This window comes from Periophthalmus magnuspinnatus, chromosome 15 (assembly GCF_009829125.3).
Source record: "Periophthalmus magnuspinnatus isolate fPerMag1 chromosome 15, fPerMag1.2.pri, whole genome shotgun sequence".
Taxonomy (NCBI): domain Eukaryota; kingdom Metazoa; phylum Chordata; class Actinopteri; order Gobiiformes; family Gobiidae; genus Periophthalmus; species Periophthalmus magnuspinnatus.
Window position 1 is genome coordinate 14,214,984 of NC_047140.1, and position 72,089 is coordinate 14,287,072.

A 72,089-nucleotide genomic window follows, 5' to 3' on the forward strand; every position below is an offset into this window, starting at 1 on the left:
GTTGTTTTTTTCCTCAAAGTTTTCAAGAAATTATTAATACATTTATATTAGAAGAATCAGGGCAGTTTTAGCCAGGTATTTTATCTTGACTTAACTTCACCTTTATGCTCTTATCATTAACTTCATATTTTCGATGACTATTTAAATGTCTCATCCAATAATATTCCTGATCCAAATAACCTACTAACCAAAACAACATTATAAAAACAATCAAAGCCTCAAATAAGCCGGACATCACTTGTAATTACGTATTTCAGCATATAATAATTCATTTTTATTCATTATTTTATTTATTTTGACAACATTATCTCAACTTTCATAGATGGAGGCTACTCTTTATCACAATTTGAACGTTTAAAAATCTTATAACGAATTAATTCACGCTTTGTTCACGGGATTATTACGTATAGTACACACTGCATCACCTTGTATCGTCATCAGTGCTGCACCCACACGTGTAGCCCACCACACATATGTATCAGCAGCAGCAGTGTCGTGGATCGTTCGTCCCACGGCCCTTGAATGCGCCTCTGCGTTCCTACGAGCCGAGCCGCCGTACTCTCCCCCTCCCTCTCCTCCTCCTCCTCCCTCTCCCTCTCCTCCACCTCCTCCCTCTCCTCCGCCTCCTCCTCTCAGCGCCATTGTGTGTCGGAGTCTCCGGCTGGGCACACACGGCTTGTTTTCCCCTCCGTGACCCAGCTAAGCGTTTCCGAGCTCCCCATGTTTCTGCTCCACTCCCCGCTGGACCTAAATGTGGTAAGTCTTCTAATCCATGCTAAAAAAAAAAAAATAAAAAAAAATTACAAAACAAACATTCCGAATATTATCTGAGCGGCGATTACGCAATTGCTGATAACCTATTTCTAATGTTTTCTGGGCGGTCATTGGAAGTGTTGAAGGTAGAGATGTCCATAGTCGAAACTTTGAGTTGTTCAAACGTGAAATTAAACTGTAAATGCAACGCTTTTGGTGCCGTTTTACGCATAGACCGTGCTGACTCCAAGATACGAGTCTGCGCCTTCTTCCAGCGGCGAGTGTTGTCTGCTAAACTTTTTTCATCTAAAATGCAACGGCTGCCCACGTCAAATAAGCCAAAAGTAGAAACATGCATTCTCACTACTTTAAAATACCGCGCGAAATGACCGAAAACCAAACCAACTTAACTGCTGTTTAGTTCGGACTTTTACGCACGTTGGTTAAAATGATATAATTCGTTTCTGTGTTTGCAAATGGGGCGTCCAAGCCAGTGTCAGATACGGAGATAAGAGCATACTACGTGCACTTACTACTCGTTCGTGCAAAATGGCATTTAAAACTCCACACAACATGCGTTTTTTGCCGCTCTGTCCTCGCTGTGTTCACGTTGCGTCTTGGCGTAGGGTCGCTGTAGTAGCAGTAGTAGTTGTTTGTTAATGGTTTATGCGCTAAAGCTGGTTTGGTTTGCACGTAGCTGCGCAGTGGAGCTGTTGAAAACGTGCATTGTAGCTCTTTAAAGCCAGAATAAACATTACAGGTCTGGTCTCACACCTCACGAGGGGGGGGGGGGGGGGGGGGGGGGGGGACACGTGTGGTTTAAAGTCAATGGGTTGGTGATAGTTTAGACTGGCTTGGTTAGGTCTTTGTAGTTGATTAGTAAATGCACCATTCATTAAAATATCGCCACTTATATGTTAAAACCTAGTAGTAGTTGTAGTAATAGTAACAGGTTAGTAGTAATTAGTTATTTAGGCCTACTTTTGTATCAGACTGTACTTTTATAGTTACCCTCTACTATTACTACCACTACTTTTTACTTTAAAGATTCAAAGAAGCTTTATTGTCAGTTTAAACGCTTTTCTTGAATACATTTATAATATTTTAAAGTAATAATATCTTACTCGAGTAGAAGTTTTGGCGTGGGCTACTCTTTCCGTTATATATATTGATATAGGCTGATATTTTAGTACGCAAGTTTTAGCCAAAAAAGATTCAAGTAAGTGTAGGAGAGCCTCTGCTTGTCTCCATGGAAATGTTCTTTCTCTGGCTATAATGTTCCACACAATGTTCCAAAGTATGGTTTTAACTTTCTATTTCTGTAGAATCGTTCAGTCACCTCCAGAAAGTGACAGACTGGTACTTTAGTTGTCAGAACCAAAAAATTCAAATGATTTAATGTTTTGCTCGTCTAATCACGATAACACAAAGTGACTCGCTGCCTCCAAAATAGTCACTCAGTACTCAAGTAGTTTTACACCAAGTACTTTTTTACTTTTACTAGTCTAGTCATTAACTCTATGTGGACTATTTCATTGTACGTTTGCCTGAGTCATAATATTAGGCTATCTGACGTAACTTGAGTATAATTTTGGCTAATGTTTCTGTCTTGGTTGAGATGTTGATGTAATGTTGCTGTACTAAACTGGTTGCACTTTGCATTTGTAACTGGAGTGCTTTCATTTTGAGTTATGAGGTGATTTTATTGTTTTATTTGACTTTATGATCTCTGACTTGCGTGATACATTTCTGCTACTAAAGCTACTAACTGCTAAAATAAGTGTTCATGTTTTATGTACAGTGCTTTAGGCTCTGTCTCTGTTGGTATTTCATAAGTTTTCATTTTTGATATGCAATGTGATTCATTTGTTTACTTAGAGTTGGAGTTTCCATTTGAAGGTCATGTGATGCTTGAGCTTTGGTGTTGTACAATGTGTATAGCATGGCAATTATCTCTGTCAAACTACATGAAAATGAATTACAAAAGGAGAGAGACATAGAATGACCTTTATCAGAGCTAACAAGTACTTCTACTTTTGTGCATTTATAAATTAGCTGTTTTTATTATCATTGTGGTGTTGAAATTGGTACCGAGCCTCAGTATACAGTGTTGTATTAACTAAATTAATCTGCATGAAAAATAAGCAAAGTAATTCAGCCTTGACTTCTGACTATACAAATGCACAGACACGCCCTCTACTGGAGCACTGAGGGAGTGGAGCAGTGTAAGTGAGGCTAAAAACATTAGCTGTTAGCATCAAGGTTGAGTATTTGACTGGGAGTGGAACATGTATCGAGAAATGGATAATATCTCAATTGTCATTCTATATGTCGGAAATTAGAATATTGATCAAAAGCTGCAGCCACAAAGAGCTAATTTAAAATAAAATTAGCAAAAAGTGTAGTGTAAGCTCCCAGAAAACAGATATTTCTTCATTTTATGGTCCATGCACGTGTTGTGTGATCATCTGAATGCTGTAATCAAGATAATATTTTTATTTACTTGTATTAACATAAACACCTCTGCTTGTTGCTGAACTGTTTATCCAGTTGTCACCATGTCACCCGGTCGTGCGAACAAAGCTACATTTTAGACGCATTAGTCACGAGCGGTCCAGCTTTTCCCGTGTGTCATCTGTGGCTGCTACTGTCATCATATCTAACACTGTATATTTTGATATTTATTAATTGTTGTTTAGTATTATTGTGATGTATATGTTGGAATTATGAAAAAAAATCTTTAAACTTTATTTTTCTCTGATATCAGGTAAAGTTTGGGTGGAGGGGTCAACGTGTTATCTGCAGATGCATACACAGTTGCACACGTGTTACTTTTTGAGGCCATTTCATTGACTTCCATTCATTTTCTGGAGATACATCTCTACTTTAGTACTCTAGTTACTACTTGATTTGACCGATTTAACTCATATCTTTACATAAAATACCCACCCACCACATTAAAATTTGGACTAAACCTGGACAAATGTGAACCATCTCTGAGAAAAAAAAAAAAAAATGTATTGGCACGCACTGATCTAATGGCTAGTGAGTGCATGAGGTGAGTGAGCAATTATTTTGTTTTTAAATTATGGTGTCAAAATAGAAAATATCGTCTGGCAGTTATCAAAACACTAGAATTTTATGTTTTGGGATTATACCACCCAGAAATACTTACCCCAAATCCTATCTATTTTTAACCCCAAATGTATAATTCCCACACAGTGTACACCCCCGAACACAACGTGGTCACATGTTGTCACCCTGCACCACTCCTCCGGTCTCTTCATTCACTCTCTCCATCTGATCCGGCCTCATTCACTCTGCTTTGTCTTTTCTCAGGTTCCGTGTTTGCTCCAGGAAGTGTCTGCTTAGCTGTTAGCATACACCAGGGACTGCAGACTTTAGGTTATAACAATGATGCATAACAATAGCGCTTTTCTGCAGTACTTTGTTAAAATGCAATTATTATTATGATTTATTAATTAAGATTAAACAAAAAAGGCAATTGATAAGTTGATTGTCAAAAAAGTCAGATTTTGGAGTTTGAAGATGCAAATACCAAATGTAAATATGAATTGAATTATTTAAAAAGGCCTTTGCAATTGTTCAAATCAGTATTTACTCCTGTATTGCAACATATTAAAATCACATTATGTTTGTTTCATTAACTGTTATCAAACAAAAATATATTAAATGTCCCCATAAGATTGCAAATTGATAAGGTTAAGTTCATCCTTTATTGGGAAATTTGTCATCTGTATTTGACCCGTTTTCAGGAGAACTGGGACTAGCTCAAGATCTTGAGAGTCAGGACTACCACAGCTGGAGGATTTGACCTGTTGTGCATGTTTTGGTTTGATGGGGGAAACCGTAGTACCCACAGGAATCCTGCACTGACACGGGGAAAACATGCAAACTCCACACAGAAAGCCATTCTCTACTACCAACGTGAGATTGTAGCCCTGCAATTATAGTCAGTTTTTTCCCCTTTTAGCGTACAAGTTTGGATAGTTCAACAACATTCTGGCTATTTTTAGTAAACTTAAGATACTTGTTATAATTATTATCTAATTTTGATACTAGTTAAGTAATTTATCAGGCATGGATTTTTGGACGAATATATCAGAGGCACAGGGAAAGCACTTAGGTCTAAGTCTGGGCAAACACAGCATCATAAAATAGTGTTTCGGTCTGATCTAGTTCCACTTCACAGTTTACTGCAGAGAAACTGACTAAATACTTCTACTGTGGCAGAGTGGTTACCCTCTCTCCTCTTCTCATTGAGGAGGTTTTGGGTTAGACTCCCGATCGCTCTGAGTGGAGTGTGCACGTTCTCTCTGTGTTACTGTGGCAGAGTCGTGAGGGAAGGAGGGAGGGAGAGTGTTGACGGCAGAAAGCGGAGAGAGAGGAGGAATAGTCATAGAGAGAGAGGGAGCATGTAGACTGGAGTTGACCTAAATCTGCCTGCACTTCGTCTTTTTATTTATAGACTTAAAGAGATGAGTGTACGAGCTGCGATTACAAGAGTTTTGACTCAAACTCCACTGAGCCAAGTGTGTCAGTCGAACAGGCAAAAGAGCACAATATGGAAGTTTAGTCACATATGTAAGGAAGTCAGCCACTACAATGAAGAGGCTTTCACCAGGCAACAAGTCCACAAATTCACAACGATATCAACTTGCAAATCCTCCAGTTAGGTATTCCTGACCAAACCTGGATTTGAACATTTGGGTTTCTTGCACCGCTCCTTTAAAGACGGGATATTAGACTTCTGTGGGGTATTAATTGCTAACACAACATATTTAGATCACCATGTTTTATTGTTTTGAAAAATGCTATGTTCGCTGAAAACAACGTATTAACATGTTTTATAAGTTTCACTTTCGTTTTTGCTGCTCTGAGTCTCCACTCTCTTTGCTCCCCCACACTCACTCCTCCTTCAGAGCACTATCACAATACAATCAGCGTGAATCCTGTTAATGAAATGACTCCACATTGCATCAGGTTTGTGAAGTTGTAGCGTATTGTTTTTTGTCATGCATTTGTATTATTGATCTAAAAGTTGCTGATTTATCGATGACTAAAATCATTGCTAGTTGCAGCCCTACTGATCAGCTCCCAAATCCATAACGTGCATTGTGTAATTGTCCAGCTAAGGTAGCCCCGACCAAGTCTAGTCCAAGGTCTGGACACTTAGACATCGAAGGATAGGTCAAATGCAGAGGTATTTGACTACTAGCAAAACAAAAATTGAGAAAAAATAATAGTGTTTTATCATACCATGTGGTCTTATACTAGTTCTGCGGAAGCTCGAGATCATTCTACAACTGTTCAGAAAAGGTCAAAAGTGTTGTTTGTGTGATTTTTTTTTTTTAAATGTTCAAATTAGTATCTAGTTTTGATTCTAGTTTTAGTATTAATTAGTATCTGATTTTTGCTATTTTTGGCAACACTAAACTCCCTGGCTTGTTAATCAGTTTATAATTGTGACATTTTTAATTCTCTTTATTAAATCTTCAAAGTTAATTTATTTGGAGGCATTTTACAGTGTTGGTTTTATTGCAGGTGGAATATGTAAGAGATTCTGGTGTGATGCACAGCTGACCCCTGTCACATGAGCTTTGTGTGGTCACGTGATCTGTCCTGCTGCGTGATTGGTCCGTTTGCTTCACTTTCAGTCTACCCTTCAAAGTTTGTCTCCAGTCTAAAGCCACTTACACAACAATTATAGTATAAGGGAAAAAAAGTTTATTAAATTTAAATTCAGAACTTGAAAGTTGGTCATCTTATCCAAGCTGAGGAGCAGAGGCCATTGTTTCTGTATTAATTATGTAAAAAGTAAGTCCACCAATATTGAACAAATTATTTATAATACACAGACTTGGAAATATTAATTTTAAACACTGTTTTTACCTTTCAATGTGCTTTTTCCTCCTCTAGTGCTTGTAAACAGCTGGTTGCCATGACAGCAGTAGTGGAGTAAACAGTTTCATGGTGATGTAAACGGTTTCCATGGTGACTTGGTAAACAGTAAGATGAGAGGGTTGGCTTTCAAAAATGTTGTGTACATTTTTAAGAAAATTTCCCCAGTAATAATAACATTTTCTGAAAACCATCATTAAACATGTGATTCATGTCAGACTTCAACAATTATTGATATTAATAAAAGAAAAAAAATATAGTTGTAATAAAAAAAAAATGTTCTCCCCAAATTTGCAACCCATCTGAACTCGTCTGGTCCCTTTCAAACTTTAAAGATTATTGATAGGCTGTAAATGTATAAATACAATAAATGAATAAATGATAGATTTTCTTTGTTTTTTTTGTTTTATTATTTTTTATTCAAATGGAATTGTCCCCTTTGTGACTTATAGCACGGCTTTAGTCCCGATTTAGTCCTAGTTTATACCAGTTTATTACCAATCACTTTGTTGTTCAATGCTTGAGAGCTGGAACAAAATTTCTTCGGGGTTAATATTTATCATGGGGACTTTTTCTTTGCACTAGTGGGAAACATTTTGTTATTTTTCTGTAGTGTGGTGAGATTTGAGCTGTAGCAAGTTGACTAAGCGACTTCTACTGTATGACTCATTATAGGTACAAACTAAAATGTTTTGTTCTGCTGTGAATTTCATATTTATTTAAAGATATTGCACATTTAGAATATTTTTTGATATAAGCTGTCATTTTCAATATTTTAATTTATTGTCCATATTTTCTTCAGTGGTGGTACGTTCTGCAGTGAGCCCGCCCTGCTCCTGGTCCATGTGCTTGGTGCTACATTAGCGTAGCCTGGTTAGCTCTGTGTGTTCAGTGCACATAGACCTCAAATAGCCCATGGTGTGGAGAGAGAAAGAGGGGAAGAGGAGGAGAGGGGTAGAAAAGGAAGGGAAGGAAGGAGGAGCGAGAGGGGGAAGGTAGTGGGGAAGAAAGGGCAAAGAAGTGGGATAGATAGTGGGAAATGGAGAGACAGAGAGAGGGGAGGAGGAGGGAGGAGGATGGAGAGGGAGGGAGAGTGACAGAGGGAGATGGTGGGAAATTGAGGGAGAGAGAGGAGGAGGGAGGAGGATGGAGAGAGGGAGGGAGAGTGACAGAAGGAGGAGCGGGACAGCGAGGTAGGGGGAGAGAAAGGAGAGGCAGGAAGGAGGAAGAAAAGGGGAGTAGGGAGAGGAAGTAGGGAGAGAGAGGGAAAGAGGAAGGAGAACAGAGGAGGACGAAAAGAAAGGCGGGAGGAGAGCTAGCAGAGGAGGAGGAAGGGAGGGGGCGGGGAGAAAGAGAGGGAAGGTATAGGTGGGACAGAGGAGGTTGGGGAGAGGAGAGAGAAAGGGGGAGAAGGAGAGAAGAGGAAGAAGGGAGAGAGAGGGGAGGGGGAGAGGAGCAGAGATGAGGAGAGGGTTATGAGGGGAGGGGGGGGGGGGGGGGGTGCTCGGCATGGAAAGCAGTGTATCCGGTTACACTATCATAACATGACTGCAGTCTCACTCTGCACCAGGACTCTGCACACGAGGCCTGCATGCAGAGAGCCATTACAGACCAGGGACCAGTGCACAAGACACAGGCCGTGTGTAAGACCGAGGCAGTGTACTACGGCTGCAAGAATAATCACTGTTTGATCTGAACACTGCACTTATTTAAGTAACATATTCTTCTCTAAATAACAAAATATTCTGTGTTATTCTGTAAAAGCTGTTTAGACCTCTACAAACAAGTTGAAACATGAAATGAATGGGATTCTTGTATTAGTTTGTTCATTCAGATTTCAGTCTTCTTTCAAATCTCAAAGGCTCCTGGACATTGTAGAAAGTGCACTTGTATCTGAATATTTCATTTAAAACACAAATCTGTTCTGGATATGCAGATAGATGGATAGATATTGTATTTTGTGTTTCAAATTGTGCAGCCCCATAATGTACTTCTAATGTATTTCTACCATGTTATAATGTTGTTGCCTCATCAAAAACACGCCCGAAGAGTTGTTAGAGGACATCCATGCATATTTCAGTATTTTAGCGATCTCTCTCGGACCCTACTTGATCCCTAAGAGTCTGTCTAATATTCAGCTCACAAGCCTACGTCATCCATGCTCCCACACAACAATTCTCCATAAATATACAAAACTATGATACAAAAGTGTACACAACAACTTGACAAGCCTGATGCGATGTACAGTAGTTTCATTAGCGGGATGCGCGCTGATGATGTTGTGATAGTGTTCTGAAGGAGTCACTTAGCTCGGAGGGGAAACGGAGAGCATTAAAAATTAAAGTAAAACTTATAAAACATGCTAATTATTTTTTTTGTGAATATAGTATTTATAACAACTAAAGGTTACATGGAGATCTAACTATGTTTTGTAATACCCCTCTTAAAGTATTTTTTTCCAGATTTTATACACCAGGATTACGGTTATTACATACTTTTCTGCTCTTTGATGACAAAAAATACTATGAATCATAAATTACAACAGCCATAAGATCTTGTTTTCTCCACTCTTGTGTAGGATGCACTGATCCTGCTTTGTCAGTTCCGATAACAAATACTTTGCCTTTAAGTATCTACAAAACAATTTCTATCCAAACACCAGCCTGCAAATAGTAGTTTTATTGCATTCATTAATAGACCAAAGATGTAAACCAAACCATTATATTTAAACCTATACTTCACATTTTCCAAGATTACCACTGATATCCATTCACCAGTATAGTATTAATTCAAGCTCAAAATACCACTGCATTATGTCATCAGGTGGTACTGCATAGGCTCAGTTCTTTTGTTTTCTCCTATGATTTAGCACTGCACAGGTTCCTTCTGTTGTCCTGTTTGTATTCACTCTGAGCTCATCTTTCTCTCTATAGCAGAGTCCTGTTTCAAAGACGGTCACATGTTCAAGAGTCAAAGGTTAATTAAGGTGCAAGTCTAAATTTGAAGTCGACTCTCAGAACTGCAGGGCTGTAGTTTGAAGAAATTCTTGATCAACGGATTATGTGCAACGATTAAAGGCCATATACACAAAATAGATTCTTGTAAGCTTTAAGCCATGTTAGAATGTTGTTATCTCGTCAAAAACATACCCAGAGTTGTGTTTTGTTTCATTTACACATGTTTGAGTAATCCTTTATTATTAGTCTGTACATCTCCAAAGGTCAAAATGCTCTGTTCCACCCTGTGATGTCATGTAGTGGTAGTTTTCAAGTTAACTGCTGTCTTTTACCTTTTGTTCAGTAGATGAGAGAAGAGAACCATTATTTGTCCCACAATGGAGAATTTCCAGTGTTGCAAGGCACAACCAAGAAAAAAATCTATGAAAGTAAATATTAGAAAGATTCTAATGACAGGCACTGCATGAACACAGTGGAAAACGTCTGTATTAGCACATGACATCACAATGTGTAACAGAGTGCTTTCTGTTTGAGAGAAGAACTCGGTCTAAATATGCAGGGTTTGTGTTAAACATGTGTCAATGAAACAAGACTCTCGGTATGTCTTTGATGAGGAAACAACATAACATAGATCAGAAAATCGGGTAATAGTGGGCCCTTTAATCGACTCAAAGGCGTACTACAGGGAAGTATTTGTAAGCTACATCTTTATCAGTGACCTTTATCAATAACCCTAACCCCTCAAAAAAAGAGATGAGAGATAAATAATACAAGGCTTGAAAATCCGGTTTATTTGTAAAGTCTATGTTCCCTAACCTTATTATTAAAATAGTGTAGCAGGAGCAGTAGTAGCAGGAGCAGTAGTAGTAGTAGTCGCCGCAATAGTAGTAATTGTTGTAAATAATGAGCAGATGCACGTGAGGGGTTTGGCTTCTGGTATTTACATTGTCTGTAACATAATCATGGGATTAATACAAATTAAATACATGTTTGAATATATTAAAATAAAGTAATTAATTCAATAGTCATAGAAGTATTATGAAAAGTAGTTGTATAGTATAGTATGGTAATAGTAGGGGTAATAGTTGTGATAATAATAGTAACAGTAGTGGTAAAAGTAATGGATAGAGAAATGTAATAGTATCAGTAGTAGGACTAGATCTAGTAATAGTCATAGTAGTACTTCTACTATTGTGGGAGCAGAGGACAGAGGAATGCAGGGGTGGGGCCTCTGGTATGTTTCTGTTTGTGACTCAGGAGCAGCTGCCTCTGACTTTCTGTCTTTATTCTCAAAAGTCAGAATTGGTTAAGAGTTATTTTATATACACGTTGTACTTAAACATGTGGAAAGTTGAGGACAAGGCTGCAGGATTTGGATTTTTTTTCTGAGACGCACTGAGATTGTGATTAGGTTTTAGTATTCTATTCAAAGTTCACATTCCGTGTCCAGGAGAATTGACAAAAAGACTGAATATAAACTGACAACCTAATACAAGAATCAGATTTCAGAACATGTTTGAACAGATCTTAACTACAGGGTTAGCAGTTTTTATGCAGAATAAGACCGGAGATTTTGTTGTTTGCGAAGGAAATTATGGCACTTCAAAATTGCAGCCTTTGTGATTGTCTGATTGTGTCCATTTAAATTTCGATTCGATCACGATTAATATTGCAGCCTTAGTTCTGGACCTGGACCATGTGATCAAAAGTATTTGTGCAGTTGCAGTGATTAGTGTTTGTAGCAGTGTTTGGTGGTTTTATTCCTTCATACTATTGTGTCCACCTTAACTGTATGAATGCACTATTTTTCTGCCAGTAAGCCCCAGGGCAACTGTGGCTACAAAAGTATAGTTATGACTAGTTTGGAGAAGGAAGTGCAAAATGATTATTATTATTTTAGAAGTTAAAGCAGTTAGTAGTGTTAGAGGTAAGACTTTGACCCTCATCATCAGAACAATTAATTTCTGCACTGTAAAAGATTGAGATGAAATATCCCTTTAGCAAATTGTGTACCATAAAAGCTGATGGCAAAAACCAAAATCAATAATCACTCCATTACCCAATGCTGTCAAAGGTGCACTTGATAACTTTTTTTATTACTTTGCCTAAAATATTCCACAGTATGCCATTAAAGGTATGTATTTTGTAATAACCAAATTACATTTTATTGCTCAAAAACCTGCATATTTACTGTGCACAGAGTCCTCAATAGACAAACAAATTACCAGAAAAGTTACATTGTGTAACTTTATAGTCTCATTATGAGCCGATAGTTTCGCGGAGGCTCTGACCTACTTTATTATCACGCACTGTTCTCCTCAAACATTCGGACAATGTTTGAAGCAACATTTAAATCCAGAGGCAGGTTATCTAAGGTGAGGCGCAGGAGTTAGCTTACATGGTTTATGGGCCGGGTTCATCTTGGGTAACAGTTTGATGAAAGTAATAGATTTACTCTCGCTCTGTGACTTTTTAAACTTTCAGTTCTCTTTGTAAAGCTTTTTTTTTAAATTTTATCCTTGAAAAGCGCTACAAACAATATTTACTCTTGTACCCATTTACAAAATTTTGCAGATTGATATTTAAATTTTATGGCTACTTGGACGTATTCACTCCAGTTGAAAGAATTCAGTTTTTGTTTACTAAAATTATTTAAACTATTTCTTTATTTTCCTTCAGCTTTCCAATGTTCAGATGGCATTGCAGCATTTTCTTGTTAAATTTGTTTCAGAAATATATATGAAATATATTTTAGGGCTGTAGGCCTTTAGTTGTTTAGTCAATTAACTGATCGATGGTGTTGACTAATGATTTTATTTACATTATAAGGATTTTTATGGGGCAGTATTAGAAAAGTGAAGGGAATGAGTGAGTTAGCTAAAGATTTTGTATTTTTTGGTATTTATATGTAAAAAGGCAGATTAAACTCATGATTCACAACTTTAATCTGTCTTTATATAAATACATTGTTTCTTATTACTTTTTCTGCATAAATAATAGTTTTTGCATGAACTCCTGAGCAGGTGTCGTCCTGTGAGTGCAGTTTGGGTCAGATACACAGAGACACACAATAGTAAATACTTGATTTTAAAAAAAAAATATACGTTGCAAGTCGTATCCAATATTTGTCAGATACGATCAAACATGCTCATCTCTGGTAGTCGAGTTCAGTGTGAATCGTGTTCCCGTTTCTGTGTCTTGTTGGAGGTGGGGCTTGCGCTGTGGAGAAGGACAGGGATTGACTGCTGGAGCTGTCACTCTGGATTACCCTCAGAGACACTGCAGAGAAGCACTGCTCTGCTGCCTCTTTCACATGCTCTCTGTGCTTTATCAGTACAACAAATTGGTGCATTCATACCTGTCTGTCCAGACTTTACCTGTCAGTGCTTAGTGGTAGATCATTCACCCACACACTAGAGGGTTGCCAAATCAATCCCAAAGATTGATCTACTATAAGAAATGGTAGTTTACTTTCCTGTTTGCAAAGAGACGGGAATAATGCAATATCTGAGACTAGTGCATGCTACATTTGTGTCCCTGAGCAAGACACCTTAATCAGCTTTCCTATATATGGATTGGTGGGTGGTATAGTGAGTGTTTGGTGGTGCAGATTACTAGCCCTGCTTATGTCAGTTTACCCCAGGGAAGATGAGGCTACAGAACTCTTACCAGCAGTTGAGTGGAAGTACCATTATACTACCACTAGTACTAAGATTTAAGCTTAGCCTTTATTGTCTCCACAGGGAAATTTGTTTTCTGCAGTTGGCCCATCCTTCAATGCCACTGGAGCACTTCAAGGTACCCATCTCCAGATCTTGAGCTAGTCTTGGTCGGGACTACTTTAGCTGGAGGATTTGACCGATCGTGCATGTTTTGGGTTGATGGGGGAAACCGGAGTGCCTGAAGAAAACCCACCCAGACACAGGGAGAACATGCAAACTCCACACAGAAAGACCCAGGTGGTCGGGGAATCAAAACAGTTTTGTTACCTTCTTGCTGTGAGGCAACCGTGCGAGCAACTCTGCCACCATGCTGCCACTACTTCTCCTACTACCTCCCACTACTACCTACTTTATTACTGCTATTACTGCTACTTCTACTGATACTACTGCTATGACTATTCCCACGACTAGTCCCTCTAATATATCTGCTACTACTACTGCTATTTCACTAGACTTCACATCTACTCCTGATCTGCTTCTCTTTCCGGTCCTGCTGTATACCACCCTTTTCCCTCCTCTCCTCCCCCCTCTCTCTCCTCCTGTCCTCCTCTTCCTCCTCTCCTCCCCCTCTCCCTTCCGTCTCTCTTTCATTCTAAAGTATGTCTCTCCTCTCTTTGGGGGAGGGGCTGTGCTGCTGCCTGTGGCCTGTGATCCTGAGCTACTGAAACCTCTTACATAACTGTGTGACTCTAGCATGCACCACCTACTATCAGCTATCTTAATAACAACTACATGTGACTATAGGTAACTATATGTACCACAGTTCTGAAATACCCCAGTATACATTTATTGATTTTTACCTTATAACAAATTAGGGGTGTTCCATATATCGCAATCGAACTGAAACTGCTATTTGAGTTGGCGCAATTATCAAATCGCAAAGGGCAAAAAATCTTGTTGTACCTCTAGTTTAGACCTCTACAAACATGTTCTGAAATGCGTGGGATTCTTGTATTAGTTTATCAGTTCAGATTTCAGTCTTCTCTCAAATGTTAATGCTCTGGTGTTGTTTACAATGTGCACTTTTTCTTTTTTTTACATCTGTATTCCCAGCTGCATTACTGTTACAAAAATCATGATTAGGTTTTGAAACCCTATGAGTAATGTTTTCTCAAGCATGGGTCTAAAATGCATTATTTTGCAACAGTAGCTTGATAAAGCAGAGGATTGACCATGATGCTTTGCTCCTTTTCAGTGCAGTGCAGTAGAACATGAAGAAATTATTGTCATTAAACCTTTTAGTCTTTATCTTTTTGTAACTTTGATAGATGACTTTTCAGGACATTTCTGGGCAATACTAGTCTCTATAACAGATATACACCTTATATTTTGAGGATTGGGGATTATGAGCTCAACGATTTGGGGAAAATATCTAGTTGTGATTTTTCTGACAGGCGTTGCGTTTTAATAATAGATTCTGTTCAAAGTTTACATGCAAACCAGAAGAATTGACAAAAAGGCTGAACTATGAACTGACAAAGTAATCCAAGAATCACATTTTAGAACATGTTTGTACAGATCTAAACTACAGGGTTAGCAGTTTTTGTGCAGAAAAAGACCAGATAGTTTGTTTGTGGAGGAAATTATGGTACTTCAAAAACTGCAGCCTTTGCGATTTGCTAATTGCGTCCATTCACATTGCATTTTCAGTCAGTTCAGTTGCGATTAATCTTGCAGTTCTATTGTGAAGGCTGTACTACCTTTCTGCTTGTCTGGTTTAGTGAATGCCTGTTTCTTTAAATCCTTTGGACAGGTTCAGCTCAGAGTGGTTAAGACCTGACTAAGCTCCCATCTTACTTCTCTTCAATATGAAGTAGTTGAGAAGCGATTCATGCTACTATATTTGAGGCTAACCTTACACATGCACAGGCAATGTCCACACTATTGAAACTAGTATCGAAACTAGATACTCATTTGACCAAGTATTGATACTACAAAAGTCACATTCACAGGACAGAAATGAACCTTTCCTGAATAGATTTAGAATGATCTTGAGTTGTATCAGAATAAGTATAAGACACATAGACTAGTATACGCCCATGGATGGAACCTACCTAGACGACTGAGGGATTACACAGATATAAGGCCTCTTGGAAATATAAAAGAAATTACTACGATGTAATTTTCAAAGTAATATTCTATCGTCTAAATAAAGAGTGTTTTATATTATCATCGTGGTATCAGAATCTGTACTCACTTTCTTAGTACCGAAATCAAGTTTGAAATTTTAGTATCGTGACAACACTAATGTTTGCAGCACCGCATGTTTCTAAAAATTGTTATACTGATTTATTTTGTCAACCCTACTATTAAGGGATCAAAACTTTAAAATGCGACCTTGAAAAATGCTCGGGTTTACCTTTCACAGAAATGCATTTATTTGGCATGTCGTTTTTTTATATTGGTGAAACGATAAATGATCTAGTGCATTTTGTGCTTTTACTGGAATAACACGACCAGATTTGACAAAAATAAAACTACATTTGATTAGAGACTTGATTTATGGTATAAAGACGTTATATTGGTAAGAGAAAAGTGGTGTGTCTCTAGTTGTGCTGCTTATGAAGTAAAGGGTCACAGTGAAGGTGACACAGTGACTATTGTTCACCAAAAGAGGGCAGCAGAGTAACATGGAGCTGCAGTAAAAACCCAAGGCAGAAATGATTTGTTATGTAAATTGTATTCACTTTACAGGCTATAAAAATGTTTAAGTTATTATTACTTTATTATTTTATAAAACTAGAGTTAACTCCTCCTCCATAAACCACTTAAATAAACCAGTGGTCCCTCTAATATACCTTAATGGTAAACTTTGTAAATACAGCATTTTGAGGCTAAATAAAAGATTCACAAAAGCTTCAAAAAGAGTTTTCTACTACCACAGATTCAGATATCATACATGTATATAAAATGTATGTATTTTAAAATTATTCAAGTATGTTTTAGATGTAACAGTAAATAATTGTCTAAATTGGTTCAAGTTGTATTTGCATTTTAACATGAAACGAGTACAATGTTTCTGATTGTCTCCATGGAGATAAGTTTAATGTCATACAGTGGAACATTCTTGGCAAGTAATCACATCATGGAGAGCTGGTGGATTGCCCTCCACCAGAAAAATTTCAGAATGATAAAAAATTAGGACCATTGCCATAACATTAGCAAATAACAATTTCAAACAAAATCCCCTTTTGAAAGGTAAAAAGTCCTCAGAATATTGCCTTTAACAGAAATTTCAAACCAAAACATGTCAAATAATTTAAAGAGGACCTATTATTCAAAAAGAGCTTTTAACCATTTTATAGTTTTCATTTAGAATCTTGAAGTTGTATTTAGTGTGATTCGTACATGTTTGAGTAGGTTTTCTCCTCTATTCAAGACGTCATTGCTCCTTTGTTATGATGACGTTTAAAGCAACGTCAACCTCAACATTTGCAACCTTCTAATCCAGAAGTCAGTGGACATGTTAGACCAATACTGTTATTTTAAATCTCCAAACTATAACATAATGATCCATGGGTGTCATAGATTATAACTTTATAGCAGACACAAGGACATTTTGTCTTCTTTAAAAAATATTAAGGAACACCTCTAACTTTGGCATTTCTGTCTTGTTTCAGATTTATGTTCGGTAAAGGCCACAAACGGAAGCTGGATGAGGATGAAGCGGGTCTGGAAGGCAAAGCGCTGGAGGTGGCGGGCTCTTGTCCGGAGGGTCTGTCCAAAGTCTCGTACACTCTCCAACGCCAAACCATTTTCAACATCTCCCTCATGAAACTCTACACGCAGCGACCTGGCGAGCCTAGCCTGCAACGCCGCGTACTCATCAACAACATGCTCCGAAGAATCCAAGACGAGCTCAAACAAGACGGAACCCTGCGACCGCTGCTCCTCCCCCCCTCCCCTCCTCCTGACGACCCACTGGACGAAGGATACCGCCAAGCACCGCCCACGTTCGGAGTCCTTGTCCAATCGCAGCCTTCTGCTTTGCTAATGGGCCCACCTCCTTTGTCGCCGCACCCAATGGGATCACCCGCTTCACCCAATCCGCCTCCCCTGCCTTCGCTGCCGCCTCAGGACTGCCCTCTAGAGGCGTGTCTCACTCCTGCGTCGTTACTAGAGGACGATAACATGGAGAGTATGGAGAATGCGACCTTTAGCATCGCGACTCCACCCACTCCTCCCGTATCGCCACGTCCCGCAAGATTCCAATCAATGGAGCCGGATATCGCTACTTCACGGACAATATCAGCTAATGGTAACACGCTAACCATTTCTACCTCCCAGCTAGCCAGAGAGCACCGCGTTAAACCGGAACCAGCTAGCGTCTTGCAGGCAGAACTCCGGTTATTGGACCCTTTACCCACACTGCCCTCTGGAGGTAGCCTATCCCCGGACCCGCCCTCTTCTTCGCCATCCGGTTTCCTTTCCGATTTAGCTTTAGATGACGTCCTATTTGCTGATATTGACACGTCTATGTACGATTTTGATCCCTGTACAACAACAACGACATCAACGACGACAGGAAGTGCGGCCATAGCGACAGCAGTGGGCGGGATTTCCAAAATAGCGCCCGTGGTAACTGCGGACGACCTCATCAAATCGCTAGCGTCGCCATACAATGGTCCCGCCCCCCAAGTTTCGTCCAATCAGCCTTTCAAGATAGATTTAACAGAACTTGATCACATTATGGAAGTATTGGTTGGGTCCTGATTTACTTTAAACATCCAGGAAAAAGACTGGAAATATTTTGGGGGGAATTTTTGGAGTTTTAAATGTTTTGTTTTGGATTATTCTTTTATTTTTATGATAAATGAACTGTTAATGTCGGAAAATTGTAAGCATCAAAATTAAGATGTCAGTTTGAACTACTCCATGCACTGTGCTGGCCTTTTCTGAAGAAACCGGGACGCAATTCAACACACAACATTCATGCTTGTATTTCTAATTTCATAAAGATTTAGATGCACAATTTCCTTAAAGCTCCAAGTTTACGGTATTTTATAATCTGTTATAATGTTGTTTCCTCATCAAAAAACAAACCTGGAGTTGTGTTTTGTTTTATTCACTTGTTTAACACATGAACTCTTCATATTTAGACTGTTCTTCTCTCTTTAAACTCCGTACACCTTCACTGGGTCAGCCCTGGTATTTCCAATTTTTACCGAACAAAAGATAAAAGGTAGCTGTTCACTTGAAAACAGCTATCACTGCATGAAACAGCATTTTGAGCTCCAGGTGTTTTTGATCAGCATTCTAACATAACAGTCCATTTTGTGTAATATAGGAATTTTTATTCTAAACTTTTATTATTTTACGCATTTATGTTTTAATTATAATGCAATATTGTTTCTGCCCAACTAGTTGGCACAAAATTCAGTCAAGTCTGCAGATTTCTGAATCAGATTCAGAATTTTTGGTCCAATTGCAGTCACGTCAAATATATTGTTATGGATTGTAAAAATGTTTAATGTGTATTAAATGTTATAAATGCAGCTATGCACAAATGAAATTTTTATGATATGTAACAGTTTTTACAATTTTGAACCAAAAATTTTGCAAGATATAACTGCAACTTTTTAAGATAAAGTAAAGAAAAAAATCGTAAAATTTGTTTGCCTATATATGGGATTTATTGCATACATTAATTTTAGTTGAAAAAATGAGGTATTGTATTCACCTCTTCTGGTTTTATGCAAAAAACAGTTAGCCAAGCATTTCATCAAAACAAACTGACTCAAATTACAAATAGTCTAAATATCCTAGATTATGCAAAATCCACAGTTAATGTTTTATTCTCATCAAAAACACCAGGAGATATTTTTTAATCACAAGACAAATCAAACTGCTAGTCTCTTCATACCTCAAATACTCTGTTCCACCTTGTGATGTCATCAGGTGAAATTTCAAAACATTTCCCTCTGGAATTATGGCTGAACTTATTTTTTAACACATTTTACAATATTTTATATGTTTAAGTTTGTGATCAAATAATACGGTGCTCCAAAAGACTTTCAGAGCTCAAACAGTCTGTCCCACCTCGTGATGTCATTAGGTGGTATTTCAATAAGTTTCCCCTCTGAAATTATGGCTGAAGAACATTTAGCTTCTTCCATATATTTTAGAACATTTTTAGGATGGTTCCCCAAAATATTCCAGAAAGCCAGCTTAATACAACCTTTTAAACCTTTTAGCCTGTATCTAGTTCTTCACTCGCCTCAAACTAAGCCTTTAACTTGTTTTTTACAGTATTTTTTACACTTTGTGCTCAATTATTTTTATGATTTTAGAAATACAAACCACAAACACACACTGAACCTATCACGAGTGCCTTTAAAATGACCACTTTTACGATTCCTCTGTCACAGTATTTTACCGCCTTTTTCATGTTTTTAATTTATTGTATTGTATTAAAACTAAGAATTTCACATGATCAAATGATATTATTTAATCTCTATCTAATAATATTGTGTAAAGCAGCGTCAAATAGCTTGGATAGGTTGGGAATTCTCTTTACAGATGTCTAAGTTTGCTTTTGGGAATATTTGGAATTTCCCTGCCTGGGTCGTTCAACTAAAATATATTGGTGATGCTGTGAGTTCACTTGGATGGCTTTGGTCCTGATTTGGTCCTACTTTGAACGCATCTTACTTTGGTCCTGATCTAGTCCTGGTTTATTTCTGGTCCAAATTTAATTCTTGGTTTACTAGCCCCAGTTTTGGTAATGTTTTGTGGCCTAATTACTGACATTCATGCAGCTATCCACGAGTTACACAATGATAAAAAACAAACAAATATCTCAGTTGCCATATCAATTAACGAACTAAAATTAAATGTATATAACTTTTTGAATGGCCGTCAAAATGTTGCATGAAACAGAAAGCTGAAACCCACAAATGGAACAACCATGTTTGAAGTAGGCAAAAACCTGTTCCATACAGAATATATGCAGTAGCCTACATTTGAATACTAAGGAAGCTGGTAGCACTCACAATGAAGTATTGTCTAGACTGAAACGGTAACACTTTTATGAAAAAACAAACTCTAAACTTAACTAAAAAGAAACATGACAGTTCTTACATTTTAGACCAATCCTAAAGCGACATCTTCGCTATGGAGCTCAACAGTCCACTTTGAAATCTAAAGTAAATTTGTCATTGATTTTTCCAATACATTTTTCCAAAAAAATGTAATATTAAGAGTTTAAACAACAGAGGCTGACCAGCTACATGGTAACTAATGTCTATAATGCACTTGTTTTCAGTTCAAAAAGCATGTTTAAAACACAAAATTCTGTGAAATGTTTTAATAACTTTATCTTATCTTTATAATGTTTCAGAAACCAATTTTATATTCAATAGGACTGATTAGCCTGAGCAACCTTTTCAAACTTTTAGTATTTTATTTATATATATATATATATATATATATATATATATTTATTTATTTTTCCTGGAAACTCTATGCAAAAAATGAATGGGAAATTTACTTTGAAAACCAGGCGGTTGGCAGTCACTGTTGCGCTCCATTAGCAAACATGACTGTGTGGTCTGCTCTTTTACATAGACATCCACTTTGTATGGGACAGTTGATTCAAATGAGCGCGCCCATGTGTTTACACTGGCTTTAAAACTCAAGTCTATTGTTTCATGTTGCTTTGGGCTCAGAGAAATGTCTTATTTTTGTGGCACGCTTGGACTACAATTATCAGCATGATTGATGCTAAGTACATAATAGCTTACAGTGTTACGACGCAGAACAAAGCCTGCTGTATTTAGAAGTACCGTACAATATACAAATGTGGTTAGCCTGAGACGTAGGTGGTTATTTTCTCTGATGCTGTATTGTGTATCATATCATAGTAGGGGTAAAACTTGATACTTGGATCATGCCAAAGGGCTTGCAACATACCCGTTGAAATTACCTTGTGTTTTTAAAGGTGCAAAGTGCACTTTTTAGGTGGAGGGTCATTCACCTGTTGTCTCCATGGAGACAACCCCACACAGTAAAAATGAATGTTTTTCAAGGTATATTTTTATCAATAAGAAACATCAGTATTTGAATAAATGTAAAATGGATGAGCTTAATGCTGCACCATGGAATATTTCAGAAAAAGCAATGATGACCCTCACCAGAAAAGTTACATAGTGCAACTTTTAAGTCCATATACGTCACTAGACCTGGTATGAATTCTATATCAACATATTTCTTATCACTGAAACTCATATAAACAGATGTTTTTAAGTACTTAATAGTAAAACTGTCTATCCTATTTGAACTCTCAGCATCACCACGTCTCACTACTTTGGTTTTGTCAATGAAGTTATTTATTGTTTTCTGTTTTGTGTAAATATATTTATTTCATTTTGAAGTGAATTTCTGGGCTGTAACTAAATGTGTGTACAGAAAGAGTAGGAATGTCCTCAGATCTCTGCAATTGTCTGAAATAAGGGTGGAAGCCATTTTTATATCCTTTGGTAGTTCTTATTTTATTCTATTATTATTATTATTATTATTATTATGAATTTGCTTTGGTTGGTCTTGTTTAAATGTTGTTTTTTTTACATTATGTTTTATGGTCCACTAAGGCATATACTTCATGCAGCAATATTATAGACAGTATGAGAAAAGTGGAATTAAAAGGCAAAAGGTAAATGTTAAAATGACTAAACCAGGACTGAAGAAGGATTTGAACCAAAGATTTTCTGTGTACAGCTGAAGCTATAGACCTGTGGGACGAATTGTTGGAATTGTAGATTACTTTACACAATTCCCTCCAAAAATCTCAAATGTTGTTTTAAATAATTGTCAGATAATCTCAAACGTGTTATTCAATATTAAATTTGTAAGCATAATTTTTTATGTAAAGCGAGCTATGTTTGGAGACTATTGCACAAGCTTTTAAAGGTGCATTATGCAACTTTTCTGTTAGAGTTCCACCACCTTCCACCTTACCACCTTGTTACTTCTTTCCCTGACATGCTCCACAGTATAGCTTTAAATGTATACTGTGGAACATTCTAGGCAAATCAATAATATCTCCATGGAGACAAGCAGTTGGCTTACCTTTTGCCAGCAAAGTTACACAATACATCTTTAAGCTATCAAATGCAAAATTAAGTTTGAATTTTAAAGCATCTGTCTTTTTAAAATCTGACATGACACCTGCTTGTTTCCATAGAGATCTTAATTGCTTTGCCTTGAATGTTCCACAGTATAGCATTAAATGTATATATCTTGCAATTATTCAGTTACAGTTGTTTATTGCTAAAAAAAAAACATGTATTCTTACTGTGAGCAGTGTCTCCTCTCGACAGATCTGAGCTGTAACTTGGCTTATGGTCTTACCTTCTTGTCTCCTAAGTTTAATGTCATACTGTGGAACATTCCAGACAAGGCAATAATCTTTCCATGTGGACCTGCAAGAAAGTTGAAGCTTGTATTAGCATCGCGCGCTAACTGTCCACTTTTCTTGTACTGTCTTTTAAAACAAAACAAACTGAAAATGCCCAGTCGCCCAAAGCCTCTTCAGACGCAAATGCCAAATCTCTGTACATAAAAGAACTGTTTCAAATGAGCTAAACTACAGTGTTTTGGGTTGGACCTGAGCTGTGCCTTCTTCTATGCAAACTCACAACCACACACACACATTACACACATACACACACATACACACATTACAGATATACACTCACATACTGAATACTGGGATCAACACGCGCCTGTAGAAGAAATATTTAAGAGCAGATATTTAGAGAAAAGTGAAATCGGACGCTGTCTATCCATTTGAACAGTCTTACTTTTGTAGTTTTATAAATATATAAATATCTATTCAATAAACTGTCAAATGAGAATTGGTTTGGTCTTGTCTGTTTTTGGGTAAATGGTTTAAGTTGTTATAACATCGGGTTTCTGACAAATTATAAAGGAATGTATTGAAATATTGAGTTTAGTGAGTGACAGGTAGATTTAACCAATGACAGTGAAGCACGAGTTCTCCAAAAAAGATGATGTTTTTTATCATTATCCACAATTATTGACCCCATGATCAAGCAACTGTGAAATTCCTCAGTCACTTTCATTCACATTGTCTTATATATCACCATCCCTCTAGTGCAGTGGTGTCCAAATTTTGAAGCTCAAACACAGCGAAAAGCCGATCACGGACTATTGCAGGTGGTTGCTAGATGCAATAATGAGTGACAGGACCTTTCTTCAAGCATAAAACCTCAATAGGACACATTAGAATGTTAAGTAATGGGTCTATGAAGTTGATTTTTTAAAAACTAAAGTGCTGCTTATGGTCATCTGAAGTCAGAGGGCCAAGAAAAATTGACCAGAGGGCCGCATTTAGTCCCTGGGCCATAGTTTGGACATGTAGTGACCACTTTTATGAAATCCAGCAACCGGAATTATTCAGTAATGAAAATGTGACATAAAACAGACACGATATCTGTGTAATACCTCAGCCGTGCAGGCCTGATCAATCGCAATAAAACAGAAAAAATAAATAAATAAGCAATATTTAGAGCTGCAATCTTTACAGTCACCACTAGATGTTACTCTCAACCTCTCAACTCTCAACTACTCTCTTTACATAAATACTACTAAAGGCATTTCTACAGCACTGATTAAGACAATTATCTGTATTTAATCTTTTTTTTTTTTTTTTTTAATTTCAGATTTAAGATTGAAATAAAATAATAAATGATATTCCAGTCTGCCATTGAGCAGATGAAATGTGCTGATTTATTTTGGGCCTTTGTGTCCGGTCTGATCCAGCGTCGGCCTGTTGTCTCCCACTGGTTATTTCCAGCCTCATTCAGGACAAACAGCTGCGACTCCAAGAGGGGGAGGGCAGAGAGGGACGGGGGGTATGGAGGGAGAGAAGGAGAGGGGCAGAGAGGGGCGGGGTGGATGGAGGGAGAGAAGGAGAGGGGCAGAGAGGGGTGGGGGGTATGGACGGAGAGAAGGAGAGGGGCAGAGAGGGGCGGGGTGGATGGAGGGAGAGAAGGAGAGGGGCAGAGAGGGGCAGGGTGGATGGAGGGAGAGGGGCAGAGAGGGGCGGGGTGTGTGGCGGGAGAGAGGGTGAGGGCAGAGAGGGATGGAGGGGGTACAGGGAGAGACGGAGAGGGGCAGAGAGGGGTGAGGGCCGAGTTGGGTGGGGTGTATGGAGGGAGAGAAGGAGAGGGGCAGAGAGGGGTGAGGGCAGAGAAGGGTGGAGGGTGTACAGGGAGATAAGGAGAGGGGCAGAGAGGGGTGGAGGGTGTACAGGGAGAGAAGGAGAGGGGCAGAGAGGGGTGAGGGCCGAGCGGGGTGGGGTGTATGGAGGGAAAGAAGGAGAGGGGCAGAGAGGGGTGGAGGGTGTACAGGGAGAGGAGAGGGGCAGGGAGGGTGAGGGCAGAAAGGGGTGAGGGCAGAGAGGGGTGGGGTGTATGGAAGGAGAGAAAGAGAGGGGCAGAGAAGGGTGGAGGGTGTACAGGGAGAGGAGAGGGGCAGGGAGGGTGAGGGCAGAAAGGGGTGAGGGCAGTGAGGGGTGGGGAGTTTAGAAGGAGAGAAGAAGAGGGGCAGAGGTGGGAAAAGAGAGAAAGGGGAGATGAAGGGACAGAAAGGGGAAGAGAGAAAGAGTAGAAAGAAAGATGCGATGAAAAGAGAGAAAGAGAAATGGAAAGAAAGTAAGATAGAAAGCAGAGGTGAGGGACAGAGAGGTAGAGATAACTTTTTTGGTGGAGGCTCTACCACCTGTTTTACTCCAGGGAGTTTATTGCTTTGTCTGGAATGTTCCACAATACGGTATTAAACTCAACAGTCATATCCATGGAGACAAGTGGGTGACACTATTAAGTTGTGTCTGAATCCTCTGAGGTGTATGACTTGTGCGTGTTTCAGAACGTGCTGTGAGGTGAACAGGAAACAGAATGTTGTAGGAGAGGGAAGTAAAGACAAAGACAAAGTGTGAGAGCGAGAGAGTGTGAGGGAGAGAGAAAACGAGAGAAAGAACGAGAGGGAGGGTGAAGGAGGAGTGAGGTGTGGGCAAGTTTGAGTGAACCTGCAGCCTGAGGACACCAGTGCCACTGACATGTGTTCTGATCTGAGCTGACTCTGGATATTTATACATACTTACGTTTACTTTAAATCATATCCATATCCAGCTCTATTATCCATGTTCTGAACAATACAGCAACCTTCATTTGGATTCACTGTAACTTACTTTTATTTGAAACATAATATACTACTACTGTCAAACTTGAATCTATTCTTGACCACAGCATTATCACACTTAAGGGTAAAATGAAATACACTGACAAAAAGAAACTGTAGAATGGCATAGTTAGATAATAATGTGTTTATTGGATACTTGTAGTCCTATATGTTGTTCACTTTCTTTAGCTTTACTTTCAGCTAAAATTCACTGTTGACATTAAAAGCAGGTTAAAAGATTCAGATTTGATTTGTTGAGCTCGCACAAAACCACAAACTGTGAGTCTCACCATGTTCACAATATCATTATTTCCATGACAATGTAAAGTCTCACTGAATGCATCAAAACCATGAATGACACATATGTATTCCTTATGTATCTACAATGTAGAAAGTAGTAAATATAAAGAAAACAAACACTGAATGAGAAGGTGTGTCCAAACTTTTGACTTGTGATGTATGTTTTTTCCTGTCTAATCTGAACCCACTTGTTCTGCTCTGAGCTTTGAATGGATGAGCGTGGAACAGAGTCTTCTCGTGTCTGATCCATACACTGATCCGGGGACAAAACGTCCTGTGCGCGCGAGGACGCCTTCAGAAGAACTATGTGATCAGAGGAGGAGCTGTGTCGCAGCGCTATCATGTGGGGAAGAAGGGGAAGTGCAGCAAAATCTATAGTTTAATCATATCTGTATTTATGGCTGTACGGGCTGTAAATAGTGTAGTTATTTTAAAAGGTAACTGTGATTTCGATGAGCATTACTTTGTGCTTTTACTTGAGTAATAAGCTACCCTGTTTATTGTATGTGGTCCTCTGTAAATGGAATATGGTCATATTTATGATAAATAATGCAAAATATCTAAATACATTGACATAATATTTAAACATCAATGAAAAAAAATGTCTTCTCGATATGTCGGATTGTGTCTGAGAAGGAAGTACAAAGTAGTTAAACATTTTCTAGGACAGTTTATGAGTAGCCTAGCCTTTGTCCTGTGAGATGTGGCTCGTCTTAGTTTCCCTGTGAGAAAATTCCTGTTGTTGCGTTAAAGTTATCTGGAGTATTTTAATCCCTCTTCAAACACTGTAGCTGTGTGTGGACTTCTATCATGAAACAGAAAAACCAGATCCAACCCACAAGATCTGGATTTGAGGTTGTATTAAAGTACATATTGAGAAAATGGTCAAAACTAGTATAAAAAACATAATTATTTTATAATATTCACACTTGTTGACACCACAATTTCGTGAAACTTTGACATAAAACGACAACTCTCCACATCTCTTTGGAGTATATAGTGAGTTTAAAAGACTTATTTGCTTTTAAAGTATTCATGAGGACCAGCAAAGCATGCAACTGAAAGAATAAATATGCTAACAGAAAGAATTACAAAATCTGATTCAGTGGTGCATTGTGACATCCCTGTTGTAAATGTGAAAGACTGATAGCTATTTCTGTTGTAAACAGTTTACCTAAAGCCTTCCTCTTTAAGTTGATCTTATAGGAGTGCCATAATCACATTTTTGATAAGCTGTTATTTAGTTCATACTGTTCACTTTGCTCATGTTATTAGCCCTGCAAACACCAGACTGCCCCTTCACTAGCAAAAATGAAAACAACTTAAAAATACATAGTGTTAGCATTAATTCCTTCAGGGGTAATAATGGACTCAGACTTGAACTTTAACAGCCACATCAAATCAATAACATCTGCAGCTTTTTACCATCAAAAAAAAAAAAAAAAAAAAAAAAAAAAAAAAAAAAAAAGAAAAGAAAAAAGAAAAGAAAAAAAAAAAAAAAAGAAAAAATCAAAGATACACTGTCAAAACCAGACTTGGAGAGACTTATCTATGCATTTGTCTCCAGTAGGTTAGACTACTGTAACGGCCTGCTCACTGGCCTCTCCAAACGAGCTTTAAGACAACTGCAGTGCATCCAGAACGCTGCTGCTCGAGTCCTGACTAGAACTGTGGCTCTCCATGGACCAGCACCAAAGTATATCTCCGACATGTTAGTGCCATATGAACCATCTCACACACTGAGGACTTCAGGGACCGGCCTCCTGCTGGTGCCCAGAGTCAGGACTGAACATGGGGAAACAGTGTTTAAGTTTTATGCAGCTAAAACTTGAAACAATCTTCCTGAAGACGTGAGACAGGCCTCTACTTTGACCATGTTTAAATCCAGGCTCAAAATAGTTCTTTTTAGCTGTGCATATGACTGAAAGAATCAGAATCAGAAGACTTTTTGTGCCATCATCAGTGAACACAGCTCACAAACTAGGAACTTACTTTTGTGAAAAAGTGCAATATAAAAACACACTGAATAAATACAACAAGGTCATGCACAAAGTAAAAAAAAAAAAAGATATGCTTAAAAATAAAATAAAATAAAAGAGGTAGTACTTAGAGGTAGAAAATATATACAACAGCAGCATCAGAACAACAGTGCAAACATGACTTATTAAAGTGATCGGTGTTATAAAGTGTCCAGTTTAGTGCAGATATTATAAAGTGTTCATGAGACAAACGGCAGAGGGGAACAAACTGTTATGACGAGAGGTTCTGGTCCTAATGGACCGTAACCTCCTGTCAGAGGGAAGTGGCTCAAATAGTCCAAGCCCAGGGTGAGAAGTGTCAGCTGCTATACGGCCTGCTTGCCCCTGAGTCCTGGAGATGTACGTGTCGTGTCCTACAAGGTTTTTAAAGAAGGTTTTTATTCTGCACTTTTATCCTTTAATGTTAATTTTATGATGATTATCTGTGATTATGTATTATTTGTGTGATTTTAATGTCTTTCTTATTCTGTAAAGCACTTTGAATTACCTTGTGTACGAATTGTGCTGTACAAATAAACTTACCATGACTTCACCCACAAACTTGAAGGTTGACAACTCAATTCCATTGTTCTGTCCTTCGGCAAGACACTTCACCCATTTGTGTGAGTGTATTCCTTTGAATGTGTAGCTTGAGGTTTTGTACTTCACATTTTGACCTTCTGATCATGCTTAATTACTTTAGACTCAATTTGATGCTGCTGTATATATTTTCTACCTATAAGTATTTTATTTTATTTTTTAAGCATATCTTTTTAACTTTGTGCATGCCCTTATTTGTATTTGTATTTATCCAGTGTGTTTTATGTTGCACTTTATCACCGAAGTAAGTTCCTAATTTGTGAACTGTGTTCACAGACGATGGCAATAAAAGTCTAATGATGATAAATGAATGATGATGATTTAACACCGGGCCAGTATCCTCTAGGTGGAGCTGCAGAGCTGGCTGTGGTGCTGATGGGACGTGTACAATTTTACAAACTATTTTTCATACTATTATACATTAAGATACAAACATACAACAGGAAACAATAGGTAGATAACCCAGTCATTTGTTTACAGTAGAATTCTCATTTATATTTTGCACACATTTTTCAATATCTAACCAACCTTTCAACCTTCTTTGAGTCATGGGACACTAAACATACTATTCTCGTTTCTGTGTAGACTCTGCACACCTGACTGGGCAACAGTTGTGTAGGAGGAGAAATACTACAAAATTCTACCAAATGACACCATTTAGAGGAAGAATGAGCAAATATTATACATTCTATTTGACAATGCTGACTGTTTTGCTTAACTGGTTCAGAAGTTGATCAGGACACTCCAAAATAGTAAATTGTTAGATTAAAAAATGCAGTTTGTAAACTAATCTAACCACTGACTTGACTCTGAAGTGATATTTTAATATAAGAAGGTTAGCAATAGAGAAGGTTTCAATGGTGGTCATCTGGTTTTTGCAATCAACACATTTCCTCTCCCATCCAGAAGCCATTTTCAATTTGATGAAACTGGTTTGAGACACTGAGATTTATACTGAGCAACTTTATAGTCTGCTGGCTAGAGGTGGGAGGTGGGAGACACGAGATTATGTCCATGAGAACGAGACAAGACTTTGACAATTTATAAAACATAATTTAAGCTATGCAGTTAACAATTTTGTCATCTCAATTTTTTCTTTATTTAATATTTGTGAATGTAGCACGTATTTTTGGAGCCATAGCTTCTCGTGAGGTGTAACTCATCAGCATTCATCTTTTTTGTCCAATCCATGGAGTATAGTTTCATGGCCCAATCCAAAACCAAACACATGGACAAAAAATCTCCCAAGATCATTTTTCATATGTTTACACAATGAAGGCCATTTTATCCCAAAAGATGTGACACAATATCTTGTCCTATGCCGAGCTGCACAATGGAAGTATTTTCTAATTAAGGGAGATGTTCCTGCTTGGGTTGGAATGTTCCACAGTATATTGATTAATCTACCTCCATAAAGACAAGCAGAGGATGCAACCACACCAAGTTACAGATCAGATCTGTGGAGAGGAGAACCACTCACAAGATGAATGCATGTTTTTCAAGGTATTTTTATTCAACACCACCACCACCACCACCATCAGAAAAGTGACACAGTGCAGCTTTAACAAACTTTAATCTTTGGGCCTATAACAAACTACAAAATTGTATGACATAGATTTCTAAGTATTTAAGGGTTTTTCACATCAAACTTATACTGGGACTAAATTTGGAACCAAACCAAGTCTAGAGCAAGACTAGACCTGGACTAAACAGGGACTTAAACTGGAGCCAAACCAGAACCAGAAGTGTTAATCCGCCCTAAAGTGGGACATGATAAATGCAACACCCCAATTTAGTTAGCCTAAAAATGAGAAATTTACCCAAATATATACAAAAAACTTAATGGATAATAATATGTCTTAAAGGGCAGGGCCGGCCCTAGCTTTCAGGGGCCCTAAGCTGAATTTGTCTCTAGGGCCCCTGACAGCAGATGCCTCCTGGCTCAGCTGTTGGTGATTCACATTTGACAACATTATGACTCTGGTCTCATCACCTTGACCGATTGTATTTGTATTTAAATTACCAACATCAGACTGAAAACATCCAGAATGTCACAACTACCAGAGTCACAAGAACAGAAAACAAACATACTCTAAAACAAACTTAATTGTTTTAGAGGGATATTTAGGCTGCTGTAAACACACAAGCCCTGTATCCAATAAAACTTGATATATTATATTATTTTCATTATAAATGTATGGGCTCTTGGGGGCCCTCTGGTGGCCTCGGGGCCCTAAGCAGTTACTTGGTCCGTTTATAGACTCAACCGGCCCTGTGAAAGGAGAGGACATGGTTCTTGCATCAGTCTCTTCTGATGGGCACAAAAGAATGCACAAGGAAAGATGAGAGAAAGACCCGGATGTTCTATTCAAATCCAATTCAATGCATTTAATCACGCGTAAAAGTAAAAGACTGACGCACAAATAATATGATGATAAAAAGCCTGTGCCACGTTGATAAGCAAAAATAACCCCACCCCTTTATGCGCGCTACTCATCCCGGGGTCCGTGCGCTCTCTGCCCACTGTCGCTGAAACTATGTCACGGTGCCAGATAAACCCAGGCAATCTCCCCCTCTCTTGCATCATGTGGCACTACGGAACCGGCGAGTTGTCTGCGCATGCCCACCTCCGCCGTTTGGTGTCGTCCCCACACGTTTATTGGCTGCACAATCCCGGTCTGTGCACTATTCACTCCTCAAACGTGGGTCCAGTCTGAGAGAAATACACCTTACCTCTACATCTCCTCAAAGGACACAACAAATACACCAAAAATGGAGAAGAAAAGCGAGTTAAATGGCCATGCGCTGCCGGAGTCCCCATCCACCGAACCGATTTTGGAAAAGGCTTCGTGGAGGCAAAGACTGGGGGAGTTTTTGCGCAAGAACCTGCTCGTGATTTTGACCGTTTCTGGGGTGCTCGTGGGCGTCGGGCTGGGCATGGGGGTGCGTACTATGGCCCTAACCAAAGCGCAGATGACTTACTTCGCGTTCCCGGGTGAGATGTTGCTGCGTATGTTGAAGATGATCATTCTGCCGCTCGTGGTGTGCAGCCTCGTGTCCGGTGCCGCCAGCCTGGACACGCGCTCGCTGGGGAAGCTGGGGGGTATCGCCGTGGGGTACTTCCTCGTGACCACGCTGATCGCTTCTAGTATCGGGGTCACGCTCGCCTTCATCATCAAACCCGGAGTGGGCGCGGGGGCTCTGAACACCAACCATCTGGCTCTGGAGAGCGTCAGCAGCGACAAGGAGACGGCCGACTCATTCTTGGACTTGGCCAGGTGAAAACACGCTCCTAGTAACGATATATGGATATGCAACTCATTCTCTTTATGTGGGAGTAAGGAAAGTGAAATTGCAATAAGAAAAAAAATAAATAAATAAATAAAAAAAATTACCAGCATACCAAATACACAACTTAAAGATACAATATGTAACATTCTGGAGGTATACTTCCCCCGCATCATTCCATGGAAATAGAAAGTTGCAAGCCCACATAGTAAAGAGGCATGTTTTTCAATAATTTTTTAATTTCAGTAAATCGAACACTTTTATAAGTTTTTTTTTAATTACTAAGACTATTCGGACTTGATCATATGTATAGGGTTAAAAGATGCCACACAGCCATTTTTCAACATCAGTACATAAACAAAATCCATCCAGTACTCACTTCCATAAATTGAAACAAAGAACAGATGAGGTCTTTCAGTTCTGCAGTTTTGAAGAGGAAGTCACCTGTTTCTATGTTTCTATCCATAAGCTGTTACTATGAACACAATGTACAGTGATGCTCTACATGTTATATTCTGTAACAGTTTGGATGAAATGAAGAGCTCATTATGTACATGTGAATGCACTTTAAGTTTCAGACTGTGCCCACTTTTATGAAGCTGTCTGCCAAAAGATATGAGGTATTTTGAGCTATAAATACTATATGTTTGATACTTTATTGTGGAACATTTTAAGGCTAAGCACAGTGGGTAGTAACATTTCCATGGAGACAAGCAGGTGGCAGACGTCCCACCAGAAAAGTGTTGTAAATTCTTTCTTTCTGCCAATAACAAATCATTTACTACTCCAGCACAGCTACTACTGAGTGACTGATGCTCAGTGCTTAGTGTCAGAGGTGTTTCAGAGAGTACTGCAGTCAGTACTACATTTACTTCTTGTTTTATAGCTGGTTTCTATGATTAAAGCCCCTCTGTGTAACTTTTCAGTCCAAAAATAGATCTTCATCTGCAGCTCCATAATCCTCTGCAATATGGCATAAAACTTATCAAACTCCATGAAGAATGTTACAAAGTATGGTTTGGTAAGTATGGTAAGTCTGCAGCAGTATAGTTTATACTTTTTATAGTGTAACACTGGGAGCAGGGCAGCTGTGTACAGTGTTTTAGCTCCAGACCAAACTGAGCCGCGTTTATCTGAGCAGCAGGTGGAGGATCAGACCGTCTCCCACAGATACAGAGATACAAGGTTATGTTTGTGTGTGGAAACGTGACCCAGAGCTGAGACCATGTGGGTATAGCCAAAAATTGCACTCAAGAAAGAGTAACATTACTACAAAATAATATTACTGAAGTGAAAGTACAAAGTAGTGCTCCAAGAAATTATTTGAGTAAAAGTAAATCATTTAGGAAATATAAAATATTTGGGAAAAGTACTATTCAGGTTAGAGTGACTAAAAAAGTAACTGCCCGGACATAACATCTGATTTATAATCAGAAAATAATGCACAAAGTCTGGTATTTTCAAAGAATAGACAGAAACATTAGAAAAACAAAACTATCACATCAAAAATAATGTGGTGAAGAATGTTCAAATCACTTCATTGTCAACTTAAATCTTTTGGCACCTGTACATTTACTCACAGTGGGAACAGTAACCAAACCTTTTACTCAAGTAAGAGTACTGTTACTTTAATACAAATAGTACTCAAGTAGGAGTGAAAGTATGCTGCTAGAAAATAAATGTAACTGAGTACTAGCCACCTCTGACAGAGACACTGACTCAGGGTTATATTTATGTTTGGAGATGTGACCCCGAGGAGCTGAGGGGAGACGCACAGTGTGAGAGCCGTGAACGGGTCGACTCCACAGGGCGTTTGTTTTAACTGCAACAAAATGAGCTAATTCAGGAGTGAGCTGTTGCTGCATGAAAGTATAATAACACAAAGAGGCATATTGTTTACATTTGTTCATTTATTTAGTTGTTAAAAGTGCACTTGTCTCCATGGGGATACGTCTTTGCTTGGGATGTTCCACAGCACGGCATTGCACTTATCTCAGAACTGTTTCGTAATAGGTGTTTTTATTGCTCAAAAATATCTTGAAAATCGTTCTTGTTCATTCTCATGCGTTCTTGTGAGCTGGCTCGCCTCTCCACAGATCTGTAATCTGTAACTACAGGTCTGTAACTTACATAGTACATCTTTAAATCTATTTGAAGCACAGTGTCTTAATAATACCTAAAATTGGTATTGCACTTTATAGACTTGATAAGCCTCTCAAAGTGCCAGAGTCATTATTCATTTACTCCACACTTGTTGGAGGTAAACATAGACTCTTACACCGATCACTCACTCTCACACCACATTCACACATGGACAACGTCTCATTCTTCAATGGTTTTATCACTTAAAATAAAAATGTTATATTGTTTCTTGCACTGAAGTAGATTTGGAAATTGAAATGACTGGATAACATAGAATCTCATCATTTTCTCCTCTAAATGAATCTGTCTTTTTACAAATGCTCTAAACTGTATTACCACTGTTCACCCACTAAGTTCATGTCTGTGGTAATTTAAGGGAGTGGGCCCCATTTTAATCAGTGCCCCAAAGCTTCAAAAGATGTACAGGTACCTCAACAAAGATGACCATAAGTTTAACTAAACGATATTGAAGGCCAGACACAGCAGGGGAAAATTTGTGTAGACAGAGGCATCTGAAACTTTGAAACATTTCTATAGTTTACTCATGTAAGGGTAAGGAAACCGTGTATAGTTTTATATAAAAAATTATGCATTTTATGTGCAAAAATGACAAAGAAAAAAAAAACGTATTTGTGTCTTTGGGACTTACAAATCTAACACAACTTGATAGGTCTAGGTTTAACTTTCTTAGTTGATTTTGTTAAAAAAGTATTAATAAACATGTGTGCCTTGAAAAAATGTATTCTTACTGCGAATAGGGTTGTCTCTCCACAGATCTTACCTGTAAGTCGGCATCATCTGCTTGTCTCCTTGGAGATCAATGAGTTGCATGCATTACTGTGGAACATTCTAAGCAATAACATCTCCATAAGGACAAGCAGACAGCCTACCTTCCCTTCAAAAAGTTACCCAGTGGACCTTTAAATGTCCAAAAAGCTCCATGTGAACTCTGATATCTGCACATCTGTCTGCGTTTAAAGTGTAACCATCTGTTGCATAAGTCTTTTCCAAGGTGTGAAAGGAGGCAGTGAAGTGTGAGGAGATGAGATTGTGTTTTTGAACACAGGATACACGAGGCACGCAGGGTTCAGCACATCGACCACAGCCACAACCACAGTGCAATCACGTTACAAAACAACAGTCAGTCTGCTCCGAAACAATCAAAAACAAGGAGGGAAACAACAGAACACATGAGAATCAATGTGTATAAGGGGCGTTGTTTCTTGTGTCTTGCCCCAGTACAGATGTATTGTATAAGCAGCTCTTGAGGTAAAAATAAGTCCACTGTGCTGTCTGTGCCTAATTATGAAGTGTTTTTGTTAGCATTATTGTGAATGAAAAACTCCACAATGGCAAATGTTTAAAATGACCTACTTCTGTTTCAAGTATTTACAGGAGCATACGGATAGTAATAGTAATCTTATAGTGACACAGGGACACTGTACATTTCTAGCTACTTTTCATTTATTTAAATCAAAACTATTCAAATGACCCCTCAGCATTGTTTTTTGGTTGTGATCAATCTTGCACCGTGTTGGCCTTATTTCCCCACACTTTGCTCTGTGTCAGATGCAGATGACCTTATTGTACTGATTTCCTGCATGTTCCCTTGTGTGAACGTGGCAGGACAGAAAACTGACCCAGCGAGGGGCCTAAAAGAACTGTCAACTTTCATTTAGTGGGACCCCCACTCTGATTGGCTAAATTAACTTTGATTGTGAACGGTGTGATGTGATTGGTCCACAGAGGATTAGGAAAATTAAATTAGTTTGCCCCTTGAGCTGGACATGGAGAAGGCTAATCTGCAGATCTCATACTTTGTGCTGTGTAATGATGTGTGTTAAAGGTGCACTGTGTAATTTTTCTGATGGAGTGTTTGCCACTTGTTTGTCTCCGTGGAGATGTTATTGCTGTATATGCCACCGGGACAAGTCACAGGTCAGATCGGGACACAGTAAGAATGCAAAAAAAACAAACAAAAAACCTAAATTAATTAATACAAGATAGATATATTTAATGCCATACTGTGGATCATTTTTAGACAAAGCAATAAAATCTCCATGGAGGCAAGCAGTCTCCACCAGAGAAGTTACATAGTGTACCTTTTAATATATTTATCAATGGAAAATCTTTTACCATAGTGAATAGATCAGTATTTATTAATGTTTATGAATTTGATAAATTTAGATCTCTGTTGAATCATTGGCCTTTTATTTATATTTTTTCTGAATTCCTAGCTTTGGTATTTCACATTTCTCTTCTTCATCCTGTTTCATCTGACCCTCTCCTCTTCATCCTCTGCTCCATCTGACCCTTTCCTCTTCATCTGATCCTCTCTTCTTCATCCTCCGCTCCATCTGACCCTCTCTTCTTCATCTGATCATCTCTTCTTCATCCTCCGCTCCATCTGACCCTCTCTTCTTCATCCTCCGCTCCATCTGACCCTCTCTTCTTCATCCTCCGCTCCATCTGACCCTCTCTTCTTCATCCTCCGCTCCATCTGATCCTCTCTTCTTCATCCTCCGCTCCATCTGACCCTCTCTTCTTCATCCTCCGCTCCATCTGACCCTCTCTTCTTCATCCTCCGCTCCATCTGACCCTCTCTTCTTCATCCTCCGCTCCATCTGACCATTTCTTCTTCATCCTCCGCTCCATCTGACCCTCTCTTCTTCATCCTCCGCTCCATCTGACCCTCTCTTCTTCATCCTCTGCTCCATCTGACCCGCTCTTCTTCATCCTCTGCTCCATCTGACGCTCTCCTCTGCCTCATCCTTTCTCCCGAGCTTCCCTCTACATTAGAAGAATACACTAATAGTAGAATACACTAATTCTACTCACTAGATTTAGTTGTTTTCAAAGGTGTAAAATATTAGCAAGTCTCCATGGCTTTTCTCTTTTCTCTTTCCACGGTTCTCAGTGCTGGTCTTAACCCCCTGTGAATCTTGGTATTTCTTGGTAACCTATTGTCCTTCTGCCGCAAACAGGGCTTCAGTCCTAAATCTTACTTTGAAGATAAAAACATGTTTAGAGGTGACGTGTCAAGACTAAAAATGTAACTCAAAAATAAACTAAGGCCTGACTGATATAGAGGAACTGAATTCTGAGGTGTAGCATGTTCTTGTAGGTAGGACTGAAGTTGGCTGGATAACATTGACAAAAATGTGTTTGTCCTTAAATGGCTTTGGACTGGTGCAACCTGCAGATTTTTGTGTGGAGCAAAAATAGATGTGCGGATTGTCAAAAGCGACTCGAGAGGTTCTGGGCTTTAAAATGAGGTATTGCATGTCCTCATAGGAGGGGCTGAAGTGTTTGTGAAAATTCAAAACATCTGCACTGATCAGTGACATCAGGTCTAAACTATAGGGCAAAACCAGGGCTAAAATAGACGACAGAATTGCTATACTAGTTCTCAACAAGGACTAACCAAAAGACGACAAAATATGGATTAAATTGTTTATAAATTCTGTGAATAATTGAACAGCTTTTTATTTATTTATTTAAACATTTATTCATCAACAACACACCCAGAGTTGTGTTTTGTTTCATTCACATGTTTGAGTAACTCTTCATTATTAGTCTGTCTACATCTCCAAATCTCAAAATGCTCTGTTCAGTAGAGATGGGCAACTCCAGGGCTGAAATGATCCAAATGATTCTAATGAAGGTGTATGGAGTTTACAAAATAGAACACTTCCTATATTACCACATGACATCACAAGAACACAAGAGCCTAAATATGCACGATTCGTGTGTTAAACACGTGTGAATGAAACAAAACACAACTCCAAGTATGATTTTGATGACAAAACAACATTATAACGTAGGTTATAAAATAGCGGAACATAGGCCCTTTAATACAATCCTAATCTCTGTTCATGCTGATTTGTTTCTGTCCTCTAGAAACCTTTTCCCATCCAATTTGGTGGCTGCTGCTTTTCGCTCGGTGAGTTTCTTAAGTTTAATTCCTCCTTCTGTTTGTGTCCTGTCACTCGTACACACTCCAACTCCACTCGGTCAGTTCAAACCCACTTTTTCATCCTCTAATGAAGTCACTTTTACAATACGCCACCGAACGCCTCTTGTTTTGGTTCCTTGGATACGCTGCGTTGTCGTGGAGAAGCTATTCCATTCTGTCCAACCTGGCAACGCAGCTATATCTGACCTGGCAACGCGCTCGGCTGGTTTGGCTTCAGTCCGATTCAATGCCCTCGGAAGAATCATGGAGAGAAAGGGTAATATTTGGGCTTTTAAATGATAGCAGGGTGAAGTAAATACATATGGATAGTGGACTTTATCTGTTAATATCTTCCTTAATCTATGGTCATGAGCTCTGGGTAATGACTGAAAGGACACTATCGCGGATACAAGCGGCCGAAATGGGTTTCCTCCATAGGGTGGCTGGGCGCACCCTTAGAGATAGGGTGAGGAGCTCAGTCACACAGGAGGAGCTCGGAGTAGACCCACTGCTCCTACACAGCGAGAGAAACCAGCTGAGGTGACTTGGGCATCTGTTCAGGATGCCTCCTGGACGCCTCCCTAGGGAGGTGTTCTAGGCATGTCCCACTGGGAGGAGACCCCAGGGAAGACTCAGGACACGCTGGAGGGACTATGTCTCCCTGCTGGCCTGGGAACACCTTGGGGTCCCACTGGAGGAGCTCGAGGACGTGTCTGGGGTGAGAGAAGTCTGGGAGTCCTTGCTTAGACTCTGCCCCCGCGATCTGGCCATGGATAAGTGGAAGAAAATGGATGGATAGATCTTCCCTCTAAATGTTCTTAGATTTAGTTCTTATATTTGTACATTTTTCTGAACAGGTGAACTAGCTTAACTGTAAAACAAAGCTCTGATTAAAGTTGAGTCACAGAGCTTCAGACACAGCAGTGCCTCAAATTAGCACCCCCCCCAGGGAATGTTGACATCAGCTGCAAAGACAATTAAGCCTTAAACTTAGAATTATTCTCTTACACAAGAACAAAGCAGGTATATATTCAAGTTGTTTGTTCAACTAAAAATTGTTTTAAAGGTACACTATGCAACTTTTTGGGTGTAAGGCTAAAAATGCTTTGCAAAAACATGCATGCTCACTCCTGATTTGGCCTATAACTGTCGTAACGGTGCGGATAGGACCAAAGGATGCAGACCAGAGCAGTTTTAACAGTGTTTATTTACAGCGGTGAAAATGCAGTCTTTAAACAGGTCTCAAGAGCAGGTACAGGAACCGGGGAGCGGGAGACGGGTCAGGCGGGTGCGGTGCAGGTAGAGGCGGGCAGGACAGGACCAGGACGGGGATAGAAGCAGGTGCGGTACCAGGGCAGGCGGATCAGACGAAGACCAGAGCGGGGAGCGGGTGACAAACCAGAGACCAGGACCGGACAGGAGACGAGACGAGCAGGAGACGAGACGAGCAGGAGACGAGACGAGCAGGAGACGAGACGAGCAGGAGACAAGACGAGCTGGAAGCGATACCGGGACTGGAACGTGGCGGCAGGAGCTGGGCGAGTAGAGGCAGGAATCTGGAGGGTGCATAAATCCAAATGAGCATTTGCCGGAAAGTACCATATAACAAAGCTTAGCAAGAAACATTCACGTTTTACACGCGGACGGTCTGGCACCGAGTGTAGACTGCCAAGCCTTCTTGTACTCAGCAGCAGGTGGTGGTGATTAGGCTGATGCACCCCAGGTGTGCACGGGAGGAGTCAGGCACTCCACCCAGCTCCAGACACACAGGTAGGGGAGGGGGAGAGAGCACGGGAGGACAGGGAAACTGACATCATGACAGTACCCCCCCCCTAAGGTCCACCTCCTGGTGGACCCCCAGGCTTGTCAGGATGAGCGCGGTGGAAGTCTCTCACCATGTCGGGGTCCAGAATGCGTGCCCTGGGCACCCAGGATCGCTCCTCCGGACCGTAACCCTCCCAATCGACGAGGTACTGGAGGCCCCTACCACGGCGACGAACGTCAATCAGGCGGCGGACGGTGAACGCCGGGTGGCCGTCAATGACCCGGGCGGGCGGTGGGGGATCGGCCGGAGGGCACAGGTCGCTGGTCCGGACTGGTTTAACCTGGGAGACGTGAAAGGTCGGATGAATCCGGAGAGACGGGGGTAACTGGAGGCGCACCGCCGATGGATTTATGATCCTCATGATCTTAAACGGTCCCAGGAATCGGGGGGACAGCTTACGGGAGTCCGTCTTCAGCGGGACCGTCTTGGCGGAGAGCCAAACCATCTGGCCAGGTTGGTATACGGGCGCCGGGACACGGTGGCGATCGGCCGTCGCCTTAGTGCGCGCTCCAGCCCGAAGAAGGGCCGCCCTGGCCTTCTTCCAGATCCGGCGACAGCGCTGGAGATGGCGCTGAACAGACGGGACGGCGAGGTCCCTCTCCTCCGTGGGAAAGAGAGGGGGTTGATATCCCAGCGATGCCTCGAAGGGGGACATACCAGTGGCGGAACTCACGAGGGAGTTGTGAGCATACTCTATCCAGGGCAGGTGAGTACTCCAGGTCGCGGGGTTGGCGGAGGCTGTGCACCGTAGGGCCGACTCCAGGTCTTGGTTGGCCCGCTCCGTCTGCCCATTAGATTGTGGATGGAACCCGGACGTGAGGCTAACCGTGGCCCCCAAACCGTCGCAGAAAGACCGCCATACCTGAGAGGTGAATTGGGTCCCTCTGTCGGACACGATGTCCACCGGGATGCCGTGGAGTCGGAAGACATGACTGGTCAGCTGGTCGGCAGTTTCTTTGGCTGTGGGGAGCTTAGGCAGGGCAACGAAATGGGCGGCCTTGGAGAAGCGGTCCACAATGGTGAGAACCACCGTGTTCCCCTGGGAAGGGGGAAGGCCCGTCACGAAGTCCAAGGCGATGTGGGACCAAGGGCGACGAGGAACTGGGAGAGGATGCAAGAGACCAGAAGGGGGTGAGTGGGAGGCCTTGGCCCGAGCACATACCTGGCAGGCGGCGACATAAGCCCGGGTGTCTGTGTCCATCGTGGGCCACCAGAAGCGTCTCCTGAGGAGGGAGAGAGAGCGACCGGCACCAGGATGGCAGGCGAAACGGGAGGCATGGACCCACTGGAGCACCTGAGACCGGACAGAATCGGGAACAAACAGTTTACCTGGAGGGCCGTTACCTGGGTCGGGGTCGTTGGTCTGGGCCTCTCGGACGGTGTCCTCGATATCCCAATGGACCGCGGCCACCACACACGAGGAGGGAATAATTGTTTCTGCGGTGACCGGGCTATCCTCCAGGGCGAACTGGCGGGAGAGGGCATCGGGTTTGACGTTCCGAGATCCGGGGCGGTAGGTGAGGAGAAAGTTGAAGCGGCTGAAGAAGAGGGACCAACGAGCTTGACGGGGATTGAGGCGCCTGGCGGACTGGATGTACTCCAAGTTTTTATGGTCGGTCCAGACGATGAATGGTTGCTCCGCCCCTTCGAGCCAGTGGCGCCACTCCTCCAAGGCCAGCTTTACGGCAAGGAGCTCCCGATCCCCCACGTCATAATTGACCTCGGCCGAGGACAATCGCCGGGAAAAGAAGGCGCAGGGACAGAGGCGGTTGTGGGGGTCGAACCTCTGCGAAAGCACGGCCCCCACTCCCGAGTCGGAGGCGTCGACCTCCACGATGAATTGCCGTGAAGGGTCGGGCTGGTGCAGGATGGGAGCGGAGGTAAATAGTCTCTTAAGCTTCTCGAAGGCTGTCTGCGCCTCAGGAGACCAGGCAAACGGCAAAGCAGGAGAGGTGAGTTTAGTTAAGGGCGAGATAACCCTACTAAAATCCCGGATGAAACGTCTATAAAAATTGGCAAAGCCGATAAATCTCTGGAGCTGTCTCCGGCTGGTAGGAACGGGCCACTCAGTGACAGCCTGGATCTTTTCAGGGTCAGCTCTTACTTGGCCCCGCCCCACAATGAAGCCCAAAAAGCTGACCTCCTCTGCGTGAAACTCGCATTTCTCAGCTTTCACGAACAGTTTATTCTCGAGGAGGCGCTGGAGAACCTGGCGAACGTGCTGATGATGCTCCTGGGGGGACCGCGAGAAAATCAAGATGTCATCCAAGTAAACAAAGACGAATCGGTTAAGGAAATCACGGAGCACATCGTTGATGAGGGCTTGGAATACGGCAGGGGCGTTGGTGAGACCGAAGGGCATAACCAAGTATTCGAAATGTCCCAGGGGTGTCTTGAAGGCCGTCTTCCATTCGTCTCCCTCCCTGATGCGCACCAGGTGGTACGCATTCCGCAAATCCAACTTTGAGAAGATGGTCGCACCGTGGAGGGGCGTAAATGCCGAGTCCAGTAAGGGAAGCGGGTATTTATTCTTTACAGTTATATTGTTCAGACCCCGGTAATCAATGCAAGGCCGCAGGGATTTGTCCTTCTTAGCCACAAAGAAGAACCCCGCTCCCACGGGTGAAGTGGACGGGCGGATGATTCCGGCAGCCAGGGACCCACGGATATAGTCCTCCATTGACTCGCGTTCAGGTTTAGACAGGTTATATAGCCTGCTAGATGGTAGTGGGGCACCCGGCAGGAGGTCAATGGCGCAGTCATATGGACGGTGGGGCGGTAAAGAGAGGGCCTTGCTCTTGCTAAAAACCTCCCCCAGGTCGTGATATTCAGCAGGCACCGAGGACAGATTGGGGGTGTCTGGGGACGGATCAGCGACAGGAACGGACCTCCCGGCCGGAGGGAGGGCGGACCGAAGGCACTTGGCGTGGCAATCGGGACTCCAGCCCGAAACTCCGCCCCTGGCCCAATCGAAAACAGGGTTGTGGGCGCGTAGCCAGGGGTAACCAAGGACCAGAGGAGAAGCGGAGGAGGACAGGACATGAAACTGACGGTTCTCTTGGTGGTTGCCGGACAGAATCACGGTGACAGGTTCTGTGATGTGAGTGATGTGCCCCAGAAAACGTCCATTGAGCCCCTGGGCATTTAAGGGGCGTTCGAGGGGCTCCAGGTAGACCCCGAGCTGCTCCGCGACTTGGGCATCAATAAAGTCCCTCTCAGCCCCGGAGTCGATAAGGGCGGAAACGCATAAGGTCTCTGTGCGAACGCACAGGGTGGCGCTGAGCCGCAGTCTATTAGAAGAGTCCAGGATGTGTTGCTCGCCCACCAGTACTCCCAGTGCTACTGGTGGGCCCCCCCTTTTGGCCGAACTGGGCAAGTGACCACATAATGTCCGCGCTCACCGCAGTAGAGGCAAGCCCCGGCCAGACGACGCCTCCGTTGACGCTCCTCGGTCGACACAAGGGTCCTGTCGAGTTGCATGGGCTCATCCGGCGGGGGCGGGGCAGCGCGTGGCTCCGGCGGGACCGGTGACCGGCGTCTCTCTCGGCGACGAGCCCGTAGGCGGTTGTCTATACGGTGAGTGAGGGAGATGAGGGTCCGCAGGTCGGGGGGTTCGTCCCGGGAAACCAATTCATCTTTCAAAGTCTCGTTCAGGCCCCGCACAAACACAGCCCGCAGCGCGCTGTCCGTCCAGTCCAGCTCCGCCGCATGTGTCCAGAATTCAATGGAATAATCCGCTACCGTCCTGGAGCCCTGGCTGAGAGTCAATAACCGGGAGGCAGCATTGTCCTGGTAGTGCGGGTGGTCAAACACCAGCTTAAACGTGGACACAAATTCATTAAAATCCAGGCTATCCACAGACGTCTTCATTAGGCGCGCCTCTGCCCACTGGAGAGCTCTGCCCCGGAGTAATCCACATATATATCGGATCTTGGTGGCCCCCGAGCTGAAACGAGAAGGGCATTGCTGGAACATGAACTCGCACTGGAACAGGAATCCGCGACAGAGGTGAGGTTGTCCAGCATACGGCTCCGGATCCGTGCCTCTCGGCTCCGGGAGGCATGGTGGCGCTCCAGCTGCAGCAGGCGGGGTGACGAGGAGCGCGGCCACCTGGTGGTTAAGCTGTGCCACCTGCTGGGACAATGTCTGATTTAGCTCCAATAGAGTTCGAATGGATTGTTCGTGCTGACCCAGCACCGCCTCGGGGTGAGAGTGCGTGAGGCGGCGCATCTGGTCCGGATCTGAGCCTGCTTGGTCCATAGTGGCCAGACCGTTCTGTCGTAACGGTGCGGATAGGACCAAAGGATGCAGACCAGAGCAGTTTTAACAGTGTTTATTTACAGCGGTGAAAATGCAGTCTTTAAACAGGTCTCAAGAGCAGGTACAGGAACCGGGGAGCGGGAGACGGGTCAGGCGGGTGCGGTGCAGGTAGAGGCGGGCAGGACAGGACCAGGACGGGGATAGAAGCAGGTGCGGTACCAGGGCAGGCGGATCAGACGAAGACCAGAGCGGGGAGCGGGTGACAAACCAGAGACCAGGACCGGACAGGAGACGAGACGAGCAGGAGACGAGACGAGCAGGAGACGAGACGAGCAGGAGACGAGACGAGCAGGAGACAAGACGAGCTGGAAGCGATACCGGGACTGGAACGTGGCGGCAGGAGCTGGGCGAGTAGAGGCAGGAATCTGGAGGGTGCATAAATCCAAATGAGCATTTGCCGGAAAGTACCATATAACAAAGCTTAGCAAGAAACATTCACGTTTTACACGCGGACGGTCTGGCACCGAGTGTAGACTGCCAAGCCTTCTTGTACTCAGCAGCAGGTGGTGGTGATTAGGCTGATGCACCCCAGGTGTGCACGGGAGGAGTCAGGCACTCCACCCAGCTCCAGACACACAGGTAGGGGAGGGGGAGAGAGCACGGGAGGACAGGGAAACTGACATCATGACAATAACTATACATTTCCATTCTTGTTTAAGTTTAATGCCATGCTGTGAGACATTTCAAGCTCTTGATCAATATCTCAAGATAAGCAAGTGGCGTAGCTTCACCAGAAAAGTTACTTAGTGCACCTTTAATCAAAAGAATTCTGGAACTTTTACAAAATTCACTGAAACAGAGAGGCCCTGCACTGCACATATTCTGGTGAATCACTAACTAAAGAACACAGTCTTGGTTGTCTCAGTGAAAACATGTTGGGGCCACTTTTGATGCTGTCTTTCCAATTTCAGACCTCATCTTGATCTGAGGGGCTCCTCTCTTTGGACCTACACTCCTAAAATACCATTAAAAACATGCATACTTACTGTGAGTGGGCTCGCCTCTCCACAGATATGACCAGTAACTTGGCCTGGTTGCATCAGTTGCTTGTGTGCAGAGCCATATTGTTGCCTATTACAGGCAAAGCAATAACTTCACCATGGAGGAGCTGGGGTTTGGTTAGTGAAGATTCAAATCAGACAAAGTCCTTTTAGGTTTAAACCAACTGGATTTCAGCATTGACACTGGCAACACAAATGAGTGTGGCTCATTCTCTTTCTGATTGGATCATTGTCTAATGAAGCACCTTGGGCAATGTTTTTTTTGTTGTTAAATCTTCATTACCCTTGTTATCAGTAACATGTTTACCTTGTGTCCGGGGACACAGATAAGTCAAGTTTATGAAATGTACATATGGTTCCTTTAAAACCCGTTCTCAGAAAAAAAACTCTTTAGCTAAAATGATAAATCCCAAGTCATTTTAAATATTCTGAACAGCACGGGATCTGCTTCACAAGTAAAATTTGAACCCTATGGTTGTTTCCAAGGCCACATAGTAATACTCTGTCTAGCCCAGACATGGGCAAACTACGGCCCGGGGGCCACACACGGCCCTTTTGGGCTTAATAATCCGGCCCGCCAATTGTGACTAAATTATATTAAAATGGGTAAGGGTTGTTCAGTTTACCTTTTCAACAAGTTGTTGAACTTTTGGCACTTGATAAAAATTAATGTGACTTTTTCTACTGTGTTTATTTAACTGAAATTTAATAAATGAATTATTCATTTAATTAATGCATTTGGAAAACTATTTGTACAATGATCCTTGCATATTCATGCTTTGCTACATGTTACAGTCCAAATGTCTAATGTATTATATACATACATATATCCTGGCCCAGCCCCTCCTGCCAAATTTTTGAACCCACTGTGGCCCATGTGTCAAAATGTTTGCCCACCCCTGGACTAACCTCAGTGAGCGACAAGGCCATCAAATGTGAATCAAATAAATAAAATGTTTGTTTTTGCAGTACGCTACGGACTACAAGATGGTGGCCATTGGGAACATGACCAATGGAACAAAAATCTACCAGAAGGTGTTGTATAATTAATCTATTTTGAGCTCCATGTGCATAAATATCCCCCACTACACTGCGGGTTTGTTGTTTGAACTGATGGTTTTCAGTGTCAGGTCTTTCAGGTCAGTGTGACTCAATGTGGAGAAACCTAGAGCTGATTTCAAAATAAATAAATAAATGTAATAATAAATGCATGAAAAAACACATAAAAACCCCCATAAATGAATAAAATAAATAAATACATATTATTATAATATATTCACATTTTGTAACAGGCTTCTACTCATTTTATTGAATATATTACATGACTAATTGACCCAAATTCCCAACACAATAAGCGAAAGTAAAAACTTCAAACTTGAACTTAATAAAAGTTGATATATAACCCCAATTCCAATCAAGTTGGGATGCTGTGTAAAACATAAGAAAAATACAGAATACAATAATTTGCAAATCATTTTCAACCTATATTGAACTGAATAAACTACAAAGACATGATATTTAATGTTCAAACTGACTTAATTAACTTAATTGTTTTTATGCAAATATTCACTCATTTTCAATTTGATGCCTGAAACATGTTCCAATAAAGCTGGGACAGCAGCAACAAAAGAATGGGAAAGTTAAGGAACGCTTAAAATCCACCTGTTTGGAACATTCCACAGGTGAAGAGGTTAATTGGAAACAGGTGAGTGTCATGTTTGGGTATAAAAGGAGCATCAGTCATTCACAAGAATGGGGCGAGGTTCACCACTTTGTGCGTGAGCAAATAGTCCAACAGCCTAAGAACAACGTTTCTCAACGATTTAAGGTCTGAATATATCAGTCTATCTCTACTACATAGTGACTGTATGGTATAGTCCCTGTCTCTTCCTGGGGCAGTAGTTTGCTCCTGTTGACCCGCTCCTCTGCTGGTTTTGGCTTAGGTCCAGATTCGGGTTGGTCCGGTCAGTCTGGCTCATCTGGGTCAAACAGTAGCAGATAGAGATATGAGGAGCTCTGTAGTTCAAACTATGGACTGCACGGGACAATGGTGCAGTGAGACGTCCTGTTTACAGTTCACTGAATCTGAAGAGTAGAGAGTCAACTGGAACACAGCCAAACATGATGTCCTCAACTTGTCCTGTGAGATCAGTTATTAGTTTATGAATACAAGAATGAGTATTTGATGAAAAAGATATCTAAAAATCAGATTTACATTTGCATTAACCTCTTTGAATACTGCTAAATAAAAATGAATAATGAATTGTCCTAAAAAATTCTTGTTCTTCTTGTTATTGTTGTTATTGTTATTGTTAAAAATTCTGGTTAACTAAGAAACCATCAACAAACTGACTAAGACTTGCAGCTGTACTCCAAGGCCACAGAGCTAGACCTTGAGGGGATCATCTCTCCAGGTCTGACTTGCTTGTCTCCATAAAGATAGATACATTTAATGTCATACAGTGGAACATTCCTAATAAAGTAGTCTCCTTGGAGACAAGTAGAATCAGAATTAGAATAAAATTATAGTGCCTTTTCAGTGAACAAAATTCCCAAACTATGAACGTGTTTTGGTGACTCTGTGTCACATAAAACACAAAATTGTATTATAATGTAAAAGGCAGGCATAAATTAAGCTGTTAAAAGAATAAAAAGTAAATGTTTGTGGCAGACCCTTCACCAGGAAAGTTACATAGTGCAGCTTTAACTCAAACTGCCCTAATATAAATCCCATACATGTCTCTTTAGGTTCCATATGGCACAGAGTCTGATGGCATGAACATCCTGGGCCTGGTGCTATTTGCGATGGTGTTCGGTGTTGCTCTGAGGAAACTGGGCGAGGAGGGGGAGGAGCTTATCCGCTTCTTCAACGCCTTCAACGAAGCCACTATGGTCCTGGTCTCCTGGATCATGTGGTCAGTGTCCAGTGTCTCACATCTGGACTTTACTGCATCAACATGTACTGTTAGAATACGACTGTATTGTCACATGCCACAAATATGTAACAATATTAGTATTTATGCATTTATTACTGGGTTTCGGAGGAGATTTCAGATGGGGAAGGGCTTTTCATGAAAAAGTACAATGTCCTCAATAGGAAAAACTGTCTCTTGTCCCCGTCTGGGAGTATGACATCATCACATTTTACAATCTGAAACAATTTCAATGAACAAGATAAAGTGATTTGCTCTTTGTGTAGCAATGTAGTTTAAGTCTGTAGAAAAGTGGTAGTATTTAAGTGTATTCTGAATACCTCCCAAATGAAAGAGTAACTGTACTAGACTAATGACTCAGTATTCTGAACATGTTCTTCCCATCATTGATCTTGTCAGATCTCATAAGCTATGGAGGGCTGGCCCTGGTTAGTATTTGGATGGGACACTGCTGGGGATACAAAATGCCACAGTGGACCACCAGTGGCAAAAAACAATTGTTGTGCCCTTAAGCCAGGCACTCAAGCCACATTGCCTAGTATGAAAGTGGTGTGCATGAGTGTTGGTGGTGGTCGGAGGGACTGCTGGTGCAGAGCAGCTTTGAGTGTGGAGTGAAAAGTGTCTGGAAACTTCAACTTCACTTTAAAAAAGCGCTATACAAGACCAATGCATCACTTTTATCATTAATGTAATACAGTTAACCTGATAATATACCTTAGCATGTTTTTTTATTGAAAAAGCTTGGCCCTGAAGTAAAAAAAAATAACCTCCGATCTACAGCTTCAGTGGGTCAGTGGTTAGTTCCACCTCCAGGCTGTGTCTGTTGAGGGTTAAGTGCCATTTGTAACTAACGCTGCTTTTGGAGCGCTTGGAGAGTTGTTTGTCTTAAGTCCCACTTTTTTTGTTTAGTAAAATGACTTGCTGAAAAACTCTATAATGCCTTGTTATTGTTCTGACCCTCCCCTCACATTGTGTCTGTGTGCGTCAGGTACATCCCATTCGGCATCATGTTCCTGGTGGGCAGTAAGATTGTGGAGATGGAGGATGTGGTTTTGTTGGTGGCCAGTTTGGGGAAGTACATCTTTGCCTCGATCCTGGGACACATAATTCACGGAGGTATCGTGCTCCCACTCATCTACTTTGGATTCACTCGGAAAAACCCCTTCAGTTTTCTGTCCGGGCTCATCACACCATTCACTACCGCCTTCGCCACCTGCTCCAGGTACGGGTCATAGTTTGGGTCAGTCTTATATTTTATAAAGCTACTCATAGTCCATATTACAGGGGAGGTTCTGTGTCAACTTTTTAATCAGGCTCTAACATTGTTCTTTCACTAAAACATATACAGTTTGGAGTTTTGTTTCACTCATGCATCACGCAAGTTTAGGTAATCTTTTTATATAATGTGAATATATATATAATTCTGAAGGATAAAGTCAAGGTAATTTGACATAATTAGCAGATAAAAAAGCAGTTTATGTTAAGGTTTACTTTTTCAGTGGAAATTAAATACCTTATTTTTGCTTCTAAAATTGTCCAGATTTTTTAAAACTTCATTCTAGTATATTTTGACCTATATTATTGATTATTCACATCCCTACTATGCAACCTTTTTGCGCCCAAAACCCAAATGAAAATGGTGAAGGTCGACTCAAACCAAACTGCCAGTGTGGCCTTAAGCAAGACGTGTAACAAAACAGGGATTTTTACAGTAGCATTCATTCTACAGAGACTGGTATCTGTTTTCTAAGGTTTTAAAATAATCTACTTTCCGGCCTCTCTCAGCTCGGCGACCCTGCCCTCCATGATCAAGTGCGTGGAGGAGAATAACGGAGTGGACAAACGCATCAGTCGCTTCATTCTGCCCATCGGCGCCACAGTCAACATGGACGGAGCTGCCATCTTCCAGTGCGTCGCCGCAGTGTTCATCGCTCAGCTCAACAACCACCCTCTCAACGCCGGACAGATATTTACTATTCTGTAAGTCAAGAAATTATTGACACGTGAAAGACTTTTAAAGATGCATGCTTTTTTTTTATATCGCAAATGAAATAACAGTGTTTATGTACAGGAATATTTTTAACATTTTTTGACGGGTGATTTCAAACGTATGGGCCTGTACCAGATTTTTCCATGTACTTGCGCCACAGTACTGATACATTTTAAAAGTACATCAAAAAAAGGACACTGTGTGCTGTCTGCATGTAATCCAATTTTTTAAAATAATTGTAGCACTGTTGTGTTAACATGCTAGTTGTTGTTATTATTGCTGTGGCATTAAAACTCCACTTTGGTCACTAAGAGTTCTGAAAAGTGCTTATAAACTTATTATGGAGAATAATTTGTTTGGACTACTGTTCAAAAAAAATTGGTAACCCACAAAGCCTTGAATACCTACTGCGTGTTTCTGTAGCACCACAAAAACAGAGAAAGAATACAGTTTCCTTGTCTAATCCCCCATTTCTCTCTTTTTTCCCTCACTCTTTCCTCTCTCTCTGTCCTTCTCTCCCAACCAACTCACACACACCCTGCCCGCTGACTCTGTCTTCTCTCTCCTCTCTCCCATCTCCCCCCCTCTGTCTCCTTCTCTCCATCTCTCTCTCCCACCCCCTCCCTTCTCCCTTTCCCCTTTCCCTCTTTTCTCTCACTCTCCCTTCAGAGTGACAGCCACAGCCTCCAGTGTGGGGGCTGCTGGGATCCCTGCAGGAGGAATCATCACCATCGCCATCATCCTGGAGGCAATCGGGCTGCCCACCAACGACCTGTCGCTCATGCTTGCTGTGGACTGGATTGTGTGAGTACAACATGCCGCCTTTGACTTTATCTTCGGAGGTTAGCTACAGCAAAACCATCACTTTAGAATATACCAGATGTCTTTGTCTGTCACAACCATCTACATCACTGCAAATGGGGCATATCTAGTTCATATCTTTATAGTTTTGCTAAACTATAAACTATAATGTTTATATCATGTGCAAAGAATCCTAACAGCATTCTTGAAGTTTTGACTTCTTTATTTTGCATAATTTTAAAGGGCTCACATTATGTTTACACTTGTGATAGTCTACCTCGTTATGTTGTATTTGTAATTAGAGCAGTGGTCTATAAACCTGAAGGTTGGAGCATCGATTACCACTCTGACCAAGTTGTGTTGTGTTCTTAGACAAGACACTTCACCCCCATTGTATGTGTGAGCGTTGGTGTTGGTCGGAGAGGCCGATGGTACAGATTGTCAGCCTCACTTCATCAGTCTGCCCCAATGTCTACAATAATAGCTTACCATAATGAGAAGTGAATGACTAATGACTACAGTTTAGTGCTTTGTTGAACATGTAAAACGCATTACAAGTCCATTATTCACTATTAGGATTTATAAAACAAAACAAAGTATAAAGTCTCCAAAATTATTTTATTAATATTTGAAAAGTACCCAATATAGGACGGTTTTACTACATTCAAATATATTGACCTTTTCAAATCTCTTATATTTTTATGTTTAGTGACCGCACGACCACAGTAGTGAATGTAGAGGGCGATGCTCTGGGAGCTGGGATCCTGCACCACATAAATGAGCAGGAGCAGAAGAAGCTGAAGCACCTGGAGGACCAGAGGCACCCGGACCATGCATGGGACCAGCAGCACGCAGAAGAGCTGTGTGAGGTGCGCGTGGAGGCTGTGGCAAACACACAGGCCCAAGAGGAGACGTCTCCCCTTGTCACCCACCAAAACTTGAGCCAAGAGGGGGCGCCAGAGGCCATTGAGTCCGTGCTCTGAACACTGTTTACAAAGATAGGTCCAGGTGTGTCGAATCTCTATTTGAGATGTTAAGGTTTGTCGTTCACTGGCGTATTCTGTCAATTCATGTCACCAATGGAAAAAAAATGACATTTTAAGGAAACATTTTTTTGGGACTCCCTATAAGCTTGGCATTTTGTCTGGAGGTGGGACGTAACATTCTATTGCAACTGTGGCAACCCACTTTCAAACAATGTTTTCCTATTAACTCGAGTGGCTAAACCTTTTTTGACATGAGAAAGCAAATTTAGACCTAAAACTACCAAAAACACATCCAACTTTTGTTTGACTTTCCTTTGTTTCATCAGGATGGCTTCATTTTACTCCAGTGCTGTATTGTGTCTACTTATTATGAAATTAACTCACTTTACCATAGAAAATACAGCACGCAGCAGTTGGCTAGCTTTGACTGACATGGGACACTAAGCCCCACACCCGGACAAAATGCAGAGAATTTCGGGAGCCCCATTTTTTTAGGGATGGGACAAGATCTTGTGCAATAACAGCAAATCATATCTATAACCAATATTTTGAGAACAAATGTGAACTGAAACACAAAATGTATTCATCATAAATTATTTCAAAATCTAATCCTAATCTCGTGTCTCATCTGGTCTCGTACGAATCGTTTCTTGTTCCATCCCTAAATTTTCAAGTTTCAGACATATCCAGGGTGGTGCAGCAGTTAACTCTCGCCTCACAACAGAAACGTCCTGGGTTTGACTCCTGGGCAGTGTAGTTTCTGTTTGGAGCTGCACCCTGTGTCTCTTTACGTTTCCTCCGGTGTTCTGGTTTCCCCTCCCACTAAAAATATGTACGAATTATATTAAAAAAAGTAGCTCCACAGCAAACCAGTGGCATGGAGAGTTATTACATTAGTCTGATTTTAGTGAGCTGGGCTAGAAAGTGAAGCGTCTTGCCCACTGACACAACTATATATGCTTGTGCAGGGCTTAACCAGCTACCCTCCAAATGTTGCTAAAAGTTACCATTTGATGAGATAATGTTTTATTTGATTATGAATTACTAAAAATAGTTATTGGATATGTTAAAGGCGCTGTATCTGATTTTTACTGTCTTAAACTGCCAAAGTTGTTCCTCGCTTATGTTGTGCATTCTGAGCATCTTGATGAATTTACAAGCGCTTTTCACAACTTTCATAGACCAGAGCGAAGATTCCCATCACAGTAAAAACAGCTAGCATGCTAACGCACACTTCCTGATGATTGAAAATAAAAATGCTTACAAATTAGAAGCAGACAGCATGCAGAGGTCTTATTTTAACCTCAAGAGCTGCTTATACAATATATCTGTACTGGGGCAAAACAAATCTTGCTCAGATACATGGGAAAAATCAGGTACAAGGCCTTTAAGTGAAAATATGTGACAGTTCCCCCATTGACTTCTGAGAAAAATGCTCTTTTATTGGAGGAGTGAATGAGAGTTTGGGCACTTCCGGGGCCTGGTGCCAGACTGGACTTGAGACCAGACAGTGCCAAATCACTCTCTGGTCTTTCTGCTATTCCCCAAAATCATATGAATCTAAACCATTGATCCACTGCAGAGCTGCAAGCCTCAATGTCCTGATATAGTGTAGCTCTGGTGGTTCAGTACACTGCGTTATTGCTTTTTACACCCACTTGGGAAATATTTGGCAAGTCAATAATTCATGGGTTTCAACTTCCTGGTATATGCAACACACTGAGTTGAGTTTGACTTTTCCCATTCAAAAGATATAATATTTCGTGATATTCATGGATACAGGCTTAATAAGGACTAAACTAGGCCTTAGACAGGACTTAAAGTTGCATTGTGTAACTTTTTCTTGGGAATGGTCTGCTAAAGTGTTATTGGTTTGGAATTGGTTTGGTTGAAATGTTCCACAGTATAGCATTGCATATATCTAGCAATTAACCTCATCTAATTACAGGTGTTTTTTATGCTCAAAATGCACTGGAAAACATGCATTTTTACGAAGAGCAAATCTGACATGTAAGCTGGCCTGCTTGTCTGTATGGAGATATTTAACTTTAATGCTATACTGTGGGACAATCCAGGCAAATAGCATCTTTAAGGTCTAATCTAAGGTCTAAGACTAAACAAGGACTAGTGTAAATGATCCATCCTGATCCAAGGGTGCTATTTAAAAAGCATCTGTAATTATAATGTACAGTTTTAATGCTATTTCCTACATTCCCTGAAATTTTGTATTTGCAAGTCCTACTGTTTTTATTTAGACAGTTAGTTTTTTTTAAATCAGACAGCAAATCAGTGCCATCAACAACAGCACTAACACCAACTAAACCTTAACTTAGAATCCTCAGTGTTATAGATATGTTTTGGATGTTTTAGAGTAGATCAAGGTACAAATGAAAGAATACAATTTCATCCCAGATCGTTTTATCATGATCTAGTTTTTACTGAACAAAAGTTATTTTTGTAAATCATTTTAATGTGCTTTTAGGGCCCATTTCGTAAATTTATTTGATATCTTGAATCTATATTGGACTTTAAAGCTGAACTATCAGAAATATGTGAATGCACCTGTGGGATGTAACATTATTCACACAGCAAAATAGAATACAGAATATTAATTTAATTTTCTTTTTAGATTATTTCAATGTTTGATATGACCATTTTTATGTACTTCAGAGTTATTTGACATTTAAAGATGCACTGTGTAACTTTTCTGTTAGAGGGCTGCCATCTGCTTGTCCCCATGGAGATTTTGTTTCTTTGCCAGAAATATTCCACAGTATGGCATTAGACTTATATCTGACTTGCATTTATTCATATATTCAAGTATATTATTGCTGAAAAAATACTTTGAAGGCATGCATTTGTACTGTGAAAAGGGTTACCTCTCCATAGAGCTGACCTGTAACTTGACCTGGTGTTTTCACTTTCTTGTCTCCATGGCGATAGATTAATTCTATTTCATGTATTCCAGGCAAAGTCATTCTGTCTCAGTAGAGTTGTTAAGTGATGATGTAATTTCTGGGACAAACCAAAAACTTCACAGCTGATTTCTAGCTTTATTTTTGTTCCTTATTCATCAAACCAGAGATGATTAAGTTTCAAAAGTTTATGTTTAACCACAAACTGTTTCAGATATGTAAATAATGTAGTAATAATCTCACAAAACATAGGATTACCAGAATGTATACCTCACTAACTGCCTGTTTTACCTCAACCTCTGTCGTCACAAATTGTAAACAAGTTGTTTTCAATCAACTGATGGACCTGGAAGTGCCATCACACTTAACAACTCTAGACACAAGCTGGTGGTGTACTCTCTACCAGAAATGTTACGTAGTGCACCTTTAAAAAAGATTATTTCAATATCATGAAACAAGTTAAGTAATCTAAAATGACTAAAATGCTCTTTGCTGTACTTTTTAACATATGCCTAATATAAAAATGACATAGGATTTTGGTATCTCAGTTTTCAGATAGTTTTGACCAAGGAACCCATTGCCCCCTCTGTGTGTTTTATAGTGACTGTTTACAAATGCAGTATCTGCTTTGCTCAGATCAGGTCAAAGATTAACTTTTCAGACGTCACGTGCAGAATGTGGCCTACATTTCTCTTTTTACAACGCTCCAAAATCCCACTCCATTAACCATTAAACTCGTCTCAAATGGAGCTTTTACCTATATCCTTATGTAAACAAAACCTTGCCTCCCCCTTTTTTTTACCTTCAAATTAAAAATCCCCAAACAGATGTAGATTGTTCTAATTATTCCCCCAAAAAAAATTCCCAAAAATGTACAGAAAGGTGGAATTTTGTTTTAATATTTTTCTTTTCTTTTTTTTTTTTTTTTTACGTTGAATAGGTTGCGTTCACATCTTAATGTTCTAATCTGACTATACATTGTTTAAAAAGAGCTGGAGGACAGGTCAGAATCTTATGTTGAGATTTGCTGTTTAACTGTCAGATTACAGATTTGTTGACCTGGTTTATGGTTAATATCTCTGTAAACCGCATGAAACAAAAACTGGCACAAAGTTCAACGTCGTCTCTGTCAGTATAAATTAACTCGGGTGAAATATGGTTAGTCTAGTATTAAAAACTGGTGGCATTGTTGGACCAATACCAAACAGTGGTAAGGTTCGACATTTGTGGATTTTCAATTATCTTATTTCTTTCTTAAATGGTGAATCTCCCAGAGTTATATAGACTTCTGTCCTCTGTCTTCAATTTTGACCTAAATTGTAGAAGCATATTTTAAAATACTTTTTTTCTGCACAGCCCCTGGTTTAAATGTGAATATAGCATTTTTAGGGGGTTGAGTGCGGAGTATCACTATTTCAGCTCATTGTTTCATGATGATTTTTTTTTAAATAGTGTGAACTCGTAATTTGCCCCCAGTTTATTTTTAGGTTTGCACTAATCCAATACTGGTATCGAATATCAGCGGAGATACCGAAAACTTTGCTGGATTGAATATCGCCGTCCAAATACCGGTTCAGCCAATATCCCAGTTGGACAAATATACACTGATGTAATGAGACTGTTACTGGTCTTAGTCGGCACAGAAAGTCTCAGAATATTTGACCTTTTAGTTACACAAAGCTGTTCTGTAGTAACTTGAGAGATGCATAACATGCATTGGGAGATGTTTTGTCTTATTTAATTTTTATATAAAGGTTGGTATTGGTTCGTATCTGGTATTGGCACCTACTTAAAGCCTACAGTATTGCAATCAGTATCGGAACTGGAAAAGCTGGATCGGTGCATCCCTATTTCCCAGTAGGAACGCATCTTCACTTTTTAAATTTGTTTTGTTGATTTGTATTTCATCACCACTAGACATTTTTCCCTTTTTTTCCCTTATTTTTCGCGAATAAAAAATGTGTTTTATATTATAGTCCCTGGTCCTGTTTTATATTATAGTCCCTGGTCCTAACATAAGTTTTACAAAAAATGTAAAACCAAACTAGAATATTCAAGGTAAGACACTCCATAGAGCCGTCAAACAGGTCAAATTTTTGTATAAGATTTAAGTCTTTTCAAAAATCAGATCTTCACAAATGGTTTACTCAGATCAGACCAAAACATTGCCATAAATTTCATCTGTTTTTTTGTAATTGTGAACACTAATATTTTTCGTTCTAGATTTTCCAATTGTCTAACTGAAATGTGACTTTAAACTGTGACAAAAAATTTAAATCAGTATTCATTTAAATCTTCTGAACTGTGCCAAAGTTCGAATGAATTTAATTTGACTGTGAAGTGAATGAAAGTGAATTTTGTATTTATTTGAAGTATTATTTTTCGATGCCTGATGTTGTCTTGTTCAAGCTGGTAATGTTATGGTGCTGAGATGCTTTAGTTAAGTCCATTCTGTCTCTATTTTGATCATGGATTTAATCACTAGGTTCTTTTATAAGCTAACGTAGATTTGTCTTCTGTGGTACACGTTTGATATTGATTTATCGTAATTGTTTTGTTACTATTTGACGACTTTTTAACAAATTTGCCTAATTATTTGATTGTAAATTGTACATTATTTCTATGTAGCTGTGCCATGTCAAACTGTCTGTCTGAAGTTGATTCTGCTGTCAAAAATAAACAAGATACAATGAACATCCTCTGCTGCGTCTGACCCTCTGCTCTGCGTCCTCTGCTCCTGCTTGGCATCCTCTGCTCCCTCCTCTGCTCCTCTGACTCTCTCCTTCATGTCCTCTTCTCTGTCTGACCCTCTCCTCTGCACCCTCTTCACCTTCGGACCTCCTCTCCTTCTGACCTCCTCTCCATCCCCTGCTCCTTCTGACTCTCCTCTACATCCTTTGCGCCATCTGACCCTCTTCTCTGTATCTTCTGCCCCATCTGGTCCTTTCCTCTTCTCCATCTGACCCTCTCCTCTTCATCCTCTTCTCCATCTGACCCTCTCCTCTTCATCCTCTTCTCCATCTGACCCTCTCCTCTTCATCCTCTTCTCCATCTGACCCTCTCCTCTTCATCCTCTTCTCCATCTGACCCTCTCCTCTTCATCCTCTGCTTCATCTGACCCTCTCCTCTTCATCCTCTGCACCATCCTGTCCCATTAGATTATAGTACGAAAACCTAAAGGCAATTTACTTTTTACTTACAAAAGATCACGTCTTGCCATCATTTGTAATACTTGTATTATCCAGTAGATGGCACTATTGCTTTAACTCACAGCTCTTGCAAATTTAAACTATAAACCACAGGTACCGTTTCAGTCAAAATGCAGAGCAAAAATAAGTTATTTTAAAGCTGTATTTTAGCAGCAATAGTCTAAATATTACATTGCAAAATATTTGGAAACGTTCGTCACGTAATTTATTTCGTATTATTGTTATTATATGGGCTCTGACTGTTATTTTAATAGATACATTGGCTCTGCTTTGTAGACTTCATAATAATATGCATATTTAAAGGACGATATAGCCTAATTAAAGGTTTTTGTTCTAAAAATGTAATCAAGAACCACAAAATACTAGAATTTACCAGTCAAACTTGCACAAAAAACACTGAATTAAAACGTTATGAAAACAGGTCTATGTCAACATAATTTATATTAGTTTTTAGTATTTATTCATGTAGTTTGTAATTATTAGTGACTTACTTTCGCAGTAGCATGTGAATCCCCACGCTCGTGAAAGCCTCTTGGATGATGCTGCCTCCTCCTGTCTCCAGCCGCAGGTTGTTAGCAGGACGCGGCTAAAGCACACAGCTCCGAGTCGGTACCGAGCTCCACCGGGGATGCCCTGCTCTTTGTAAAGATTACCGAGAACTGCCAGGCACCTACCGGCTTCTGCTCAACCACGGACGACACTTTAGCCCTTAAATAGCACAATGACGACGCGATCGGAGCGAGAGAAAGCGCAAAAACTTAACGAACAACACCAAGCTATTTTATCCAAACTGCTCCGGGAAGAGGATAACAAGTACTGTGCAGACTGCGAGGCGAAAGGTGAGACAAACTGCTTTTATTTTGCATTTAATAACATACATGTGTGCATTAAAACGTGCTAAATTTGCAGAGGAAGCTAGCAGGACCATGCTTATGTGATGGGAGAATGGCACATGCAGTCTTGTAAAAAGATAGCATGTTTTGAATGTAATTTAATTAAAATAAATGTATAAGGCTAAATGTAGACAGCAGAGTGGAGAAGAGCAGATGTGTAACTGAACAGGCAGAATTAAGGCTGAATAAATAATTCTTAGAGGCACCTGTCAATGTAAAGAGAGGAACAGTCACTTCCGGGTTTGGCTTTCAAAATAAAACCAATATCTCTTGTATTGTTGAGCTCAGTGTCTCAAACTGCTTCAGATGGTACATGATTAGACTGCAAGACTTAACAATATTTTGCTTATATTTTAATGGTGTGAAATTTGATTTTATGTGTGATTGTTTCCATGGAGATTTATGTTTTGCCTTTCAAATTCCAACAGTGGCATTAAATGATCTCCTTGGAAGTGACGCTGCCTAGACAAATTACAGGTCAGATATGTGGAGAGGCGAGCCTGGTCACAGTATGAATGCAATGCTTTTACGTGAATAAGTGCAAGACGGTAGATGGATATGTTCTAAAGCCATACTGTGGAGCATTCCAGGAAAAGGAATGATGATCTCCATGGAGGCAGCATGTGGCAGACCCCCGATCAGGCAGTGCATCTAAAATAATAAAGCATGTTTTGGTTTGTTTTACATTTTGGTTGTATTTATTGCAATGAAAAACATGCGTCCTGAATGAGCGTGGGCTTGCATTTCCACAAACCTGACTCATTTGGTCTAGGTAAGGACCTCCTGTTTGTTTCCATGGTAATGTTACTCCTTTGGTTATAAACCTCTCAAAGTCCTGGCTGGCTGGTCCTGGAGTACATCCCTAACATTGAAAATCTTTTTTTTATTTTGAAATCCCTGACCCTGAGTTCCTGTTTGGTCCTGTGTAACTGCAGGGGGTTTGTGCTGAGGATCAGGTTGTGTCCTTGACTGATTACTTTATTTATGAGCGGAAAACTCACACTTGCCTTCACTCTGAGAGACTCAAAGTGTATCTGTTCCATATGGGGCTATATGGCCATATCTGAAGAAATACAAAATCTGATTAAAGTATTCTTAATTACAAGTATTTTGGGTATGTTTTCATGTTTTCATGGACTACGGAGATAAATACTGTACTTAATACGGTTATATATTGAAAGACTGACTGGTACAGAGCATGCTCCCTGTATATTTACATTAGCTATCCAAAGATTTATCTGCATTTTCTTTTATAATTTTGTCTGTTTAATTAAAATGCTAACTGAATAACATTTTTAATGATTATTTCCATGACTGTACATTTTCCAAAATTCACAAAGTGTGAAGTGAAACATTAAACAGAGAATAATAATAGTAAATATAAGATATGATAAAATAGAAATAAGGGCATGCATTCAAAATAAGATAAATAAAATAGACTCCACCCTCCTCAAGTGGCACATGTAAAAGTGAATTCCTTTAGTGGATAATAGCATTTATAGTGTCCTTGCCCCTCCAAACACTAGTTTCATAAAATTCCCAGCTCTGTGTGCAGTCCTTGAATGCCTCTTGTGGTATGGCCCAATCAGACACGCTGTTGTTTGTGCGTCATGGTGATGCTTGTACAGATGCACACAGGAGAGTGCATGCTCTGCTCTGCTGTCACTGCTTTCAGATAAATACTGTCTTTAACATGTCACAACAATGGGTTTAAGCACTGCTCCTCTACTCCTCTCTCTCTCTCCATCTCCTCCCTCTTTTCTTTTTCTGATTCTATCTCTCTCCATGTTTTCCCCCCTCTCTTTTGCCTAGGCTTGTGCAATTAATCAAATTTTAATAGAGATTGAGATCCAGTCTTTTCTAATGGGAATTTAGAGAGATTTCTTTGGAAGACTGTAAGTTCTAAATCTCCTGTGATTAACCGCCCCCACAAATATTTACGGTAATAGGACAAAATGGTTAATCTTAACCTCCCTAGAATAATTTTTAATGGCAAAGTCCACAACCAGTTCCCTGTTAGTAATAATCCACTGATCTGAAGGTTGGCACGTTGATTCCTGTTTTTGACATAAACATTATTGGTTGAGCGGTGAGATCCATTGACCCACAGGTTGAGATTCCAGCTCCCACAGATGAATGCTGTTTTTGTGTCCTTGGGCAAGACACTTAACCCACCTTATTCCAGTGTTTGTGTACACTGGTGTGTGAGTGTGTGTGTGTGACTGGGTGAGTGATTCTTGATGTAAAGTGCTCTGAATGCCTTGAGGGTGGGAAAGCGCTGTATAAAAATGTGACATTTTGTGAAACCAGGATGGTCCCGCTGAGGTCAAAAATCTCTTGTTCAGGGGAGTCCTGGTCCCAGAGGGGAGGACCCTATTGTACATGTTTTTTGTGGTAGAGGAAACTAAATCACTTGGAGAAAAACCATGCAGGCAGAAGGAGAACATACAAACTCCACACTGAAAGGCACTGTGCTGCCCCAGAAACAAATCCAGGACCTTCTAGCTGTGAGCTGAGAAGTCTAACCTCTGCACCACCATGCCGCCCAGTTTATGCTTGCTTTCTTCTGCTTCCTCCTATTTCTCCATCCTCCCCCCCTCTCTCTTCCACACTCTCTCTCTTTCTCCTCTCCTCCCTCTTTCCCTCTCTCTATTTTCTCTCTCTGTCCCTCACCCCCTCCCTTCTTTCTGTGGCTGTTGAAGTGTCTTATGTAATCTGACCTTTACTTGAGAGGTCATGTGTATTTAGAACACTATATGGCCTTGTCTCTTATATTTATACCGCTGCTGTGTAATGGTTGACTCACACTTCAAGTAATGTGTTAAGATTTCCACTGCAGATTGTGGCACACAGATATTGAGCCTTATCACTATTTGTTAGATAAACTTGTATCAAACTTGTCATGTTAATCTTATGTCTTAAAGTCCTTTTTACTCACAGCTGTCACTCCTTTTGGGTTTAATAATGGCACCACTTTCTGAAGCTATTGTGGAAAAAGAATCTCTGTTATACTGACATAGAAGATGTTGAACTTTGTGTCAGTTTTTGTTTCATCTAAATACGCAATAGACTGTATAAAGAAGTGAACTAACAGAGTGTGTTACCCATAGCGTTCGGCTCCAGTCAAATGAAGCTCATCAAGGCTAGCAATTATAGGGGCCAATTTGGAGACAAGTTCCTTATTTTCAATTCTGGCCACAAGTATCATAGCACACAGAGAGTCAATCTGGAGCAAGGCTGTTGAGGGTAACGCCCTTTCCCGCCCGCACCGCTAGTTTCACAGGGAGCGGGCACTTAGCAATGCTGTCAATCAAACCTGTTGCTAATGCTAGAGGATGTGATCTCGGGGAATGAAGGCAACTGATTTGTCTGTTATTAAGGTTCATATCTTGATTTATGGATACAATAGCATAATAAAAACACCAGGATCATGTAGAGCGGGTTAGACGGACATTTTAAGACCAAAATTACGAGCCTTACTTCAACAGTTACAGAAAGGGAGAGAGAGAGGCAACGCATTTTCAATAGAAAGTAAATTGGAGTCGATGGAGCTGAAAGTGCATCCATGCTCACTTCCTATTTAGAATCCTAACAGGTTAGCTATGTCCATTTGTATATACAGTCTATGGGACAGGCCCAGTAATTACAGATATATTAACCATAAACCAGGTCAACAAATCTCCAATCTGACAGTTAAACAGCAATTCCCACCACAGAATTCTGCCCCGTCCTCCAGCTTTGTTTAGGGATTTTACAATGTTGTGTTGTCTCATAAAACATGACCCATTAATCCTGCAGGGTCTATGGTGTTTTATAGACATATAAGCAAACTTTATTTTTAGCATCTTTTTCTTGAGGCAGGCTGAGTGCTTTGGAGGACAGAGAGTCGCCCAAAGTAAAAAAGGGAAAAATATTAGCTGAGTTGAATCCCGCTCTCGATGTAAATCGTTGGTTGAGTCGTCAGATCTGCTGACCCACAGGTTGGTGGTGTGATTCCAGCTCCCACAGATGAATGCTGTTGTTGCGTCCTTGGGCAAGATGCTTAACCCTCGTTGCCCCCAGTGTCTGTGTACACTGGTGTATGAGTGTGTGTGTGTGTGAATGGGTGAGTGGTTCCTTGATAAATAGTGCTTTGAGTACCTTGAAGGTGGGAAAGCGCTGCATAAAAAGGTCCCCATCTAACCATTTACCATTCACACACTGCAACTGACAAAATGTGAATTAATTAGTGCAGACACAACATTTCAGCACAAGGGGTAATGTCTCCTTTCTCTGAATAATAAATCGCCCATAGAGGTGAGCCATATTGATAAAAGTTTATATCTATCTCTATTTTATTACCGGTATTTTAATATTTTGATATTTCAGTCAATAATGTGGCCATCCATCAGAAATGTGCTACAACATGGCTGTAAATGTGTTGGTTGAGGTTAAAGTAAGTAAGTATAAAAAATGAATGTACTACACTACTGCTACTACTACTATGTTGATTTTATACATAGTTTTAATTGGTGAAACAAAGACACCACAAACAAAAACTATTACTTCGAGTTCTTTTGTTTTTTATTTTTAACCATCTGGAGCATGATTATTTCTTTTATTACGGTGTGCTCCAAATTCACATTGTTCAAATCTGTATTGTTCCTCTCCACACAATGGAATGCCTGGACACGGCTGAGGGACAGATGGAGTCTTTGAATATTCAAACTCAGGCCAGACACCAGCAGGAGATCGACCTCACAACACCACTCTGGAAATTTGGCTCCTGGTTCAAAGGAGATACAAAAATAATATTCATAATCAGAGAGGAGGAGGAGGAGGGGGGGGGGGGGTTGGGCAGAGGAGAAGGTCAGAGGAGCAGAGGAGTCAGAGGAAAGTGCCAGATAGAGCAGAGGATGTAGAGGAGAGGGTCCGATTGATTGCTTATATTGTCAATATAACGATGTCATGTCTCAGAATAGCTAATGCTTTTCGCCTGCTTCACGCTGCCTGTAGAATAGCAGTTTGTTCCTGTGTTATTAAAGATCTGTTTTGCTGAGTTTTCGTGTGAGCACAGAGCAGATTAGCACATTGTTGAGTAAAGCTGATTACCTTCTGCGCTCTTTGTATTGACTCACGTATAGGGCTTTATATGAAATGGTATTTATTTAATATAGGGTCCATTTTATCACAAACTAACGCAAAATATTTGTTTTTCATTTCTACGATTAATTTTGTGGCAGGCTCGCCAAATCATATACACACACTGCCAACACTGGGCTTAATCCAGAAATAAATTGCGAGTTTCAGTGGTGGAAAGTGTTGATGATACTAAAATTTCAAACTTGATTTTGATACTAAAGATTCATCTCAATACTTATGATGATGGAATAGCTGTTTCTTTATACAGTTATTCAGGAAAAGCTCATTTCTGTCCTGTGAATGTGACTTTTTTTAGTATGCTCAAATGAATATCTAGTTTTGATACTAGTTTTAGTATCAATAATAGCTGTATTATCACAAGAAATAATGTTGATTATCAGTTCTCAGTACGTCAAATCCTCCCAGCCTCCCTTTTATAGTCTCTCATTAGTCAATGGTCCTTGCCTTATGTTCCCTCTTTCCTTCCTCCTCCCCTTCTCCATTTCCCATTCGTTCTTTCTCCTCTACTTTCTCACCCATTTACTGCCCCTCCTCCTATTTTTCCCTGTTCTGTTCTACCTCTCCCTCTTTCCTCACCCCCGTCCCTCCTTTCTCCTCTCTCCCTTTTCTTTCCCTCTCTCTATCTCCCCATTCCCTGGTCTCCCCTCCCAGCCCTTCTCTCCCTTCTCCCTCTTTTCAGTCCTCTCACTCGCTTTTCTCTCTCCCTCTGTTCTCTCACTCTCCACCACTCTACTTCTCCCCCTTTCCCTTTCTCACTCTCCTCTGGTCTCCCCCTCCTGTTCCCTCTGTTTCTCTCTACCCCTCTACCCTCTCTCTCCTCCAGTTGTCTGTTTCTCTCCTTCTCTCCCTTTCCCTCTCTCTTCTTCTGTACGCCCTCTCTTGTTGCACACCTTCTCCCCACTGTTCCTTCTCTCCTTTTTTTCTCTCCCGCTCTCTCCTTTCTCTCTCCTCCAACCCCCCTCTCTCCTTCTCACCCCCCTCTATTTGCACTCCTCCTCTATCTTTTTCACTTTTTCTTTCCCTCTCTATCATTCACCCCCTCCCGTTCCCTCTTTTCTGCCTCTCTCTGTTCTCTCCCTCTCCTTCAGTCTCTCCCCTTCTCTCTCCCTCTCTCTCCTTTTTTTCCCTTTTCTCTCCGTCTCCCCTCCTGTTCCTCTCCTTCCTCTCTCTACCTCTCTCTTTGCTCTCCTTCTCTCCCTTTCTCGCTCTCGCTCTCTCTCCCCCTCCCGTTCCCACTGTCCATTCTTTCTCCCCCCCTTCTCCCTGCTCTCTCCCTCCCTCTCTTTCCCGTTTGCACTCTTTCTCTCCCTTTCTCCTCCTCTCCCTCGCTCTTTGGTGCAGTAGTATAGTACAGTGTGTTGCAGACTCAGACTTGGCTGCAGTCCTCATGGAGCCGGATCAGCACAACTGCCTCTGGCTCCGGTCTGGACTCTGACACATGTCCTTGGGTCTGACTCGGCTTCATAAAACTGTGGATGCACGGACACGGGGTGATGTCAGGAGAAAGGGGGAGAGGGAGGTGGGGAGGAGGAGGAGCGAAGGAGGAGGTTTGCTGTCATAAAACTGTATGTACTGACACATGCTCAGGGTAATGTAAGGGGAGAAAGGGAGAAGAGTGAGAGAAGCAGAGAAAAGAGATGAGGAGAGAGGGGGGAGGGAGTGTAGGAGATAAGGAGAGAGAGGGGGAATGGAGGAGAGAGAGGGACAGAAGGAAGAAGGAGGGGGAGGGAGAGACAGAGAGAGAGAGAAAGAGAGAGGAGAGGGAGGGATGCAGATTAAATACAGAGACAAGGAGGAGGAAAAAAGGATAGTAAAACATCTCCAAGTGTCCCACTCTGGTGAAAGGTCAAAGGTTAAAGCATTTTATTGATAATGATTTTTACTTTCAGTCTATCTTTTCTCATTAATTAAAATAAAAAAAACAAAAACAAAATTTGGGCTGTCAGAAGTATTGAAAATCAGATACTAATCGATACTAAAACTTGTAACCAGATACGCATTTGAGCAGGTATTGGTACAAAAAAGTTACATTCCCAGGACAGAAGTGAACTTTTCCTGAATAACTTTATAATGATCTTGAGCTGTATTAGAACAAGTATAAGACATAGACTAGTATACACCCATGGACCACTATGGAACATACCTGGACGACTGAGGGATTACACAGATATAAGGCCACATGAGAATATAAAAGAAAAAACTATGATTTAATGTTGGAAATTAATTCGTTTTATTCTCACTGAGGAATTGGAATCGGTATCGAGTATCGAGTCTATTCCTTAGTATTGAAATTTAGCATCGACACTACTTCAAATTGGCTGATAGATTTGTTTACTATTGGATTCAAATGTGATTATGCACAGCTCAAAACACTATGCATTTATGGTCGACTAAATATGTACTTCAGCACAAATAGTTTTCATTGGAGCGCAGCCATTCCAGCTAACACAAGTTGGCATCATTTTGACTCTATTTCTGATTAAATTTTAATCAGCTCCTCTGATCCCTTAACACCTCCATCTGTTGGTGAGTGAGGTTAATAGAAAATAAAATACATGGACAATTAAATATAGTAAACTTTTATAAGCTTTAAAAATGATTGTAATATGTGCATGTAACTACCACCAGGAGGCAGCATGACACCATCCTTCAGCCCTCACAGTTCTGTGGCGGCTGCTTTTACTCAGCTTTAATAATCGTTTCATAATTTGTAGAAAGAGGATGTTATTAGACTAAACCTCAAAGGGATTCAGATTCAATGAGATTTTTTTTTCTGCAGCCTTCAACAAAATGTAGTTTTAAAAAAAGTTGCATTTAATTTGTAGAAGGTTGGTTCTGAGTAACAAAGCGTTCAAAGTGTTTTAACCCAGATTTTAAGAAATAATGAGTTTGTAATTTGAGTTATAAGTAATATTGAGGTGAATGATGGTCTTTATGTATCCATGGAGATATGCCGAAGAAACAGGTCAGATATATGGAGAGGTGACTCCTTTCAGAGTAAATGATAAAGGAATAAGTGCAAATATAACATTTCATTTTCATTTCATTCATTCATTTGAAAGAAAACTTATATACATATGCATAGATTCATTCAATTCATTACAATAAATGCAGCAAAAAGCGACAATAATTTAGATGTACAGTGTTATTATGAGTATGAGTGTTACTATGAGACATTTCTAAATTGCAACAGAAAGAAAACCAACAATGCTAAGAACAAGAATACAGCAATGGTAGGGAAACAATAAGCCTCAAGTAGAACCAACACCGATCAAGAGAAAGTGCAGTATGACTTTATATTTAAACTGGCCTCTCTCTGTATCAGACCAGACCATGTCTTTATATAAAAACTTAAATTTATGAATACTTTGGCATTGCTTTTGTTTTAAATCCAGAGCATTCCACAGTTTGACCCCACATACAGTCACACCAAAACTTTTACAAGTGGTTTGAACATTAGGTAGAATAAAATGTCTATAACCTCTCAAATTATAAGTTCTCTCTGTAATGCAAATGCGAAACACTTTTGCACATTACATGTTAATAACTTATTGAAGCCCTTGAATTATATAAATACAGTACAATATTTTACAAGGTTGGGAATTGTAATAATTTGGACTGGATGAAAAGATTGGGAGCATGATCTAGAAAACCAACCTTGTGAATGATCCGCACTGCTTGTTTTTGCAGTGCGGCTCATTAACAATAAAGGGTTAGTTGAGCGTTGGTAATTGTTTCCCCATATTTCAACACAATACATAAAATAAGGGAGAACCAGTGAGCTGTATAATGTACGGAGTGCATCGTGATTATATTGTTTTGCTTTACTAATAATTGAGAGACTCTTGCCTATTTTAGTTGTTATAGCCATGATAATTTGTTGTCCATAATTACTCCTAGGAATTTATTCACAAACACATTTTCAATTTGTCCACCCTCAATATTTGTTATTTTGGGTTGGTGTAATGGTCATCAAAGGTCATTACTTGGTTTTACTTAGATTTAATGAGTTTATTTGTATCAATCCATTGTTTTATTTAATTTCACATTCACATGTTTATAAGCTGACTATAATCTAAACTACTAAAAAAATGTTAGTGTCTTCAGCAAAGAGAATTAGTTTTAATGAATGTGATACGTTAAATATATAATTTATATAGAAACTGAAAAGCATGGGCCCCAACACAGACCCCTGGGGAACCCCACAAGCAATGCCAATGTATTCAGATGAGTATTCTCTCATTTCAACATACTGGACTCGTACTTTTAAGTAATCTCATAACCAGTCCCCAGTTACTCCTCTGATACCATATCTTTCAAGTTAATTTAGCAGGATTAAATGATTAATTGTGTTAAATGCTTTTTTCAGATCAATAAAGATACCAACAGCATGCTTCTTTTGGTCCAGTGCATTGGTGATTTCCTCTGTTGCTTCAATTATTGCCATGAAAGTGTTTTTTTGCTTTAAAGCCATATTGGATGCATTATTTGATGTTTGTCAACAAACTTTTCTAGCTGAGATATGAATATTTTTCTAGAACTTTTAAGAATTGAGGCAACAGTGAAATTGGTCTGTAATTTATGAATGTGTGTTCATTTCCATTTTGAATAGTGGTATGACTTTTGCTTGGGAAGCTGGACTGAAGAGATAAATTACATATTTGAATTAGAGGTTTTACAATGTTATCTATGGCTTTTTAACCAATGACATGTCGATATCATGACTGTCTGTGGAGAATTTATTTTTACATTTTTGAACAACATATTTTACTTTTTGTTCATTGGTTGCATCAATTGTTTCTCTACACTGAATTTTATCTTGGTCTTGAATTTCAGCAGACAGCTCTGGGCCAATATTTACAAAAAAATACTTTAAAACTGTTCACTGTATTTTTCATGTTGTGATTATCTCCATTCATATCATCAAAAATAACTGGGATACATAGTTTTTGTTGATCCCTGTTTAATTACACTATTTAGTATGTCCCAGGTTCTATTCATATATATATATATATATATATATATATATTTTTTTTTTTTCATATAGTATTCTTTTATAATATAACTGTTTGCCAGTTCCACTTGTATTTGTTAATTTGTATTTATATGTCTTGTATCTTTGTTCAGCATCTTTAGTTTTTAGTTTAAGATTTTATTTTATTTTTTTCTGCTTGGTTTGGTTATTGCTGGTGTCATGATGCCTGTATTTTCTGTCTCCCTGTGTGCTCTCCCCCTCCCCTCACCTGTCTGAGCCTCAAACTGGGCGGAGTTCCTGGCTCCTCCCGCGCACACCTGGAGCGCATCAGTGCAATTACCCCCACCTGCTGTGGAGCATAAGTGGAGCCAGGACCAGATACTCAGTGCGAGATCGTCTGCTTATCTACATCCTGTTCGGTGCCGGTTCATCTGCGTATCATCATCCACATCCTGTCTCCTGCACTGCTCCAGCTCCTGCACTCCCGGCTCCGCTCCCGCCTGGCTTCCCCGACCTGGTATGGTACTGTTTCACCTTGTCTCCTGCACACTACGCCCCTGGACCTCGCCCTGCACCCTGCTCCTTTCCCTGGCTCTGGTCTACTGGTCTTTGCCTCTGTGGTCCATGTTCCCGGACCCCGGCTTGTCCTCTGCACCTCGCTCCGGTGCCGTACCGCGCACTCTGCTCCTGGATCCTGCTCTGGACTCTCGCTCCTGTCCCCCGCTGGATTAATTATTGTGTGTGAACTGTATTTCACCACTTTGTAAATAAACACTGTAAATCTGCCCCGAGTCTGCACATCTTTGGTCCACCCAACCCCACCGGTTATGACAGCTGGAGAGAGGGACAAACAGTACATTGTGTCAGAAAAATCATCTATTGCCTTTTGTCTAGTTATATTCAGAAAGTCAATGCTGAAATCACCACAGATAAGTAAATAAATAAATCAGTAAAAGCTTTGATATTTGAGCCCAGTGAACGATCCACACAACTTACAACAATATTTTTCTTATTATTATGAATCTCGACAGTTCATCATTCCATTGTTTCTTCTATTGAAAGTGACTGTTGGGTTAACAGGCTAAATGATACAGATTTATGGATAAATAAGGCAACTCCACCTCCCATTTTAACATCTCTGTTCATATATCTTAGTTCATAACAATCTAGACAAAACTGTACATCTCTGTCTTGATGCTGGCTTTTGAGGCTTTTGACTATTAGAAATTCCACAACACAACGATGATGCTGAAAGGGCGAATGAATTTTTGCTGATACTTTTTGATAGAACTGAAATTACTATAATGCTCCTGCTATTAAAATGTATTATTGACAGTTTCCCCTCAGAGTTTGTTATTGTTGTATTGTTCTTGAGTAAGATAATTACATTACATCAAAAATAGAGAGAAAATTGTTATCTGGGTCAATCTCAGATAGACTGAGGACTCCATGTACTTAAAAGTTTCCAGTTCCATTAGCTTGTAATGGAGGATTCTCTGTAGCATGTCCAGTTCATTGCTGTTTGATGGTGTAGATGTATTTGATGTAAGCCTATTGTTCATGTTATTCATAAGGGATGCATAGAGTTGTGTGTTACCTTAGTCATGCGTCCAGTCCTTCTTTCTTTCTCACCACCAACACTTTGGCTTCCTCTGGGGTCCGTTTAGTTTAATAAAAATCTTGCTATGTCAGCATTTCTTTTTGTTAAGTTTGGTTAAGTGTTCATTTATGAAAACATTAGTTCATTTCAATTTACGTCCTTGTTTTAGCAGAGCCATGTTGTTTTTCCGATTCACAAACCTCATTGTGACAGCTGGTCTTTCGTTGTTCTTTGAGGGCGATGGAGACAAACTTTTTTTTTTAAAGTTACACAGTAGACCTTTAAATTGTTCAAGTTAAACATATCAGGGCTTGAAAAATAACAATGACACAGGTAATAGTTGCTGCTTGCTTAGATAACTTGCTGAGACAGAGACTTGCTTAGGTCATTCTAAAATGCATTAGTTTTTGATAATTAGTAGGATGTTCAACTGTAAGATCGAGACTTCATTTTGGGGCAAATGAAAATAAATCCCAAACTCTTGTTGTCTCAACTTCTGGCTTGTGGTTAAGACTTTAGTGAAAGCTGATGATCCAGTGAACCAGCGAATAACATCAGGAAATTCTGAGCATTTCATTTATAGATACGTTTTTCCACTGCAGAAGTCTGGATCTGTCATCTAGCCTTTTCCTCTCATTGCTCTCCCTTGCTCTCACTCGTGCCTCTTTTGCCTCCCTCTCTTTATTTCTCTTTCCTCATTGCTTTGACCCCCCCATCGCTCTCTTCCCTCCTTCCTCATTCTCTCATTCCTTCTCTCTCTCTTTCCTCTCTATCCCCATATCTTTTTCTGTCTCTCTCTTCATTTCTATTTTACCCCTCTCTTTTTGTATTCCTCACTCTCTTCCATTCTCCCTCCCTCTCTCTCTTCCCCACTCTCTCCCCCCTCTCTCATCTTTACCCCTTCTCTTAACTCCTCTTGGCTGTCTTCCTGTGTGGTGGTGGTTCATTTCACAGTCTGCTGGCCCTGCCTCTCTCCCTCCCGCGGCGCCCCCTTCAGGACACAGTCTGTCAGTGACGTGGCGTGGTGTGACTGAGGCCGTGACAGAACATGAGGTTTAGAGGAGCTGAGACTGGACTGGTTTTCTTACTGTTTTCTGTAGACTGCATCAGACACAAACACTTCATCATATTAATGCATTAGTCTGAGCTCCACTGGCGACTGACAGATGGATTAGCCAATCAGAGACACGCATGAAACACGCATGATCCACCCATATCAAAACAATTATAGCTGCTTATGAGGAAAAAAGAAAGGAAAAAATATTGCTAGGGACTGAAAAACATAACAGATTTCTGCAGAATCAATGACCGAAACTGCAGAATCAAGACCGAAACTCTGTTGAAAGCGCTGTGTATTCAGAACTAATAAAACAGAACTAGTTCATTTTAAACAGTTTGCAGTGGTCCAAAGTTATTCTTCACTTATCTTATGCATTCTGAACATCGTAATTATTCACTGCAATGAGTTTATAAGCACTTTTCACAACTCAGAAACGATAGCAAAGTGCGGTATTGCTAACAACTACCATGCTAACACATACTTCCTGATTATTGGACAGTAAAAAACTTAATAATTAGATGCAGACAGGACACAGCTGACATATTTTAACCTCAAGAGCTGCATATACAATACATCTGTAC

At 40.5% G+C, this 72,089-nt stretch overlaps 3 protein-coding genes across 3 annotated transcripts in view; all 3 read left to right on the plus strand.

Moving 5' to 3' along the window:
- The first annotated feature begins 543 nt into the window (after positions 1–543).
- Positions 544–18,674, plus strand: sertad2b (SERTA domain containing 2b). The gene is made up of 2 exons (XM_033980271.2): positions 544–756; positions 16,975–18,674. The coding sequence occupies exon 2, from the start codon at positions 16,979–16,981 to the stop codon at positions 18,065–18,067; it is 1,089 nt and encodes a 362-aa protein (XP_033836162.1). The 5' UTR covers positions 544–756; positions 16,975–16,978; the 3' UTR covers positions 18,068–18,674.
- A 12,464-nt stretch (positions 18,675–31,138) lies between these two features.
- On the plus strand, positions 31,139–52,606 carry slc1a4 (solute carrier family 1 member 4). Its single transcript, XM_033979933.2, has 8 exons — positions 31,139–31,751; positions 37,804–37,846; positions 45,974–46,039; positions 47,753–47,919; positions 48,926–49,159; positions 49,723–49,917; positions 50,597–50,731; positions 51,438–52,606. The coding sequence occupies exons 1-8, from the start codon at positions 31,246–31,248 to the stop codon at positions 51,709–51,711; spliced, it is 1,620 nt and encodes a 539-aa protein (XP_033835824.1). The 5' UTR covers positions 31,139–31,245; the 3' UTR covers positions 51,712–52,606.
- A 5,779-nt stretch (positions 52,607–58,385) lies between these two features.
- LOC117382958 (stromal membrane-associated protein 1-like) overlaps positions 58,386–72,089 on the plus strand; it is a 158,903-nt gene continuing 145,199 nt past the window's right edge. The window contains exon 1 of the mRNA XM_033980203.2: positions 58,386–58,677. Coding sequence (XP_033836094.1) covers positions 58,560–58,677 — 118 coding nt within the window. The 5' untranslated portion in view covers positions 58,386–58,559. The remainder of the gene's footprint in view (positions 58,678–72,089) is intronic.

Bases quoted from the DNA above. Each gene is read 5' to 3' on its own strand.
- sertad2b (XM_033980271.2), top strand. From the start codon at position 16,979: ATGTTCGGTAAAGGCCACAAACGGAAGCTGGATGAGGATGAAGCGGGT.
- slc1a4 (XM_033979933.2), top strand. From the start codon at position 31,246: ATGGAGAAGAAAAGCGAGTTAAATGGCCATGCGCTGCCGGAGTCCCCA. The intron at 46,040-47,752 runs GTGTTGTATAAT...ATGTCTCTTTAG, and splicing joins GAACAAAAATCTACCAGAAG to GTTCCATATGGCACAGAGTC. The intron at 49,160-49,722 runs GTACGGGTCATA...GGCCTCTCTCAG, and splicing joins GCCTTCGCCACCTGCTCCAG to CTCGGCGACCCTGCCCTCCA.